This window comes from Nerophis lumbriciformis, linkage group LG34 (assembly GCF_033978685.3).
Source record: "Nerophis lumbriciformis linkage group LG34, RoL_Nlum_v2.1, whole genome shotgun sequence".
Lineage (NCBI taxonomy): Eukaryota > Metazoa > Chordata > Actinopteri > Syngnathiformes > Syngnathidae > Nerophis > Nerophis lumbriciformis.
The window spans coordinates 20,467,299-20,539,387 of NC_084581.2; the positions used below are offsets into that span (position 1 = coordinate 20,467,299).

Below are 72,089 nucleotides of genomic sequence, written 5' to 3' on the forward strand. Positions count from 1 at the left end.
GTAAAATACTGTATATAATATATATGAAAATACAAAACCCAAAACCAGTGAAGTTGCACATTGTGTAAATGGTAAATAAAAACAGAATACAATGATTTGCAAATCATTTTCGACCTATATTCAATTGAATAGACTGCAAAGACAAGATATTTAACGTTCGAACTGGAAAGCTTTGTTATTTTTTGAAAATATTAGTTCATTTGGAATTTGATGCCTGCAACATGTTTCAAACAAGCTGGCACAGGTGGCAAAAAAGACTGAGAAAGCTGAGGAATGCTCATCAAACACTTATTTGGAACATGTCACAGGTGAACAGGCTAATTGGGAACAGGTGGGTGCCATGATTAGATAAGCAGCTTCCATGAAATGCTCAGTCATTCACAAACAAGGATGGGGCGATGGTCACCACTTTGTGAACAGATGCGTGAGAAAATTGTCGAACAGTTGAACAACATTTCTCAACGAGCTATTGCAAGGAATTTAAGGATTTCACCATCTACGGTCCATAATATCAAAAGGTTCAGAGAATCTGGAGAAATTACTGCACGTAAGCGATGATATTACGGACCTTCGATCCCTCAGGCAGTACTGCATCAAAAAGTGACATCAGTGTGTAAAGGATATCACCACATGGGCTCAGGAACACTTCAAAAAACCACTGTCAGTAACTACAGTTCGTCACTACATCTGTAAGTGCAAGTTAAAACTCTACTATGCAAAGCGAAAGCCATTTATCAACAACACCCAGAAACGCAGCTGGTTTCGCTGGGCCCGAGCTCATCTAAGATGGACTGATGCAAAGTGTAAAAGGGTTCTGTGGTCTGAAGAGTCCACATTTTAAATTATTTTTGGAAACTGTGGACGTCGTGTCCTCCGGAATAAAGAGGGAAAAAAGCCAGCATCTGTGATGGTATGAGGGTGTGTTAGTGCCCAAGGCATGGGTAACTTACACATCTGTGAAGGCACCATTAATGCTGGAAGGTACATACAGGTTTTGGAACAACATATGTTGCCATCCAAGCAACGTTATCATGGACGCCCCTGTCAATTTCAGCAAGACAATGCCAAGCCACGTGTTACAACAGCGTAGCTTCATAGTAAAAGAGTGCCTGTAGTCCAGATCTGTCTTCTATTGAAAATGTGTGGCGCAATATGAAGCCTAAAATACCACAACGGAGACCCCAGACTGTTGAACAACTTAAACTGTACATCAAGCAAGAATGGGAAAGAATTCCACCTGAAAAGCTTCAAAAATTGATCTCCTCAGTTCCCAAACATTAACTGAGTGTTGTTAAAAGGAAAGGCCATGTAACACAGTGGTAAAAATGCCCCTGTGCCAACTTTTTTTGCAATGGTTTGCTGCCATTAAATTCTAAGTTAATGATTATTTGCAAAAAAAAAAAAACGTTTCTCAGGTTGAACATTAAATATCTTATCTTTACAGTCTATTCAATTGAATATAAGTTGAAAAGGATTTGCAAATCATTGTATTCTGTTCTTATTTACGAATTACACAACATGCCAACTGGTTTTGGGTTTTGTACTTTGGGACTGTACTCTATGTGCATATTAATTGCTTTGCCTTCAAGCTCCCCAAATGATTTGCATTATGTGCGTACAATTTGAAAGGTATCACTATGATGCAAACCAGCTTTAAAACCGTAATCACCAGATTCAAATAGCATCTTTGCAAATATTTCATCCTTTGCTCTCACATGCAGTATTCTATACTTCCAGACTGGGACCTACACTGTAAAAACCAGTGCATCACTGGGGAAGCTACTGCTGGTCAAAGTAGAGAAAGATCCTAAATTCTTCCTCCCTGACAACGATTGGTACTGCTCCAAAATAGTGGTCACCACCCCAGAGAGAGAGGTGCTTCTTTTCCCCTGTTACCAATGGCTGTCCAATAAAGAAGTAGTGGAACTGAGGGGAGGAAGAGGTCTGGTTTATGTACCATGAACTTGTATTTCTAATAAATAGTTTTAGTAAAAAACAACTTTTTGTTGTTGTTTTCTGGACAACTAGCTATGAAGGTTTTCGAAGATGAACACCCGTTGTTGATTGAACACCGAAAAAAGGAGCTGGCATCTAAAAAGAGCTTGTTCCGGTGAGTTTTAGCTCCTAAAGGCATATACATATGACCTCAAAAAAGACCAAAATGTATGCTTTCTTTCCTTCAAGATGGGCAGTAATGAAGGAAGGACTCCCTTACCACGCCGATTTCAATGCAACAAATGTCCCGGCTGAAACCCGTATGTCAGTGTCCAGAATGCTTCAATCAAATATGTCTGTCGTGATGGGGTAGGTTGAAATACTCCTTTTAGCATTGTGTCCAAATGTGGAGATGATATATTGTGAATATTTTTTTGTTCGCTTCAGAGCCGCAGAACTCACCCTGAAGGGGATGCTTAACTCGGAGGAAAATTGGGATAACATTGACCAATTGAAACAAATCTTCTGGAACAGAAGTACCAAAATATCAGGTTAATCACTTACTTTTATGTTTGAATTTTGCTGCTTGACACACACACTGTAAACATTTACCAGGATTTTACAGCATTTAACAGTATTTATTTCACAGTGAAATACTGAATTACAGTAACAATCCTTATATTTCAAAGCAGTTAACTGTTATTTCACAGTAAAATACTGTAATCATAGTCCTCTGTAATATCACAACAAACTACTCTAAATTCAAATTGATTTGTCCCTTAAGGGCTCTGTAGACCATTGTTTTTCAAACACTGTGCCGCGGCACACCAAGATACAGTCTGGTGTGCCGTGGAAGACTATGTAATTTCACCTATTTGGGTTAAAAAATTTTTTTTGCCAACCAGTAATTATAATCTGCAAATTATGTGCCGTTGTTGAGTGTCTGTGCTGTCTAGAGCTCGGCAGAGTAACCGTGTAATACTCTTCCATATCAGTAGGTGGCAGCAAGTAGCAAATTGCTTTGTAGATGTCGGGAACACGTTGTGTGAGACGACAAGGGTGTGTCGTCGTATCTAATGCTTAAACCAAAAATAAACAAAAGGTAAGTGCTCCTAAGAAAAGACATTGAAGCTTAGGAAAGGCTAAGCAGAACAAAACTAAAACCTAACTGGCTACAGAGTAAACAAAAACATAATGCTGGATGACAGCAAAGACTTACTGTGGAGCAAAGATGGCGTCCACAAAGTACATCAGAAGATGACATGATAATCAACAATGTCCCCACAAACAAGGATAGCAACAACTTAAATAGTCTTGATTGCTAAAACAAAGCAGATGCGGGGAATAGCGTTTAAGGAAGAAACTGCTACAGGAAAAGACCAACAAAACAGGAAAAGCCACCAAAATAGGAGTGCAAGACAATAACTAAAACACTAAACAGGAAAACAGCAAAAAAAAACTCAAAATAAGTCACGGTGTGATGTAACAGGTCGTGACAGTACACCTACTTTGAGACAAGAGATATAGTGATGCATGCTTGGTGATGGTTTAAAGTCATATCCAACCATTTTGACAACAACTTTTTACTGTCAACTGAGTTTCATTTTTTAATGATTTCTGCTAGTGGTGTGCTTCCGGATATTTTCAACGAAAAAAATGTGCCTTGGCTCAAAAAAGGTTGAAAAAGTCTGCCATAGACTACATTGCACACACTTGTACAGAAGGCGGTGGTATGCTGTTAAACTAAGAGCGTCATTAACTACAAAACTTAAATGGCGAAACTACAACTTTTACAGTAGTTATGATTTTATTGTAATTATTAACTATAGAATTACAGTTGGGAAGTTACAGCATTTAGTTGTAACGGTATTGTATTTGACTGTAAAACTACAGCTCTGCAGTTACACTGAATTGCTGTAAAGATATTTCACATTAAATGAATGATTATTAGCCAATCATTTTCAGTGAATTTACAATGAAAATGTTTACAGTGTGATAAAGGTTTGACCCTGAAACAGATCAGATAATTTACATGAGAAAATTGCTTTCAGAATCAGAATCATTTTTATTGTCATTACGCAGGGTAATAGTTTACTTGGAGTTTCTGCTGTATTTGATTGTTGAGTTTAAGCACTTAACTCGCATATGCCAACGATAACATTTTGTCTTGACAATAACTTTGTATCATGTTTTCAACCGTTTTAGTCATTTAAAAGTAATGGCCGACCATTCTTCCAGAGTGGGTTAGCGAACACTGGAAGGAAGATGACTTCTACGGGTCCCAGTTTCTGAACGGAATAAACCCCGATGTGATCAAACGTTGCTCTTCACTTCCTCCAAATTTGCCAGTCAGAGAGGAAATGGTGAAAGCGTTCCTGGAGGAAGGCAGCAGTCTGGACGATGAAATCAAGGTATGGCACAGCAAATGTATGATTGTAATAAAGTGGAGGGCACAGGATTGTTTTCATTGGTAATGTACCCCACTGTCACACAGAAAGGCAATATATTCCTGTATGACCAGAAGATCATGAGTGGAATACCAGGGAGGATGTACAATGGTGTGAGTCTGCAAGTGCCTGCTGGACTCTGTCTCTTGTACCTGAATCCTGAGAAAAAACTAAAGCCCATTGCAATACAGGTATTTCCCTGAACTCTATAATAGTCTCCAGTCTTTGAAGGGGGCTTTCTGTTACATCCTTGTAAGTGATTTGGACTCGTGTTTTCTTTTTTCCTATGTGTTGTAGTTTAGTTCCTGTCCTGTGCTTTTATTTTGTGGGTTTCACTTCCTCGTGCCGTGCAGAGGCTTCCACACCTGTCGCCTGATTGGCAACCGGGACACACCTGTACCCGGTTGCCAATCAGTCTCCTATTTCTGTCCAGCACTGTCTTGCTATTCTTTACCTCATGCACTGCCTCACATACACGTGTTGTTCTCGATACAAAAGAAGTCCTGAGTCTTGTGCATTTACTTTTGCACTCGACTTCTTTGGTTTTTCTCCTCTCCTTGTGAGGGCACCTTTTGTTATGTTTTTTTTTGATTGATTGATTGAAACTTTTATTAGTAGATTGCAGAGTACAGTACATATTCCGTACCATTGACCACTAAATGGTAACACCCGAATAAGTTTTTCAACTTGTTTAAGGTTCATGGTGAATGGTAAATAATGTTATTTTTATTCACCGTCTGCCACCCGTCTCTGCATCCTTGGGGTCACGTCGCTAGTCTGCGTTCCAGCTCCTGACACTTTCCTGCTCATTTCAGGGGCTTTTAAAACAATATTGAACCCAATGGGCACTCTAGTGAGTTTATTTAGATAAAATACTCCATAAACTAGAGGTGTACGGATACAAGCCTTTTAACTTCTAATACAATACCGATATTGAAGCGTTGAGTATATCGATATTTATGCAATATTAGCACAAATTATACACTGTTTTTATTTGGACGTGTGAAATGTTAGAAAAGGTTTGCTCAAGTGAATTTACTCAGAGAACAATTGTAGGTATTGCACCTACAATTGGAACATGACATAATGTTTGATTTGTGCTAATATTGCATCAATATCGGTATACTCAAGGCTTCATCATCGGTATTGTATTAGAAGTGAAAAGGCTTTTATCGGTACACCTCTGATTTATGGAGTATTTTATTTTAAAACAATTACTAGAGTGCCCATTAGGTTCAATATTGTTTTAAAAGCCCCTGTAATGAGCAGGAAAGTGTCAGGAGCTGGAACGCAGACTAGCGACGTGACCCCAAGGATGCAGAGACGGGAGGCAGACCTTGAATAGTATGCGCTCCAATCACTCTATCACAAAAAAATAAGAGTTGTAGAAATAATTGTAAACTCAAGACTAAACTAACACCCTCCCCGGATTGTTAATAATCAAATGTAGATACTCTTCTTATGCCTTCTGATCTCTCTCTCTCTCTCTCTCTCTCTCTCTCTCTCTCTCTCTCTCTCTCTCTCTCTCTCTCTCTCTCTCTCTCTCTCTCTCTCTCTCTCTCTCTCTCTCTCTCTCTCTCCACCACTTGCTGTACATATCCTACCAAGTCAAACCTACACTGTTTCAATGTCCATTTCTCTGTCCTCAATTGTTGATGACTGAAGTGATGATAACAACCAAACCTAATCCCCCCCCCCCCCACATCCCACACCCCGGATTGTAAATAATGTAAATAATTCAATGTATATACCCTGATGACTATCTTGTGTGATGACTGTATTATGATGATAGTATATATCTGTATCATGAATCAATTTAAGTGGACCCCGACTTAAACAAGTTGAAAAACTTATTCGGGTGTTACCCTTTAGTGGTCAATTGTACGGAATATGTACTTCACTGTGCAACCTACTAATAAAAGTCTCAATCAATCTCAATCAAAAAAAAGACAGCCATGAAATTATGTCCTTCACAAATGTATGTAAACTTTTGACCACGACTGTAGGTATAATTTCTTTTTTTTATTTTTATTAAGCATCTGGAATAGACTTATGCTGTCATTAAGTTGAAGTGGAATGGTAACTGTTTTTGGCGACACCTAGTGGCCATAATAATTTACTATGTTAAGGGAATGACGCAATAAGTTGAATATGGCCGACACAATTGTTCGGGATTCTTTCTAAAATGCTTCTGCCTTGGAGACTTTGTATCTGTAAATAACATGCTACTACATTTATTTAATACTTGTTTATATTCACTCATGTGGTGTTTTAGACTGCAATATTGTTTAATTAAGGACACTTATTAAATATGTCTAGCTTGTGTGCTATTGTGTACTTAGCTGTTGTGTAGCAGCTAGCTACCATGTTTATCTTTTGTAAATGACTTCACTAAAATCCAAGAAAAGACTAACCTTACAGTATGTGTTTATTGGAGGACATGTGGATTTTAACTGGTTGTGCACAGGAAAGCATGCTGCAGTACTGCTTGTATTGGGTTGCTTGTATTGAAGATTTTAGATGCAAGTAAATATAATCCGATGTAATAGGATCTGACCGATGATTGTTATCAATATCTGATCGGGACGTCAAGTTGAGTACAGGGTAAATCCAACCACGCCTATACGATTAAGAGTCAGAGTCATACACACCCCTAACACCAGCTATGGCTCTGTGCTGTGTAAAGACATGTCCCAATCATCTGGTGACACGCTAATCAGGTTATCAGCCACAGAAAAGAAGAATTGGATATTTGATGAATATTGACAAATCCAACGTCCAACTGTGCTTTGTTCATGAAACCGCTGTCTGTAAAGTGGCAAGAGCAGAGGATCAGTGACCGTGAGATAGGGTTTTAGTTGCCCCGAAAAGAAAAAATCCATAAGAACAGCTTCTGTCGGCCATTTAAAAAGACTGACCATTTGTACAAAAGCAATTTGACTGAAAAATGTGTGAGAAATTCTAAAGGTCTTGTGGAAATCATGCAAAGTTCTCATCTGCGTCAAGGCATTCAGGAGATTTGGCATCATGTCGAACATTTTAAAAATGTAATCTGAAAAGTATCAAGACGTGGACTATTTTGCAGCTGGCTGCGTGGATGGTTTTCACGGAATGCAATCGGACCAGACCAGTCATGGCTTGAAGGTATATACATGATTTAATAATAACTATAAAAAGGTATAAACAAAAAGCGCGCACAAGGCGGAAATGCAAACTTGACTATGAAAACAAACAAGCACAAATGCAGAACTGGACATAAAAACGAAAACACTTACTGTGGCATGAGCGGAGCATGAAATTAACATCAGCATGAAAACTATGAACAGGCATTAAAAATGACAGAGGTAAACAGAGTTAATGTTGCCAGGCAGACTGTCTGGCAACTGAAAGCTTAAATAATACTGACATGATTAGTGACAGGTGCGCGAGTGCAAAACGTGAGACAGGTGAAACTAATGAGTAGTCATGGAAACAAAACAAGCAAGAGTGCACAACCAGGAACTAAAAAGCGTCCAAAAAACAAACAGCACCTGGCCAAACAAAAACATGATCAACAGACATGACAAAAAGTTGAAAATGTATGATAAGGTTTGAGGTTAGAAAATCTGTGTTTTTTTTTTCGGTAGCTACAACAACAACCCTCGGAGGAGAACCCCATTTTTCTGCCGAGCGACTCGGAGACGGACTGGCTCCTCGCCAAGATATTCATTAAACAAGCAGATATTTTGGATCATCAGGCAAGCCGCCACTTTAAGGACACTCACTTTCTCTCCGAGTCCTGGTGTACGAGCTTTTTTCGCAACTTCCCCGTGATTCATCCCATTTACAAGGTACAGTCTGAAGGTTACATAGGGACTGTAAGTGGTGGCGTGCAAGTAGTCAATTGAGGTTTCGTAATATTGTTACATGACTGGAAGGGTCATTGTATATATGCATATATGTACTGTTGTTATTGTTGTATTTGTTTATTTGAAGGACAATGTGCAGTTACATTAAAAAGATGGCTGCCCCCGATTTAGCACCATACTAATTTACATCTGTAGTCCTTTTATGGCATATTTAGCATCCACAATTAAAATTACACAAGATTAAAAATTCACAACAAGATTGAAATTACATAACGAAAAGCAAATGTGCAAAAAGTGCAATACATACAGAGCCTGCGAGTTACAAATCAGTGTGTGGTCAACTTGTAGTACTTTAGCAGCATCATTTAAAGTGCAGAAGTATATAAAGGGCAACTGTTGTTTTTTTTTTTTATCAAAATCTACATAAGACAGCATGAAGTGTATAGTAACCCTCAGATGGTACTCACATGGGTATCATCAAATAGCTACACACCCCATTGGTACTGCATACGTAAACAAGATGGCATTATTACACTATTCAACTGGTACTCTGGTGGCCATCAGATGGTACCAGCGAGGGTATCCGTCTGGTATTATTAATGTGAGCAGATATGAAGATACTGAAGATATCTTGGTCAGAGACTTAGGGTCAACTAGTTAAGCCCCGCCAGCCCCCTTACAAAGAGGTCTTGCTTGAGGGCGCCCATGTTTTTTAAGCAATCTTACTTAAATATTACTCAAAGTTGTTTAAAGCTGTGCACCAAATTTGATTGGGCTAGCCCCTTAAATTTACAGGGAGTAGTTGTTTTTTCTTTTACCTGCAATCTATTGAATTTCCTACTGAGAACTATGGCCTCCAATGTTGTCATCTACGGCAGTGGTCCCCAACCACCGGTCCGCGGCCCGGTACCGGTCCGTGGACCGATTGGTACCGGGCCGCACAAGAAATAAAAAATAAAAAAAATAAATAAAATAATCTATATATATATATATATATATATATATAATTTTTTTAAATTTTTTTATTTATTTAAATCAACATAAAAAACACAATATATACATTATATATCAATATAGATCAAGACAGTCTGCAGGGATACAGTCCGTAAGCACACATGATTGTATTTCTTTATGACAAAAAAAAAATACCATAACCCCTCCCCCCCACCGGTCCGTGGGACGCATTTACAAGCGCTGACCGGTCCGCAGCCACAAAAAGGTTGGGGACCACTGATCTACGGAACTTCACACCGTGAGGTCACAGCTCCATGAATCAGACCCATTCATGTAAACAATATCTCTGGTATTTTTCCTTTTATCCATAGTTCCTGAGCCCTCACTTCCGCTGGATTTTACACATAAATGCACTTGGTCGTAAGGTTTTGTTTGGACCTGGTGGACCCTTTGAAATGGTATGTTTCTGACCATTCATTTTCTCCAATCTTTTCAATGATTTCCCACGTTATGTCTGACTTGGGACCATATGTGTGTTATAATTTAGTCTTCACTCGGCTTAGACGGCATTTATGAGGCAATGGTACGGTCTCATGCCGAGCTCACCTACAGCAAACTGTGCATCCGGGAGAACATCGTCGCTCGGGGACTGGAGTCCATCCCCAACTTCTACTACAGAGATGATGGCTTTCAACTATGGGACATGATCCATAGGTTTATGTTTTTACTTCCATTGATCATCAGTTGTCATTGATAATGTATGAATTCTTCTTGTCCAGTTTTGTGAAGGCAGTTGTGGGACACTTCTATCGTTCCGACACTGAGGTGGTCAAAGACTCTGAGCTCCAAGGTTGGGTCCATGAGATATTCACTCAATGCTTTTTGGGAAAGAAATCCTCAGGTATTCAATAAATAAAATAAGTTGTATAATTCCAGTTTTTCTCCTAACCCCTTGTCTTAGTCCTTGGCCCTCGGTTTCACACGTTCACTTCAAGCAAGTGGTGTCTCAATTCACTTTTAAGGCTATAGGGACGCGCCAAGCAGGGGCACAACTACTTACTTTTAGAGAGATATGCAAACACATCACACACACACACACACACACACACACACACACACACACACACACACACACACGCACACACTACCTGGACAATTTTTTCAACTTAAAGCAGAGATATTCAACCAAATTATTTTGAGGGCCACATTTCCAGAAAGCTAAGGATTGGGAGATAAGACTTCTCCTTTCACTATTCTTTTTTGTATATTCAGTAGAACCAGCATTAACTGCAGTAAACGTTTGTTTTGGTTTATTTATTTGTGTGCTGTGCTGTTTTTAAGGGCCTTTTGCAAAAAAGCTAGTCAAAGATCATCTCTATTACAGCACTATAGTGTTTTTAAAGGTCTGCTACAAAAATGTGACTCTCTCACAGGTTTTTGGTACTGAACTCGCGAGCCACCAGATCAATAGCACAAATGATGAAACAGAGAGCATCTACAAGCTACAGCAACACCTTAGTTACATAAGTCAAATTCAGAAAAAAATGTATTCTGATAAAAAGGAAAAGACTTAAAGAGGTGCCTCGAGTAAACCCTCAGTTATGTCGATCACATGTTTGAACAGTTTTCAGTGATTTGCTGCAAAAATGTCTGTATCCTAAGTTTTGAAATGAACTCGGGGGCCGGTATGGTGTCATTCCTGGGCCAGATTTGGCCCCCGGATCACCAGTTGAATATACGAGTCTTAAAGAAACACAAAGGATAGAATGATAACATTTGGCCAATCCTTAGTTCATTGTCATTGGATTGTCAATGATTATTTGCCAGGGATTTATAGTTATATGTGCCACACTGACACTTTACAATGCACATTGTGAGTGGTCAAGCAGCAAGCACCAAATGTTACCACTTCATCTTGGCCCTCAGTTTTCAGGGGTAAGATGAAGGGGTATGACAAACTTTAGGGGTTAAGCGGGGCAAATTGAGATTCAATTTAAGACTCTTGACTGTAAGAGTTATTTGCTGATTTATTGTTGTGACAGGATGTCCTGAGTCTTTCCAAAGGGTTGAGGAAGTGGTCAAGTTCATCACCATGATCATCTTCACGGTCTCAGCTCAGCATGCTGCCATCAATAATGGACAGGTAAAACAACAGTAAACATTCCATTCATATACATTGTGTATACCCTAGACCAGGCCTGGGCAATTATTTTTACTCGGGGGCCAAATTTAGAGAAAAAAATGTTTTTTGGGGCCGGTATAACTATTTTTAGGGACACTAATACAAAACGTTACAATAATGTCTGTTTGAATGCTAAAAACGTTATGACAGACCACCTTATAAAACTGATTTTTTTTAAATGAATGAGACACCCAGAATGTACATGAAAATAAAGAATGTGGGATTTACAATATTAACTATGAACGATAAAACACTGAATATTGACATGAAAATCACACCCCCTCTCGATCGACATATTTTACAATCAAGCGAAACGCAACAAAAATGCAACAAACACAGCGAAATATGAAAGCGAAGGGTAAAAAAAAATACCCACCAACAATCTGATGTATCTGATACATCACTAAGCATTAGAACTTTGTTGTAGAAATCTCCTTCCGTGTCTGTCCCTAACACCCGCATTTCAGGCTGACCGTTCTGGAAACACTCTGTGGAAACGCTCCCCACCCACACTGCTTGGTGCCTCGTCTGAGCTGCTGTGACGTAGCTTATTATTGTAGCTAATTAGATTACCATAGTAACTAATTATATTACCATAGTAACTAATTATATTACCATAGTAACTAGTATATCATGCAAAAGCACAGATTCCAACCATTGAAATACTTTGTATAGTTCAAGACTTACGGTCATTTGAAAACATCACTGCACATCATAATGGCAGCTACACTTTCCATCCTAAAGATCTAACGCAATTATTTGGGAATTTGGGAATTAACGGGCCGCATGAGGTCCCTGGGTCTTAATTTGCCCAGGTCTGCCGTATACGCTCTTAATCTCAGTAAATGGAACACATTGGATGTTGATCAGCATCTCAAACTTTGATTGTGTTGAAGTTCAGAGGTACCACTTCAGCCTTTTTTTATATATATATCCTCCAATGACCCAGCATCCTTTGCAGTGGACATTTGTTGTTTATCTATTTCTCTTTTCAGAGTTATACAATTTAGGAAGTATAGCCCTGTTATGCAAAACACTAATGTCCACTGCAGGGGACGGTGGTTCTCAGTAGGATCTAATATAACACTAAGTCCCTTTAGCAGATTCAAATCAACTCAAAATGATTAGTGATTTTTTTTTTAACATATGTGAACGCAGCAATCACATCAGTAATGGAAACAAGATCAAATTGTATATTGCTGAATGAGCAATAAAAGTTATTCAATACAACAGGAACGCTATAGTATCTATTGCATCTACTGGATAGACAACCTGCAACAATTTCAGACTTCGAGTTCTGGCTCCATTCCGAAAATATTTTCTCAAACCAAAGTCTAGGAATTGTGCAGTTGTGAGAATGAATCTATAATTTCCGACTATTTGTGAAGCTGTGAATGTGTTCTGAATGGTGACTGGATGAGGTGGGTTTGTGTTAGAGCAGTGGTTCCCAACCACCGGGCCGCATTTATTTTTATTAAATCAACATAAAACACAAGATACACTTACAATTAGTGCACCAACCCAAAAAACCTCCCTCCCAAATTTACACTCATTCACACAAAAGGGTTGTTTCTCTCTGTTATTAATATTTCTGGTTCCTACATTATATATTAATATAGATCAATACAGACTGCAGGGATACAGTCCATAAGCACACATGATTGTATTATTTTAAGACAAAAACAAACAAACAAAAAAAAAAAACATATACACCCCCCCCCCCCCCCCCCACGGTCCGTGGGGAAAATTTTCAAGCGTTGACCAATCAGCGGTTACAAAAAGGTTGGGGACCACAGTGTTAGAGAGAGTGAGTGGAGTGTGCATGTCTAACTATACATTCCAAAAAAGAAAATAATTATTCATGAACAGATTCCTTTAACTATACATTTTAAAAAGATAAGCATTTTTTAAGTTCAAAAAATGTTTGATGTTTGCCACTTCTCTTTTTTAGTGGACAAAAGGAATGGCTGTTATAAAGTAAAGGTTGGCGACCCCTGATATAGACTATAAGTCCCAATCAGAACTGAAGTGAATTGGGTCAGGTTATGTTAAATTTTGGTCCACTTGGTACAGGCCCAGCCCACTTTGAGCGGATATGTTGGTTTGGTATCTGAGATCGAGATTAGTCTGGGGTGTTAACATAAGAAAATTTAATTTGGACTGGCGGAAACTGAGAAAGTGTCAAACTTGATCATTTCAGTTTGACTACCAGTCCTTCATCCCGAATGGCGCCTTCCTTCTACGCAAGCCACCTCCGACTGTCAAAGGCCAGTCGAGTATGAAGACCATTCTGGAAACGCTGCCAAACATTGGCGAGTCGGTCAAGATAGTGACCATCGTCTCTGTGCTCACGAAAAAATACTCAGATTTCGTAAGTCGAGGGTAAATAGCTTTTCAAACTAGGGACATACTGCACATGGTACTGACTCTGCTGTTTTTGTGTTCCAGGTGGCACTGGGTTCATACCCTGAGGAACGGTTTCAAGAGCCTGAAATCCACCAGATGGTCAGAGAGTTTCAAGCACAGTTGTCCAAACTTAGTGACGCCATCAATGCTAGAAACGCACAGCTTGAAGTGCCGTACGAATATTTGAACCCTAATCGGGTGGAGAACGCCATCACTCAGTAAATAGGAGTTTCTTTCAGGACGATATGTTTTTCACTCACAATAAGCACGTGAGAAGAATCTATAGTATTGGTTATTTTATTAAATTAGACAACAACATAATGTAGTAGCATTAACATAACTGCAGGAATATTCAAATAGATTGTTCTGGGGGCAACATTTTTAGAAAGCTTAGGACAGGAAGGGTGGACTTCTTTCTTCCCAAGTATTCTTATTTTGTCTATAATGTCTAAAAACGGCTAATGTAGTTCTAATTTAAATAGATAAATTATGGATAACATGTTAATTATGGACGGCATAGTGAAACAGGGGTTAGTGCGTCTGCCTCACCATAAGAAGGTCCTGGGTTCGATCCCCGGGCTCTTTCTGTGTGGAGTTTGCATGTTCTCCCCGTGACTGCGTGGGTTCCCTCCGGGTACTCCGGCTTCCTCCCACCTCCAAAGACATGCACCTGGGGATAGGTTGATTGGCAACACTAAATTGGCCCTAGTGTGTGAATAATAAATATTGATAAAGTTGAGGAATGCTCATCAAACACTTATTTGGAACATCCCACAGGTGAACAGGCAAATTGGGAACAGGTGGGTGCCATGATTGGGTATAAAAGTAGATTACATGAAATGCTCAGTCATTCACAAACAAGGATGGGGCGAGGGTCACCACTTTGGCAACAAATGCATGAGCAAGTTGTTGAACAGTTTAAGAAAACCTTTCTCAACCATCTACGGTCCGTAACATCATCAAAGGGTTCAGAGAATGCACGTAAGCAGCCAAGCCCGTGACCTTCGATCCCTCAGGCTGTACTGCATCAACAAGCGACATCAGTGTGTAAATGATATCACCACATGGGCTCAGGAACACTTCAAAAACCCACTGTCAGTAACTACAGTTGGTCGCTACATCTGTAAGTGCAAGTTAAAACTCTCCTATGCAAGGCGAAAACCGTTTATCAACAACACCCAGAAACGCCGTCGGCTTCGCTGGGCCTGAGCCCAGCGAAGATGGACTGATACAAAGTGGAAAAGTGTTCTGTGGTCTGACGAGTCCACATTTCAAATTGTTTTTGGGAACTGTGGACGTTGTGTCCTCCGGACCAAAGAGGAAAAGAACCATCCGGATTGTTATAAGCGCAAAGTTGAAAAGCCAGCATCTGTGATGGTATGGGGGTGTATTAGTGCCCAAGACATGGGTAACTTGCACATCTGTGAAGGCGCCATTAATGCTGAAAGGTACATACAAGTTTTGGAACAACATATGTTGCCATCCAAGCAACGTTACCATGGACACCCCTGCATATTTCAGTAAGACAATGCCAATTCACATGTTACATCAACGTGGCTTCATAGTAAAAGAGTGCGGGTACTAGACTGGCCTGCCTGTAGTCCAGACCTGTCTCCCATTGAAAATGTGTGGCGCATTAAGAAGCCTAAAATACCACAACGGAGACCCCCGGACTGTTGAACAACTTAAGCTGTACATCAAGCAAGAATGGGAAAGAATTCCACCTGAGAAGCTTAAAAAATGTGTCTCCTCAGTTCCCAAACGTTGCAGCCATGAAATTCTAAGTTAATTACTATTTGCCAAAAAAAAATAAAGTTTATGAGTTTGAACATCAAATATCTTGTCTTTGTAGTGCATTCAACTGAATATGGGTTGAAAATGATTTGCAAATCATTGTATTCCGTTTATATTTACATCCAACACAATTTCCCAACTCATATGGAAACGGGGTTTGTATTACATTATTGCTTATGCACTTGATTATTAGATTTTTTCATGTACAAATTAATGGATGTATCATATGTAAAGGTGACAAGCAAATATTCAACTGTATCTTTGTAATACACTATATAATAATGTAATATTTGGCATGATTAGATAACGCTTGGAAGATACGCATTTTTTCCTGTCAAAATCAAAATAATTATTTGAATTTACTAAAAAAAAAAAAAATTAAGTATTTTATTAACACACACTTTTCCCAGGCTTTTGCAAGCCACATACAATGATGTGGTGGGCCAGATCTGGTCCCCGAGCCTTGAGTTTAACACCTGTGTCCTAAAACAGTGGTCCTCCCCAACCTTTTTGTAGCTGCGGACCGGTCAACGTCCGCAGCTATATATGGGGGGGGGGGTTGTCATAAAGAAATACAATTATGTGTGCTTACGGACTGTATCCCAGCAGACTATATTGATATGTATTGCGTATATTGGGTTTTTTATGTTGATTTAATTTAAAAAACAAACAAAAAAACATTTTACATGTTTTTATTTTTTTTTATTTCTTGTGCGGCCCGGTACCAATTGGTCCACGGACCGGTACCGGGCTGCGGCCCGGAGGTTGGGGACCACTGTCCTAAAGGATTGCACGTACTAAAATAAAGGTGCATTGCTGTGTATTTGTGTCTCTTCTTTGGTCTTAAGTTGCTCACATAATCAGCCAAGCCATAATAATACATAATGTCGGATATAGAGAACATACAAACCTTTTATTCATTGAATCGAAATACTGAAATTCCATGACATAGTGAATTTGCAAACAGCTAAAATTATACACAAAGCAAACTATAATCTGCTACCCAAGAATATACAACACATTTTCTCAACAAAAGAGGAGAAATATAATCTCAGAGAAAAATGTAATTTAAAACATTTGTACGCACGTACAACACTTCAGACCTTCAGTATATCAGTATGTGGAATTAAATGATGGAATAGATTAAGCAAAGAAATCAAACAATTTAATACTATGATCCACTTCAAGAAACTCTTCAAACTTAAAGTGTTTACAAAGTACAAAGAACATACTTGCCAACCTTGAGACCTCCGATTTCGGGAGGTGTGTGTGGGGGGGGGGGCGTGGTTGGGTGCGTGGTTAAGAGGGGAGGAGTATATTTACAGCTAGAATTCACCAAGTCAAGTATTTCATATATATATATATATATATATATATATATATATATATATATATATATACACATGTATACAAGAGAAATACTTGAATTTTGGTGTTCATTTATTTACACATGTACACACACACAACACTCATCTACTCATTATTGAGTTAAGGGTTGAATTGTCCATCCTTGTTCTATTCTCTGTCACTATTTTTCTAACCATGCTGAACACCCTCTCTGATGATGCATTCTGCTTCGTCTCCTTGTTGTGTGCGCAGTTGTGCACTGCACTCTCTAAAAGCCCTAGATGTTAATGTCACATATGCATGTACAGTAGATGGCAGTATTGTCCTGTTTAAGAGTGTCACAACATTGCTGTTTACGGCAGACGAACTGCTTTACGGTAGACGAAAACCTGACTGCTGTTGTGTGTTGTTACCGCGCTGGGAGGACGTTAATGAAACTGCCTAACAATAAACCCACATAAGAAACTAAGAACTCGCCCTCGGTCATTCTCCAGTTATAATGTCATTGGGCAGGCGCGCTGTTTATATTGTTGGAAAGCGGACGTGAAAACAGGCTGTCGACACGTCACTCAGGTCCGCCTGAATTTCGGGAGATTTCCGGGAGAAAATTTGTCCCGGGAGGTTTTCGGGAGAAGCGCTGAATTTCGGGAGTCTCCCGGAAAATCCGGGAGGGTTGGCAAGTATGACAAAGAAGAACAACCATGATAAACATTCTGAATTTATTTCATCCAACCGTTCATTTTCTAGATAATCTTACTCATCTCACCATATTAAATATAACTTACTTCACCAATTATTTATTTATTTTTTATTGTTATTACTTATGGAGTATATTGTGAATAAATTGAGAACAGGAAGTGAACAAAAGTTTTAGCAACTGTTATGTAAAAGAAAAGGGGTAGGATTAATTAAGCTCTGCTTCTTCCTACTCCTTTTTGAACATGTTGAATAGAGAAACTGGAAATTGTGATGTATCATGTTGTATGCATGCATGTTCCAAATAAACTCAACTCCCAGTTCATTAATTATACATCTTGCCCATCATTAGTTTTACTACATTAGTATTCACAATGTATTGTAGTTCTAAAAGATACCAGTAGAGAGAGCTACTGTTCTGCTCCCTTACACCGGCTTTACTTCCGGTGTTGTGCCGGAAAACGCACCCCTGCCATAATATGCACCCCCTGACGCGGGAGCGCGCTTACGTCACTCGATTGCATCACTCGTCTCGAAAAGTATATCTAACTCGGCTGTTGTCTGAAATAGCCTCTTTTAAATCGCCTCTTTCGGCATAAAAAAGTACATAAAGTGAAATAATCCAAGTTTTCTTTAATTTTGCTTTACTTGTGGATGAATTAAAAATTGTGAGCATTTAATGATTTCGCCGTCATTCAAGTGGCTGAAATCGCCTCTTTCGGCATAAAAAAGTACATAAAGTGAAATAATCCAAGTTTACTTTAATTGTGCTTTACTTGTGGATGAATTAAAAATTGTGAGCATTTAATGATTTCGCCGTCATTAGATCAGATAAGGCGAAAACAACCAATAATATTGGAATATTTGCTGTCCCGAAAATGTAGTATTGTCTACCAATTGACAGCTATACTGTAAAGAATGTGTACATCAAAGTAAACCTCTATATGTACTTTTTTAGAGACATCAAGAAGAACGAATGTTTGCTGCTTCATTCGACGTGTTGTCGTGATCCAATACTCGTATTTTAAAAATATGACATTTTCTTTAACTTTAAGGAGCTTATGGGTGGATGGATGAATAAATAAATGAATGCATCTGATGTCTACCTTTGATATATATATATATATATATGTATACACACATATATAGACATTTTTAGAACAGCAATATCCCCCCCACTGCAAGGAAAGGGCTACGATGAGTAACCAGGGTGAGTTTCATGTCTCTAGGACCTTCCTAGCCAGAGATAGATGGGGGGTGCATTTTATGGCAGGTGGGAAATGCACCCCCCCCATAACTCCAGTTCTGGTAGTCCAATTTTCACATGGTTTTCAGTGTATACCGGGGGGGCTATGATGAGTAACCAGGGTGAGTTTCATGTCTCTAGGACCTTCCTAGCCAGAGATAGATGGGGGGTGCATTCTGTGGCAGGTGGGAAATGCACCCCCCCATAACTCCACTTCTGGTAGTCCAATTTTCACATGGTTTTCAGTGTATACCGGGGGGGCTATGATGAGTAACCAGGGTGAGTTTCATGTCTCTAGGACCTTCCTAGCCAGAGATAGATGGGGGGTGCATTTTATGGCAGGTGGGAAATGCACCCCCCCCACCCCCCCATAACTCCGCCTCTGCATGGTACTTCGGGTACTTTTGGTAACGTTATTTGTGAATGTTCAATTTGAAACTTCTTAAAACCAAATCAAAGGTAGACATCAGATGCATTCATTTATTTATTCATCCATCCACCCATAAGCTCCTTAAAGTTAAAGAAAATGTCATATTTTTAAAATACGAGTATTGGCGACAACACGTCGAATGAAGCAGCAAACATTCGTTCTTCTTGATGTCTCTAAAAAAGTACATATAGAGGTTTACTTTGGTGTACACATTCTTTACAGTATAGCTGTCAATTGGTAGACAATACTACATTTTCGGGACAGCAAATATTCCAATATTAATTGGTTATTGTTTTCGCCTTATCTGATCTAATGACGGCGAAATCATTAAATGCTCACAATTTTTAATTCATCCACAAGTAAAGCACAATTAAAGAAAACTTGGATTATTTCACTTTATGTACTTTTTTATGCCGAAAGAGGCGATTTAAAAGAGGCTATTTCAGCCAACAGCCGAGTTAGATATACTTTTCGAGACGAGTGATGCAATTGAGTGACGTAAGCGCGCTCCCGCGTCAGGGGGTGCATATTATGGCAGGGGTGCGTTTTCCGGCACAACACCTGCAACACATAATGTGGTTTATTTTAGAACAGAACAAACGGTGCAAGATATAAGGACACAACATGACAACCATGTTATTCCGATTCGGTGTCATTCTCACTCCGGACTCAACGAATGTCGAACTGTTTATTTTGGGTTCCCGTGAGGAAATGGGCCAATGGGACCCGGGCAAAGCGGTCCGGATGAAAGCGAGTCGAAGCTCAGTTTCTACCCGGGAGCCGTGCCTCTGGATCGGGGACGTGCTGCTGCACGACCCCTATAGAGACACACTGTGGTTCAAGTTCATCAAAAGGACGGAGGGAGCGTATATTTGGGAAGGTACACTGCGATTTATATGCACACACTCCATGGGGCCACTAGGATATACACTTGAGTGTTATTCTTAAACTAAATGAATACGACAGTAGAAACAAAATCGCCATATTTGTTTCAATATGATGTAATGCAGAATTTAGCCACGTGATGGCAGTATAATACCTACACTACTGTCGTTGACCGTGGCAATGAAAACAAAGAGATTTAGAAATCCAACCATTATTACAGTGTTAAAATACTAGTATATCAAAATTATTAAAACATACACTACCGTTCAAAAGTTTGGGGTCACTCAAACAATTTTGTGTTTTCCATGAAAAGTCACACTTATTCACCACCTTATGTTGTGAAATGAATAGAAAATAGAGTCAAGACATTGACAAGGTTAGAAATAATGATTTGTATTTGAAATAAGATTTTTTTTTTACATCAAACTTTGCTTTCGTCAAAGAATCCTCCATTTGCAGCAATCACAGCATTGCAGACCTTTGGCATTCTAGCTGTTAATTTGTTGAGGTAATCTGGAGAAATTGCACCCCACGCTTCTAGAAGCAGCTCCCACAAGTTGGATTGGTTGGATGGGCACTTCTTGCGTACCATACGGTCAAGCTGCTCCCACAACAGCTCAATGGGGTTCAGATCTGGTGACTGCGCTGGCCACTCCATTACCGATAGAATATCAGCTGCCTGCTTCTTCTCTAAATAGTTCTTGCACAATTTGGAGGTGTGTTTTGGGTCATTGTCCTGTTGTAGGATGAAATTGGCTTCAATCAAGCGCTGTCCACTGGGTATGGCATGGCGTTGCAAAATGGAGTGATAGCCTTCCTTATTCAGAATCCCTTTTACTCTGTACAAATCTCCCACCTTACCAGCACCAAAGCAACCCCAGACCATCACATGACCTCCACCATGCTTAACAGATGGCGTCAGGCATTCTTCCAGCATCTTTTCAGTTGTTCTGCATCTCACAAACGTTCTTCTTTGTGATCCAAACATCTCAAACTTGTATTCATCCATCAACAACACTTTTTTCCAGTCTTCCTCTGTCCAATGTCTGTTCTTTTGCCCATCTTAATCTTTTTCTTTTATTGGCCAGTCTCAGATATGGCTTTTTCTTTGCCACTCTGCCATGAAGCCCAGAATCCCGCAGCCGCCTCTTCACTGTAGATGTTGACACTGGTGTTTTGCGGGTACTATTTAACGAAGATGCCAGTTGGGGACCTGTGAGGCGTCTGTTTCTCAAACTAGAGACTCTAATGTACTTATCTTCTTGCTCAGTTGTGCAACACGGCCTCCCACTTCTTTTTCTACTCTGGTTAGAGCCTGTTTGTGCTGTCCTCTGAAGGGAGTAGTACACACCGTTGTAGGAAATCTTCAATTTCTTAGCAATTTCTCGCATGGAATAGCCTTCATTTCTAAGAACAAGAATAGACTGTCGATTTTCAGATGAAAGTTCTCTTTTTCTGGCCATTTTGAGCGTTTAATTGACCCCACAAATGTGATGCTCCAGAAACTCAATCTGCTCAAAGGAAGGTCAGTTTTGTAGCTTCTGTAAAGAGCTAAACTGTTTTCAGATGTGTGAACATGATTGCACAAGGGTTTTCTAATCATCAATTAGCCTTCTGAGCCAATGAGCAAACACATTGTACCATTAGAACACTGGAGTGATAGTTGCTGGAAATGGACCTCTATACACCTATGTAGATATTGCACCAAAAACCAGACATTTGCAGCTAGAATAGTCATTTACCACATTAGCAATGTATAGAGTGTATTTCTTTAAAGTTAAGACTAGTTTAAAGTTATCTTCATTGAAAAGTACAGTGCTTTTCCTTCAAAAATAAGGACATTTCAATGTGACCCCAAACTTTTGAACGGCAGTGTATTTAAAAACATATTTGTGTTATTTACAAAAGTTAACTGAACGACCAAAGCGTCCTGTTTTGCTATAAGCTACAGCAAGTCAAAGCACGAAATATACTAATCAGAATCAGAAATACTTTAATAATCCCCGAGGGGAAATTAAGATTTTCAGCACAATCCCATTCAAGGGCAGACACACTTTATAGGGAGACAGAACAGGATCGCTGACGGGTCTGCCAATAGGGTCTGCGCCCCTTACAAAAAAGGTGAGAAACAAGTAAACTCTGGGGTGGGTGGGGGGGATTCAGTCTAAGCCTGGGCTGCTGGAGAGGAGGTCCAGACTGAGGCCAAGGAAAAAAACATCATAGCCATAGCACACATAAACATGTTGAGTTGAGTTTGAGTTTATTTGGAACATGCATGCATACAACATGATACATCACAATTTCCAGTTTCTCTATTCAACATGTTCAAAAGGGAGTAGGAAGAAGCAGAGCTTATTTAATCCTACCCCTTTTCCTTTAAATAGCAGTTGCTAAAACTTTTGTTCACTTCCTGTTCTCAATTTATTCACAATATACTCCATAAGTAATAACAATAAAAATTAAATAATACTTGGTGAAGTAAGGTATATTTCATTTGCTGAGATAAGTAAGATTATCTTGAAAATGAATGGATGGATGAGATACATTCAGAATGTTTATCATGATTCTTCTTCTTTGTACTTCGGTAAACACTTTAAGTTTGAAGAGTTTCTTGAAGTGGATCATATTAGTACATTGTTTGATTTCTTTGCTTAATCCATTCCATCATTTAATTCCACATACTGATATACTGAAGGTCTTAAGTGTTGTACGTGCGTACAAATGTTTTAAATTACTTTTTTTTTTAAGATTATATTTCTCGTCTTTTGTTGAGAAGAATGTGTATAAGGTGTGTAAGAGGGAATTATCAAACATCAAAGATCACAAAGGACGTTAAAGACATTAAAAGAGCAGAGGTGATGTAACAAGCCATTTGTACATACAGCTACAAAAAGAAACCTATACACTGTGGTGGCCTCTGCGGTGTTCCACGCCATCGTCTGCTGGGGTGGGGGGAGCATGGCCAGAGACAGGAGCAGACCCAACAAAGCAACCAAGAGAGCCGACTCCACCCTCGGCCGCCCACTAACACCCCCAAAACATAATCCCCGAACAAATTTGTGTAAACCAGTGGTTTTCAAAATACGGCATAGTAAGTCTGCCTTCAGAGAGTAGAATACATTTGGGGGCCTCAAAAAACGTATTCTCTGGATCCTAAAATGTGGACTTCTCTGTTTAATGCAGATGGTTTACTCACTCATAGTAAGAACTATATACAATAACTTTTCTTACGTGAAGGCACCTGTTTTTGTGTATTTGGGATCCCCATGAGTCCTGAAAGTTTGAAATCAAAATCAAAACGGCATGGTGGAGATATTTATAAAACAATCTTGCCTCCTTCCAAACTTGTTCCAAAAGAGCCGGATGGAATTTGAAACTTTAGTCACATATTTTGTATTAGTTATCTTCATATATGGTAGAGATTTACCTGGATAGGTTTGGCCATTTTTATTCAGTTGTAGTCCATAGTTGTAGTCAATAATGTCCTTTTTCTCTATCCTCTTGTTGTAGTGCAGACTGGCTCTTACATGCACATGCATGCTAAAATCCTCTGCTGTTGCCATTTCAAATAAAACGTAGCGTATAGTTCTAACTTACATCTGTCAGTAGACTCCATATGGAAGCGCTAAAAACTACAACACGGCTGGCGTCGAAAAGGGGTCTGATCTGGAGGACTTTGGCACGTAAATAAGATCGCCTACAAAATGGCGCATTCTGAAGAGACAGCCACAAAGCAGCTTCAAGATAGTCTGTAAATCATGATCAATGCAAACATTTAGACCAAAGCATCACCATTACATGTTATGTAGACAACAAGGAAGTGTTTTAAATGAGGAAAAAAATCATAATATATAGATCTGTTAACTTCATACTTTATTGTAATCATGGTCTGTGCACCCTGGGCGGCTAATAGTCAAATCTATTATGGCAATCTTGAATTCCTCTAAAAAGAACACAAACAAATTATCCAACACAACAAATACATATTGGGCTACTCAAAGCAAATTAATTTTTAGCAAGCTGGAGTGTGTCATGGAGAACTCAACACTTTCATAATAAGTGTGTTTTAAATTCAGTAGTAGGGTTGTACGGTATACCGGTATTAGTATAGTACCGCCATACTAATGAATCATATTCGGTACTATACCGCCTCTAAAAAGTACCGGTCACCCGGCCCCTCCGTCGTCGTCACGTCATGTCATTGCTGGTTTACGAGCAGAGGAGCATGTTCGGCAGCGCACAATCATGGAGTACTTACAAGCAGACACAGTGTGTAGACAGAAAAGGGAGAACGGACGCATTTTGGCTTAAAAACTAAAGATAAAGGTGAAGTTATAACACTGAAACACCCTCAGGAAGAGGTGCTTTAAGACATGGCTAGCTAGCTAGCGGTTAACATCCAGCCGCAGTCGGCAATGTTTTAGCTACTTCTAAATCATTAATCCTCGCCTCCATGGCGACAAATAAAGTAAGTTTCTTACAAGTATCATCCCTGCAGGACGAGGAATAGCTAAACATGCTTCACTACACAACATAAGCTCACCGGCGTGACAATGTAAACAAACGCCATTGGTGGATCTACACTTAACATCCACTGTAATGATACCAAGTACAGGAGCGTATCTAGTCGATACTATGATTACATCAATATTTTTTAGCGTCACAAAATCCATCCATCCATTTTCCACCGCTTGTCCCTTTTGGGGTCGCTGGAGCCTATCTCAGCTGCATTCGGGCGGTAGGCGGGGTAGACCCTGGACAAGTCGCCACCTCATCACAGGGCCAACACAGATATACAGACAACATTCACACTCACATTCACACACTAGAGCCAATGTTTTAGTGTTGCCAATCAACCTATCCTCAGGTGCATGTCTTTGGAGGTGGGAGGAAGCCGGAGTACCCAGAGGGATCCCACGCAGTCACGGGGAGAACATGCAAACTCCACACAGAAAGATCCCGAGCGCAGGATCGAACCCCAGACCTTCGTATTGTGAGGCAGATGCACTAACCCCTCTCCCACCGTTCCGACCTGTAACAAAATCATTTTTAGTTAAAAAAAAAAAAAATTTATATTATTTTTATAAAGTCAGGAAATATGTCCCTGGACACATGAGGACTTTGAATATGACCAATGTATGATCCTGTAACTACTTGGTATTGGATTGAAATTTGTGGTATCATCCAAAACTAATGTAAAGCATCCAAACAAGAGAAGAATAAGTGATTATTACATTTTAACAGAAGTGTAGATAGAACATGTTAAAAGAGAAAGTAAGCAGATATTAACAGTAAATGAACAAGTCGATTAAGAACCACTTGTCCTTAATAATTTAGACAAAATAATAGAATGATACATGGCACAATATGTTACTGCATATGTCAGCAGCTAAATAGGAGCCTTTGTTTGCTTATTTACGACTAAAAGACAAGTTGTCTTGTATGTTCACTATTATATTTAAGGACAAAATTGCAATAACAAACATATGTTTAATGTACCGTAAGATTTTTTTTGTTAAAATAAAGCCAACGATGCCATTTTTGTGGTCCCCTTTATTTACAAAACTATCGAAAAGTACCAAAATACATTTTGGTACCGGTACCAAAATATTGGTATCGGGACAACACTATTCAGTAGTATACCTGTATGTATAATGGCTTTGTGGAGAGGGGCGTGGTCTGCAGGCCTGCCGTGGAGCGGGGTGTGTAAGGACCGGCTTCGAAGCACAGCTGGCAGGTGATTGGATTACACAGCTGGGGCTGATCATCCAATCACCTGCCATGCTTATTAGCAGCAGCCGGGCCGAGACACAAAAAGGGAGGTTGGAGTTGGTAATGGACAGACACGCGCACGAGAGTCCGAAAAGAAGACGACCAGAAAGACTGAAAAGTCACGGAGCAAGACTGAAAAGTTGTGTGCTATCATAGCGTGTGTGCGCTGCCAATAAAGGACATTGTGAACACCAGACATCCGGACTAGCGGGAAGCTAGGGAGAGAGACCTCCACAGGCTTACATAGCTCAAAGTCACTATAACTCCGGGTAGATGTTAACAAACGTGGTTAATACATAATTTTGAAATCTGTACAGTACTTAATGCGGCACAGCTTCACACACACTATTTATAAAGGCCCCCATTTAAACGGAGTTTGAGTGCCCAACTTTAGACCAATATCTGACTGTCTCTACGCAGGTAATGGGCCCCACCATGACAGAACATGCAATTATGACGAGCAGAACGTGGTGGATGGCGTCTACTGCCACCCCATCGGCCACTGGATCGAGGAAGAGGGCCACACGGACGAGATGAAGCACACCACCAACTTCTACTTGAGCGTGGCTGGTCAGAATGCCATGCATTTCTCCAGGTAATACAATATCACGGAATAGATGCCCCAAGTGCATTGTGGAGGGACGCTAACATAAGAGCTTTTTTTCCCAAAAGGTTTTGCCCGTTGAAATTTGCTTTGTGTAGTTCTGGAAAGTAAACTTTGAAGATGCATACGCAACAGTTATTAGGCACATTTACAAACTAAAGTGCCCAACTGACAGTGCAAGTTATGCAGTTCTCATCATTGCTGCTCATGAGGGTCCATTGAAATTGTTTTACATTTAAGAAAAAAAAAACAGGCAATAGGATCTTTACCACTCTCTGGTTGCCAGGCAACCGGGGGAGACTCCAGGAACCATAGCGAATCATTTACAGTATCTGGCCTATATCCCCTGGAAGCCACAAAAAAAAAAGACTGTATTATTGTATTAAACGAGTGCTACATGGACGATTTACTGCCGCATAAATGGTACCTCACGAGCTGTAAATGTGTTTTTTTAATGCTAAGCTAATTGCGGCTGGCTTCATTTGGAGTGTACTAATGTGAGAACAGTGAACTGGGAAGTAGTTGGTCGTGAAGGACGATCATCTGCTGCTGAATCCGTCAAAGATAACGGTGCTTCTGTGTCTTGTGAGGGCGGCTGCGTTTTTAAGTAGCTGTCCTTTCAACATGAACCTTGCTCCATCCAATTATTGTTGTAATAGCTCTCTCCCTCTGTCATCGCTGACTCTAACCTCTGAGTCCTTCCTGTTCCTGTTCTCTGGTCTTTGTAAAATTCAGTAAGTAGCCCAGTGCACAACAAGGCGATGTCTGTGGAGATATAAATGTTTTCCCCCCTCATCCTAGCGGCGCACCCCAGAGAGTGCTGCCCCTGGGCCATTAGGGGTGTAACGATTGATTCATATTTCAATAGTTTAATTGATAGTTTGCCCTCCATAAGGTAGGTATCAATTAGGGCCGCAACTAACGATTAATTTGATAATCGATTAATCTGTCGATTATTACTTCGATTAATCGATTAATAATCGGATAAAAGAGACAAAATACATTTGTATCCTTTCCAGTATTTTATTGGGGGGGAAAAACTGCATATTGGCACCATACTTATTTTGATTATTGTTTCTCAGCTGTTTGTGAATGTTGCAGTTTATAAATAAAGGTTTATAAAAAAAAAAAAAAAAAAAAAAAAGCCTCTGCGCATGCGCATAGCATAGATCCAACAAATCGATGACTAAATTAATCGGCAACTATTTTTATAATCGATTTAATCGATTAGTTGTTGCAGCCCTAGTATCAATCAAAGATTGTTTTGAAAAGGAATCGATTTATTTTATCGATATAAGAAAAAGGAAAAAATTTGATTTACGAATGGCAGACTTTATATGAGATTTAAAGGTGCCATATGTAGAAATTTCATGTCAATGGCCCTGATATGTCAAAAGGCATTAATAAATCATGTTCTTTTTGAATACCTCTATAACTGATAACAGAAGTTCTGACGGGATATGCTCATTTCAAAATTAGATTTACAGCCCCGAAATGTTGTTATTGATTTCATTTCGATGTCCCGCCCTCCACCGTTTGACCAATTAGAAAGTCTGTGAGTGTGTCACATCCAGGTTGCCAGTTACGCACCGCCATCTTTGTCGAGCTACTGCCACTGGTAAAGTTACTAAACATGTCAGACCTTAGTAAATCTAAAAAGGCCTCGTTAAGATTCTCAACTTATTCATGACAAAGCCAGGAACAAAACGAGTACCGTATTTTTCGGACTATAAGTCGCAGTTTTTTTCATAGTTTAGCCGGGGTTGCGACTTATACTCAGGAGCGACTTATGTGTGAAATGATTAACACATTAGCGTAAAATATCAAATAATATTATTTAGCTCATTCACGTAAGAGACTAGACGTATAAGATTTCATGGGATTTAGCGATTAGGAGTGACAGATTGTTTGGTAAACGTGTAGCATGTTCTAAATGTTATAGTTATTTGAATGACTCTTACCATAATATGTTACGTTAACATACCAGGCACGTTCTCAGTTGGTTATTTATGCGTCATATAACATACACTTATTCAGCCTGTTCACTATTCTTTATTTATTTTAAATTGCCTTTCAAATGTCTATTCTTGGTGTTGGCTTTTATCAAATACATTTCCCCCAAAAATGCAACTAATACTCCAGGGCGACTTATATGTTTTTTTCCTTCTTTATTATGCATTTTCGGCAGGTGCAACTTATACTCCGGTGCGACTTATACTCCGAAAAATACGGTATTTGTATCGGGGTTGCCTTTGAAAGATGGAGACGATTGAAGGCGGAGAATATTTTTTCATCTGACGCCAAACTTGCTAATTTCCTCCTTGATAGGTAAAATCAAATCAAATCAAATCAAATCAACTTTATTTATAAAGCACATTTAAAATTTACCACAGGGGTAGCCAAAGTGCTGTACAATGAGCAGGTTAAAAGATAAAACGAGTACCGAGCAAACACAACACAACACAAACAGAACACGATAAAAAATAAATAATTAAAATAGAATTAATAAAAACATAAAAACATAAAAACAGGATCACAGCAGGTGTATTATGGGGCGCCATTGCAGGATGGATATCACTCAGTGTTAAAAGCCATGGAATAAAAGTATGTTTTTAAGAGAGATTTAAAAACAGGAAGAGAGGAGGCTTGTCTAACACTCAGGGGTAGGTCGTTCCAGAGCTTGGGAGCAGCAACGGCGAAAGCTCTGTCACCTCTAAGCTTCAGCCTTGTGTCAGGGACCGTCAACAGCAGCTGATCGGCTGATCTTAAGGATCGGGTGGGGCAGTAAGGCTGAAGGAGGTCGGAGAGATAGGTTGGCGCGAGGTTGTTTAGACATTTAAAAACAAATAAAAGGAGTTTAAAATGTATTCGGTAACGCACAGGGAGCCAGTGAAGGGACGCTAAAATAGGGGTGATGTGCTCACGTCTGCGGGTCTGTGTTAGCAGACGAGCAGCAGAGTTCTGCACGAGCTGCAGGCGGGCGAGGGAGGCCTGGCTAACGCCTACATACAGGGCATTACAGTAATCAAGACGAGTCGAGATAAAAGCGTGGATTAATTTCTCAAGATCATGTCTTGATAGAAGCGGTTTCACTTTCGCTATTTGGCGTAATTGATAAAAGCTTTTTTGAACGACGCTGCTGATTTGTTTTTCGAATTTAAAATCTGAGTCAAACTTTACCCCCGGGTTTGTGACAGAGTCGCTGAGATACGGGGAGGGAGAGCGACTTGGACCGAACAACATAACTTCTGTTTTGTCTTCATTTAGGCTCAGGAAGTTAGCTGAAAGCCAGACTTTGATGTCGTGCAGGCAGTCAATAAGACGTTGAACCGTGTTATTTTGTGCCATGGGAAAATAAATCTGGCAATCATCGGCATAAAAATGAAATGCAATACTGTACTTCCTAAAAATAGAACCAAGGGGGAGAAGGTAAAGCGCAAATAAAATTGGGGCAAGGATTGAGCCCTGGGGGACCCCATGTGGTAAAGGAGCTGTGGACGACATAAAACTGTCTACTTTTACACAAAAACTCCTGTCGGTTAGGTACGACCGGAACCAGTTGAGGGCGGCGCCCTTAATGCCCACGCAGTTCTCAAGACGAGTGATTAAGGTGGCGTGGTCGACGGTGTCGAACGCAGCAGATAAGCGGTAAGTAAAGCGTTTACGTTTTCTATCACTTGTAATAAATGGAAATGGACATTTCGTATGTAAAATATGTTGTCCAATACAGTCTATGACCTTGTCTAACAAAACTAGTATGTTCGTGCAACGAATGCTTAGTACGTACTCATTGGCTTAGTGGTTAGAGTGTCCGCCCTGAGATTGGTAGATTGTGAGTTCAAAACCCTGCCGAGTCATACCAAAGACTATAAAAATGGGAGCCATTACCTCCCTGCTTGGCACTCAGCATCAAAGGTTGGAATTTGGGGTTAAATCACTGCCACCGCTGCTGCTCACTGCTCCCCTCACCTCCCAGGGGGTGATCAAGGGTGATGGGTCAAATGCAGAGAATAATTTCGCCACACCTAGTGTGTGTGTGACAATCATTGGTGCTTTAACTTTAACTTTAGGAGCAAAGCACCATCACGCATGATGTGCGTACATGGAAGAGAATGCAGTGCGTCAGGTTGGATGCAACATGGAGTTATGCTGAACGAAATGTGGCGGTAATTTTACTGCTGGCCTTGGCTTGCCATCAAAGTAGGCCTATGTGATGTATAATATATTATATATTATTAGATATAAAATATTTCGATGGTGGTCCGTGCGGTCAAACTAGACATCTTAGCAGGGTAATGCCAACAATCTGTCCCGATTCCCGACTAAGATATTGCTGCGTAACTTTACAAATACATTTGGCTAATCGACATTCGTAAAATGTGGCATAATTACTTCGTAAACCATCTTGCAAGCCAGCTCAGTGGCCTTGTGGTTAGAGTGTCCGACCTGAGACTGGGAGGTTGTCATACCAAAGAAGACTATACAAAAATGGGACTCATTACCTCCCTGCTTGGCACTCAGCATCAGGGGTTGGAATTGGGGGTTACATCACCAAATGATTCCCAGGCGCGGCCACCGCTGTTGCTCACTGCTTCCCTCACCTCCCAGGGGGTGAACAATGGGTCAAATGCAGAGGACACATTTCACCACACCTAGTGTGTGTGTGACAATTATTGGTACTTTAACTTAACTTTGCAAGAAGCATAAACAAGAGAAACCTTGTTGATTGCCATTTAAAGTTCTTTGGAGTAGGATTCGGATTCGTATTTGGCAACCTCAGTCATGGAGAGTGGGAGGGGACTACATCATTTTGACCGTGATTGCAGTACCATTTCTGGCCACATTAATACATATGGCTCCTTTAACACTTTTAATGATAAGAACGTATAAAGTTAAACGTTTTAACGTCTGTGGCTTCATCAAAATAAAAATGGCTAATACTTATGGTCGTCGAAAAAGGTCATAACAAACGCAAACGCCACAGGACAACATCATAAATTGCAACTCAAAAACCTTCAGCTGCAGCACGACTGCAAAATCCACAACAAAGACAACCAACACAATAATATAAAGCCGCAACTCAACTTTGAGCTACAAATGATTGACACAGCGAAAGTGACAGTGGAGCAAGTTACGGCAGCGCACCGATCTCCGGAACACAACACCAAGCAGCCAAGGAGCAGTAATTTCATCACAAACAAATAAATAGAAGAGATGGATGAAGAAGGCTATGGAAATTAGGAAGCGAGGGGCCAACATCATCAACAGGGGGTGAGGGGGCATACATGCTTTCGCACTCCGTGACGCCAGGGCGAAGAACAGCATAAAGATATGGCTGGGTTGGGGAACTTTATTTAGCAGGTGAATCTACTGTTAAAATGTTGGTTACTGTAGTTTAATTTAATTGAATATTGAATATTTATTTGAATAATTTCTTGAATTTTGAAATTGAGAACAGAAAAAGTTTCCTGTTAATTATACCCAAAGTGTTGGTTGCACTTTATTTGAATTAGATGTGAATGCATTGGCCATTAATTGTTGTTGACTTGCTTGTTTGTATCCATAATTCATTTATATCTACAAACCCCGTTTCCATATGAGTTGGGAAATTGTGTTAGATGTAAATATAAACGGAATACAATGATTTGCAAATCCTTTTCAACCCATATTCAGTTCAATATGCTACAAAGACAACATATTTGATGTTCAAACTCATAAACATTTTTTTTTTTGCAAATTATCATTAACTTTAGAATTTGATGCCAGCAACACGTGACAAAGAAGTTGGGAAAGGTGACAATAAATACTGATAAAGTTGAGGAATGCTCATCAAACACTTATTTGGAACATCTCACAGGTGAACAGGAAAATTGGGAACAGGTGGGTGCCATGGTTGGGTATAAAAGTAGATTCCATGAAATGCTCAGTCATTCACAAACAAGGATGGGGCGAGGGTCACCACTTTGTCAACAAATGAGTGAGCAAATTGTTGAACAGTTTAAGAAAAACCTTTCTCAACCAGCTATTGCAAGGAATTTAGGGATTTCACCATCTACGGTCCGTAATATCATCAAAGGGTTCAGAGAATCACTGCACGTAAGCAGCTAAGCCCGTGACCTTCGATCCCTCAGGCTGTACTGCATCAACAAGCGACATCAGTGTGTAAAGGATATCACCACCTCGGCTCAGGAACACTTCAGAAACCCACTGTCAGTAACTACAGTTGGTCGCTACATCTGTAAGTGCAAGTTAAAACTCTCCTATGCAAGGCGAAAACCGTTTATCAACAACACCCAGAAACACTGTCGGCTTCGCTGGGCCTGAGCTCATCTAAGATGGACTAATACAAAGTGGAAAAGTGTTCTGTGGTCTGACGAGTCCACATTTCATATTGTTTTTGGAAACTGTGGACGTCGTGTCCTCTGGACCAAAGAGGAAAAGAACCATCCGGATTGTTATAGGCGCAAAGTTGAAAAGCCAGCATCTGTGATGGTATGGGGGTGTATTAGTGCCCAAGACATGGGTAACTTACACATCTGTGAAGGCGCCATTAATGCTGAAAGGTACATACAGGTTTTGGAGCAACATATGTTACCATCCAAGCAACGTTACCATGGACGCCCCTGCTTATTTCAGTAAGACAATGCCAAGCCACGTGTTACATCAACGTGGCTTCATAGTAAAAGAGTGCGGGTACTAGACTGGCCTGCCTGTAGTCCAGACCTGTCTTCCATTGAAAATGTGTGGCGCATTATGAAGCCTAAAATACCACAACGAAGACCCCCGGACTGTTGAACAACTTAAGCTGTACATCAAGCAAGAATGGGAAATAATTCCACCTGAGAAGCTTCAAAAATGTGTCTCCTTAGTTCCCAAATGTTTACTGAGTGTTGTTAAAAGGAAAGGCCATGTAACACAGTGGTGAACATGCCTTTTCCCAACTACTTTGGCACGTGTTGCAGCCATGAAATTCTAAGTTAAATATTATTTGCAAAAAAAATAAATAAAGTTTATGAGTTTGAACATCAAATATCTTGTCTTTGTAGTGCATTCAATTGAATATGGGTTGAAAAGGATTTGCAAATCATTGTATTCCGTTTATATTTACATCTAACACAATTTCCCAACTTATATGGAAACGGGGTTTTTAATTCCCTTACAAGAAATAACAGGAATATAGGAAACTACACCTGCACTGTCCAGTATCCAGGACGTATTTCACAATTCACACTGGTTAATTTTTTTTGCTAAAAAAGTTACTGAATCAATTCCAACTCAATGGTTTCAGATCGTATCGTTCAAAAAAATTAAAAATTGACATCGTCCCTGAATTGTATCGGCGACTACAAATATCAAATTGTGGTTAAAACTAATTGTTACACCTCTAGTGGCCATTATGTAAAACAGTCAATGTGTTTGTGAAGTTGACAATACTGGCAGTTAAATCACCATTAAGAGTCAAACCGGATTTGTTAATTTGCAAACTGAACCAAATCATAGTCAGATCACTTTCTGATAGCCACCGGTGACTTGGCACATTAAGTTGCCGAAGAAGAAACAAGGACCTGGCTAATGGTGTTAGCTTTTAATTTGCGCCGAGGATCCTACAAGGCTTATGTCGAGGACCCGTGTGTTCTCTGAGAGAGAGAGATTGCCCTTGTGTCTGGCCTAATAATCGCTTTTCAAATGAGTTGCCTAGACCTTGCATTGCTGTACCCCCGTGGATCATACACACCAGCCTCTGCAGCACCTCAGGAGGCTGCTTTCATCGCTCACGCTAATACATTCAGGGAACAGGTGGTTGGAGGGTTGTGCTGTCATTATTTAAATAACACTCACAAAAATGTGTACACCTTTTACATATCAACATTTTATCTTCTCAACATTACTACCAGAATGTGAAATTGGATATAGCCCTAAATTAATGTTTCCCTCAATGAACTGCTGCCCCTCATTGGCGGCAGCACTCATACTGTTGCCAGCTATTTAGACAGTAATGGCTGTGTGGTGACACATTTTAAGTGTATAGTATATTTCTACTACTACATACGCTGACTACAGTTGTACTTAGATTTATGGAAACCCTCATTGTACAAACTTTCGGACAGATGAACGTTGTCTTTGAGTGCGAACGTTTCATCCACCCATTGTTTGTCTCGCAGCGCAGCCATTTTGTATGGGCGGGCTTATTGATCTCCGGTGCTCGAGCATCAGTCATCAGAGCACAGTGCGGACGTTAGCTACTGTGCTAGGCTACTTTTTGCGCCTTTTAAGGGGGTTTCTATATTTCTATATTTGCCAGCTCAATATGAGTCCAAATAAATAAATTGTCAAGCGATGTGTGGTTTGAAACATGCAAGAAGTATCCACAGCATTGTCAACGCTGTCGTTTGTGCGCCCCCGTCACCTGTCCTCTGCATACCAACAATGTTAACCGACAAGGTAAAGTGTATTTTATTTTCTATTTCTAATCATTGCAGCAACCTGGCTGTAAAAGTTAAAGAGATTTTAAGAAGTTTGTGATTTCATATTGTGAGTGCACCACAGAGCTAGTGACAGAGTGTGTGCGTATCGCCTGGGCGCCCACAATCCAAGATGGCAGCCATGTCTATTCTGTGTTCAGTGTGTTCTTACCTGAGGTCTGAGTTTTTGTGTTTTTATGTATGAGATTTTAATTATTTTTAGTCTGAATGAGTGGTACTCTGCAAGATAAACAAATTCTCTGCAGAGTGGGATTTCTGGTGGATAGTTTCTCATCAAATGTCACTGGATTGCCATAGACTTTGGCCTTCCTATAATCCACCTGTTCAGGTAGCAGTAGCAGACAGCTAGCACCCTCGGCCTGCCTGCTAGCCTTCCACCATCGGCCTGCCTGCTGCGAACCTTCCAACATTGGCCTGCTTGCTGCTAGCCTTCCACCATCGGCCTGCCTGCTGCTAGCCATTCACCATCGGCCTGCCTGCTGCTAGCCTTCCACCATCGGCCTGCCTGCTGCTAGCCTTCCACCATCGGCCTGCCTGCTGATAGCCTTCCACAATCGGCCTGCCTGCTGATAGCCTTCCACAATCGGCCTGCCTGCTGATAGCCTTCCGCCATCGGCCTGCCTACTGCTAGCCTTCCACCATCGGCCTGCCTGCTGCTAGCCTTCCACCATCGGCCTGCCTGCTGCTAGCCTTCCACCATCGGCCTGCCTGCTGCTAGCCTTCCACCATCGGCCTGCCTGCTGATAGCCTTCCACAATCGGCCTGCCTGCTGATAGCCTTCCGCCATCGGCCTGCCTACTGCTAGCCTTCCACCATCGGCCTGCCTGCTGCTAGCCTTCCACCATCGGCCTGCCTGCTGCTAGCCTTCCACCATCGGCCTGCCTGCTGCTAGCCTTCCACCATCGGCCTGCCTGCTGATAGCCTTCCACAATCGGCCTGCCTGCTGATAGCCTTCCACCATCGGCCTGCCTACTGCTAGCCTTCCACCATCGGCCTGCCTGCTGCTAGCCTTCCACCATCGGCCTGCCTGCTGCTAGCCTTCCACCATCGGCCTGCCTACTGCTAGCCTTCCACAATCGGCCTGCCTGCTGATAGCCTTCCACCATCGGCCTGCCTGCTGCTAGCCTTCCACCATCGGCCTGCCTGCTGCTAGCCTTCCACCATCGGCCTGCCTGCTGCTAGCCTTCCACCATCGGCCTGCCTACTGCTAGCCTTCCACCATCGGCCTGCCTGCTGATAGCCATTCCACCATCGGCCTGCCTGCTGATAGCCTTCCACCATCGGCCTGCCTGCTGCTAGCCTTCCACCATCGGCCTGCCTGCTGCTAGCCTTCCACCATCGGCCTGCTTGCTGCTAGCCTTCCACCATCGGCCTGCCTGCTGCTAACCATTCCACCATCGGCCTGCCTGCTAACCTTCCAACATCGGCTTGCTTGCTGCTAGCCTTCCACCACCTGCCTGCTTGCTGCTAGCCATTCCACCATCGGCCTGCCTGCTGCTAACCATTCCACCATCGGCCTGCCTGCTAACCTTCCAACATCGGCCTGTTTGCTGCTAGCCATATTCCAACATCGGCCTGCTTGCTGCTAGCCATTCCACCATCAGCCTGCCTGCTGCTGGCTCTCCACAATCGGCCTGCTGTTTGCCTCCAGCCATTGGTTTCGTCTACGGGCTTCCACCCATCGGCCTTGGTTGCTAGCCTTCAGCCCTGTCTGCTAACATCTTCAAAAGTGGTAAAACAAGTGGAACTTCTCCTCTCACTATGTCACAAATCATTATATTGTGTTTTATACTTTTGTGTGGTTTTACTGGTGTCCCAAATGGGTCTGTTAATCCCCCCTCACAAGCTATGCTACTTCAAGATGACAACTTTGATAATTTGACATTTCATCACAGTGACAGCTACAAAATAACCTCGGCCTTATCTCAGTTGAAGATTTCTGTGACTTTGGACAAAACAAAATGGCTGCATACTATGGTAGTGTCCATTCATTCTTATTGTTTCCTTGTTTTGAGAGATCACGTCAACATTACTGCATCCTCCCCTATTATGAGCACTTACTTTCACAGATTAAAGACAGACTCAAAAGATGATAACTTTAAGCGCAAATGTTTAGTTATATTATTGTTATTGCTCTCAGGAAATGTTGAGACTAATCCAGGCCCTGATACACCTACACAATGTTTTACACCTGCGGATTTTAAAACTAGATCTGGTCTTGGGATTATTCATATCAATGTTCGGAGTTTACTCCCTAAACTGGATATGATAAAGATCTGGATAAACTCAACAAATGCTGATATTGTAGTCTTATCTGAAACTTGGCTTAAACAATCTGTGCTTGATAAAGATATTTACATTCATGGCTATAATGTCTATCGTACTGACCGACAAAGAAAAGGTGGTGGAGTGGCCATATATATTAAACAGAGGTTTGATGTTAAATTAGTGCTCTCTGAATCAGTAAGTAAAGAACTTGAACTGTTAGCACTTGAAATTGAATTAGCTAGAAATCACCACATAATGGTAGTGGGGTGTTATAGGCCTCCATCTGCCCCTAGTAATTCCCTATCTACTCTTGTGAAGCTTCTGTCTCAACTGAAATACAATGAAATAGTGATGGTTGGTGATTTGAACTGGGACTGGCTCACATCTGTGTCTGACTCTTTGAAAGCACAGTGTGAATCTCTAAATTTAACACAATTAATTAACTCAGCTACAAGACCTAATCCTAAATGCCCTCAAAAAGCTACACTCATTGACTTAATTCTAACAAATATGCCCTTTAAATTTGTTGCATCTGGTGTTTTCCCTAATGATGTGAGTGATCATTGTGTGATTGCAGTAGTGCGAGACACAAGGATCCCTAAAAGCAAGCCTCGTCTTGTTGAAAAACGTAATATGAAATTATTTGAGACGCAAGCTTTTTTACATGACTTGCATATTTTTAATTGGGATAGAATTGCTCTTTTTGATAATGTTGAACTGGCTTGGAAATATTTTCACGAAAACTTCTTGAGTATAGTGAACAAACATGCCCCTTTTAGAAAATGTAGGGTTAAAGGACGTGACAATCAGTGGTTTACATCGGACCTGTCAGATTTATTGCATGAGCGTAATGCTGCTTGGGCCAGGGCACGCAAGTCAGGGTTAGAAGCAGATTGGTTGAATTTTAGACAATTAAGAAATCAATTTACCTCTCTCCTTCGGAAAGTCAAATCAGAATTTTATTTCTCCACAACAACTGAAAATCTCAAACACCCAAAGAAGTTTTGGAAAATCATCAAATCTTTGTCCGGCTGCTGTAATTCAGTCAATCTCCCACCTAGTATACTTGTTGATGGTGTCAGAGTAAGTGACAGAAGAGAAATGGGTAGTCATTTTAATAATCATTTTATTTCCTCTGGTTTTCTCTACAATTCTGACAACTCTACTGAAGCTCCGCTAACTCCGGAAAGAACCGTTGAAAATACCCAGGTTTTTAACTTTACGCCCTTTACCACAACAGAGGTCACGAGGGCTCTAAAACAACTTAAACCTAGAAAGCCAGCTGGCTCTGATAAGTTGGAGCCGCTCTTTTTAAAGTTGGCAGCTGAAATTATAGCTGAACCACTGACTCACATTTTTAACCTTACTCTAATTTCAAATGAAATCCCTTTGGATTGGAAATCTGCCCTTGTAATCCCCCTATTAAAAGGAGGTGACCCTAGTAATCTAAATAATTACAGACCGATCTCTAAACTCTCTGTTCTGGCAAAAGTGCTTGAATCCCTTATCAGTGAACAGATAAAAGACTTTTTGGACACCAATTTTATTCTGTCACCATTTCAGTCAGGTTTTCGTAGAAATCACAGTACTGTTACTGCTGCTATGAAGTTTATAAATGATGTAACTAAAGCTCTTGACAAGAAGCAGTGCTGTCTGTCCCTCTTTATTGACTTTTCAAAGGCATTTGATACTGTTGATCATGTCATTTTAATCAAACGTCTTTCAGCTATTGGTTTTTCTCAGCAAGCAGTTGGATGGTTTGCAAATTACCTCACAAGTAGAACTCAGGCTGTTCAGATAGAAGGTTCCTCCTCGGACGTACTGCAAGTGAAAAAGGGTGTCCCTCAAGGTTCTGTGTTGGGCCCCTTATTATTCACTATTTACATAAATAATCTTGGACAGAATATTCCGAACTCAACTTTCCATTTCTATGCTGATGATACTGTCATATACTGCACAGCACCCACTCTTGCTGAGGCTTTTAAATATCTACAACATGCATTTGACAGAGTACAAGAACAACTTTGCTATCTTCAACTGGTTTTAAATGCAGAGAAAACAAAGTGTATGCTCTTTACCACATCAAAAACTGTAAGATCATCACTGTGTGAGAACATTTTAACAAGAAATGGGCAACAAATTATGTTAGTATCTGCTTTTAAATATTTAGGATTTTTAATTGATGACCACTTGAGTTTTAAGGAGCACATTCAGTATGTTGTAAAAAAACTGAAACTTTTACTGGGATTTTATTATAGAAACAAGTCTTGCTTTTCTTTTACTGTGAAACAGAAATTGGTGGAAACAACCTTTTTACCTATTATTGACTATGGAGATGTGTTGTACATGAATGCTGCTGCTGGTTGTCTCCACAAGCTGGATAGTGTGTACCACGGGGCACTGAGATTCATCACCAACTGCGCTCCCCTTACTCACCATTGTTTGTTATACTCAATGGTTAACTGGACATCTTTATGTGCTCGACGCCTCAATCATTGGTATGTTTTCATCTACAAAACCATTCTGGGTATCACTCCATCTTATCTGTCTTGTCTTTTAACAAAGAAACAAGGAAGTCACAATCTTCGTTCAATGGATGTTCTGCAATTTGTTGTCCCCAAAGTAAGAACTGAACTGGGCAAGAAAGCATTTAGGTTTTCAGCACCGAAGGCTTGGAATAACCTACAATCGAACATTAAACTTCAAACCCTAGTTACGCTGAATGAGTTTAAAGCTTCTGTGAAAGGACTGCAGTCTACCTTGTCTGTATGCACATGTGTCATGTGAGCAAGTTTTAATGTTGTAAATGTGATGTTTTATGTATTTGTTTACTGTTTTTAATGTAACCTTGCTGCTGCCCTCTTGGCCAGGTCTCCCTTGGAAAAGAGATCTTTGATCTCAATGGGATTTTACCTGGTTAAATAAAGGCTAATAAATAAATAAATGAGGTCTCCTGGGCATGACGTTAAAGTGTATCCGGCAGTGGAGGCTCCTCTATGGGGTCTTGGGGCACTAGGAGGTTAACCCCTTTACTACTGTTACCCCAGGTGGCCCTTGGCAAAGGCCTAGTACCTGACTTCCCCCTAGCCAGGGATACGGTGAAGACCTCAACGGCGGAGCAGGCAGAAGACGGTAGATTTAAGAACTACCACAACGGCTGCGATGGCGGAAGAAGGCTGCAGCAGAAAAGGGTCCGCAGTCGTCTTGGACTCCATGCCACTGGACCCTGACCTGATTCTGTCAAGGATCGTGTGGCATACTTGCCAACCCTCCTGGATTTTCCGGGACACTCGTCTCCCGAAAACCTCCCGGGACAAATTTTCTCCCGAAAATCTCCCGATTTTCAGGCAGACCTGAGTGACGTGTCGACAGCCTGTTTTCACGTCTGCTTTCCCACAATATAAACAGCGTGCCTGCCCAATGACGTTATAACTGTAGAATGATCGAGGGCGAGTTTTTGGTTTCTTATGTGGGTTTATTGTTAGGCAGTTTCATTACCGTCCTCCTAGCGTGGCAACAACACACAACAACAGCAGTCAGGTTTTCGTCTACCGTAAAGCAGTTCGTCTGCCGTAAACAGCAATGTTGTGACACTCTTAAACAGGACAATACTGCCATCTACTGTACATGCATATGTGACAATAACATCTAGGGCTTTTAGAGAGTGCAGTGCACAACTGCGCACACAACAAGGAGACGAAGCAGAATGCATCATCAGAGAGGGTGTTCAGCATGGTTAGAAAAATAGTGACAGAGAATAGAACAAGGATGGACAATTCAACCCTTAACTCAACAATGAGTAGATGAGTGTTATGTGTAAATAAATGAACACTGAAATTCAAGTATTTCTCTTATTTATATATACATAATAAAATAAATATATATATATAGCCAGAATTCACTGAAAGTCAAGTATTTCTTATATATATATATATATATATGAAATACTTGACTTGGTGAATTCTAAATATACTCTTCCCCTCTTAACCACGCCGCCCCCCACACCTCCCGAAATTGGAGGTCTCAAGGTTGGCAAGTATGTCGTGTGGTGACTATCTGTGCACCAGTCTCCCCACGTTAAACAAAGTCACACACAGGCATCCTCCATAAAGGGATACACCCCTACCAGGAGGATCGTCATACTCGTTCGAGTGACCGCCGATGACAAATGAGGACAGTTTAGGTGTTATGTGGTTTAAATAAAAAGTTGATCCATCGCCCCCTTGTTATGTTTGTTTGATACACAGTATTGTATAGTGCTTTATATTGTACTCAAACCTTTACTAAAATATGGACTTTAGTTGAAACTGGAACCCATTATTAATGTTTACTTAGATTTAAATTGGAGACAAACTTTAATGATCCACAAGGGAAATTGTTCAACACAGTAGCTCAGTTACAATGATGGAAAGTGTAAGGATGGAAAGGACAATGCAGGTATAAATAGACTAATATAGCGATAAAAAAATCTAACATATATACAAATATATATACATAATGTGTACAGAATAATATATATACATATATATTATATTATGTCAATAACATATATACAATATATACCAATGACCATGTACAATATTACAGTATATACAGTATATGTGACAGCAGCAGCATGAAATAGAGAGTAGATCCAGCAGGAAATAGAAAATAGACATTATAAACATTATAAACAAAGAGAAGTAGCTAACATGTCAGGTGTCAGGTAATAGGCAGATGTCATCTATTGCTGTATGGTGAGTGATTATACAGCTGGATGGAGTGTGGAATGAAGGAGTTCTTGAATCGCACAGTGCGGGAAGGAAGTTGAAGGAGCCTGTTGGAGTATGAACTCCGCTGTCCCTTAATTGTCCCTTGTTTCTTAAGGAGACGTTTGCTTCAATATACAAGCTTTTCTATGTACAATCCCTGCTTAAGTAATTGAGTTTGTAAATTGTACTTTGGTTCACAAAAAGTCCGTTTTAATTCAACTTTAAATTATGTATATTATTGCTTGCAGAGTGCTGCCGCGGCTTTGGTTGGGCAGCTGTCCTCGGTTGGCCGAACATGTGACTATCAAGATGAAGCACGACCTCGGCATCACGGCGGTGATGAACTTCCAGACAGAACGGGACGTGATGAACAACTCTCACGGCTGCAGGCGGAACCTTGGGGACGGCATGACCGTCGACACCATGATGCATTTGTACAACGACTGCGGCCTTGTGTACGTGTGGATGCCCACGCCCGACATGAGCACTGAAGGTAAGACGAGTGTTTGAGACACACACACTCGGATAAAAATCTCCATCTTGCCAAGTCATTCCCTGCTTCCTACTTTGTGAGCTTTTTCTGTTGCAGCATGACTGACCCAGTGACCCCAGAAGTCATTTTGACCTAAATTTATATTAAAATTAATTTACTTCCCCAATTTTCTTATCTGTTCCACTGCATTACATTATTTCTCCTTTAGTCCTTCTTTCGCACATTCGATAGCAGAGGTGGGACCAAGTCATTGTTTCGCAAGTCATAATTAAGTCTCAAGTCTTTGCCCTCAAGTCCCGAGTCAAGACAGGCAAGTCCCGAGTCAAGTCCAAAGTCAAGACTGGAAAGTCTTAAGTCAAGTCCCAAGTCCTGCATTTTGAATTTCGAGTCCTTTTAAGTCCTTTTAACCACAGACTAATATATTTACACAGATTGTGTATGCTTTTAAAGTGCTGTATTTATTTATTAAAACAAGTGCATTTGAAATTGCAGGGAAAAAAATAGTGCTGACATAGCACTATTAACCAGTCATTTTAAACATTTAACTCATTCCTTTACAGAATAAACACATTTGAAAAAACAAGTGCAACTGTACTTATTTGTACAAAAGTGTTAACATTGTACAAACCCCGTTTCCATTTGAGTTGGGAAATTGTGTTAGATGTAAATATAAACGGAATACAATGATTTGCAAATAATTTTCAACCCATATTCAGTTGAATATGCTACAAAGACAACATATTGGATGTTCAAACTGATAAACATTTTTTTTTTTTTGCAAATAATCATTAACTTTAGAATTTGATGCCAGCAACACGTGACAAAGAAGTTGGGAAAGGTGGCAATAAATACTGCTAAAGTTGAGGAATGCTCAGCAAACACTTATTTGGAACATCCCACAGGTGAACAGGCAAATTGGGAACAGGTGGGTGCCATGATTGGGTATAAAAGTAGATTCCATGAAATGCTCAGTCATTCACAAACAAGGATGGGGCGAGGGTCACCACTTTGTCAACAAATGCGTGAGCAAATTGTTGAACAGTTTAAGAAAAACCTTTCTCAACCAGCTATTGCAAGGAATTTAGGGATTTAACCATCTACGGTCCGTAATATCATTAAAGGGTTCAGAGAATCTGGAAAAATCACTGCACGTAAGCAGCTAAGCCCGTGACCTTCGATCCCTCAGGCTGTACTGCATCAATAAGCGACATCAGTGTGTAAAGGATATCACCACATGGGCTCAGGAACACTTCAGAAACCCACTGTCAGTAACTACAATTGGTCGCTACATCTGTAAGTGCAAGTTAAAACTCTCCTATGCAAGGCAAAAACCGTTTATCAACAACACCCAGAAACGCCGTCGGCTTCGTTGGGCCTGAGCTCATCTAAGATGGACTGATACAAAGTGGAAAAGTGTTCTGTGGTCTGACGAGTCCACAATTCAAATTGTTTTTGGAAACTGGACGACGTGTCCTCCGGACCAAAGAGGAAAAGAACCATCCGGATTGTTATAGGTGCAAAGTTGAAAAGCCAGCATCTGTGATGGTATGGGGGTGTATTAGTGCCCAAGGCATGGGTAACTTACACATCTGTGAAGGCGCTATTAAGGCTGAAAGGTACATATAGGTTTTGGAGCAACATATGTTGCCATCCAAGCAACGTTACCATGGACGCCCCTGCTTATTTCAGCAAGACAATGCCAAGCCACGTGTTACATCAACGTGGCTTCATAGTAAAAGAGTGCGGGTACTAGACTGGCCTGCCTGTAGTCCAGACATATCTCCCATCGAAGATGTGTGGCGCATTATGAAGCCTAAAATACCACAGCGGAGACCCCCGGACTGTTGAACAACTTAAGCTGTACATCAAGCAAGAATGGGAAAGAATTCCACCTGAGAAGCTTAAAAAATGTGTCTCCTCAGTTCCCAAACGTTTACTGAGTGTTGTTAAAAGGAAAGGCCATGTAACACAGTGGTGAACATGCCCTTTCCCAACTACTTTGCACGTGTTGCAGCCATGAAATTCTAAGTTAATTATTATTTGCAAAAAAAAATAAAGTTTATGAGTTTGAACATCAAATATGTTGTCTTTGCAGTCTATTCAATTGAATATGGGTTGAAAAGGATTTGCAAATCATTGTATTCAGTTTATATTTACATCTAACACAATTTCCCAACTCATATGGAAACGGGGTTTGTACTAATAAAAGTCTCAATCAATCAATCAATCAATCAATCAAACGTAAACAATATTTGCAAAGACCCAAATCGTTGCGAGGATTAGCACTACAAAACTTTAGGTTTTATCACTGGGCCACCAACATTAGAATTCTGAAGTTTTGGCTGCAATATGAAGCATTTGATCCCCCTCTGATTATGGGGACAAACTCAACTAAACCAGATTCTCTTAAATCTTTGGGTCACTCTCCTATTCCCTCATCTACCTCCTCTTATACAAACAACTAAATTGTAAAGGCCAGGATTTGTATTCAGTTTAAGCGCTATTTTGGTCTACAGACTCTTTCTAGTCTGGCACCCATCACTCCTAATCATGCTTTTTCTCCCTCTTTTGTTGATAGTGCCTTCTTAAGGTGGTCAACAACATTAAAGATGTATACATTGACAACAGTTTTGCTTCTTTTCAGCAACTTTGTAATACATTTTCACGCCCTAAGCTGGAGGTCGGCAACCCAACATGTTGAAAGAGCCATATTGGACCAAAAATACAAAAAATAAATCTGTCTGGAGCCGCGAAAAATTAAAAGCCTTATGTAAGTGTTATAATGAAGGCAACACATCAAGTAAGTGTCTCAGAGGGTTATATAACTCCTGGAAATTACTGGCTTAAAACTGCCAAAAGGTATAGACGAGTGTGTCCAAGTTAAAGTACACGGCAGGCTGTCTTCTTCTAATTGATTTGTTACAATCTTTGCAAGCTGGGTAATGTTTGCTGTGGTCTGGAACAACATGGCACACTATCAGAAATGCAGCCAATATTACATACAGATAATGTGTCATGAGACATGCAAATATAAATTAAATACAAAGAGGACATACGTAAAGGAAATGAAATGAACTCAAATATACCTACAAACGAGGCATATATGTACACACAGTTAGCCAAAATAGCATGTTGGCATGGATTATTAGTAGAGATGTCGATAAATGCGTTAAAATGTAATATCGGAAATTATCGGTATCGGTTGTTTTATTATCGGTATCGTTTTATTTATTTATTTGTTTTTTTTAATTAAATCAACATAAAAAACACAAGATACACTTACAATTAGTGCACCAACCCTAAAAACCTCCCTCCCCTATTTACACTCATTCACACAAAAGGGTTGTTTCTTTCTGTTATTAATATTCTGGTTCCTACATTATACATCAATATATATCAATACAGTCTGCAAGGGATACAGTCCGTAAGCACACATTATTGTGCGTGCTGCTGGTCCACTAATAGTACTAACCTTTAACAGTTAATTTTACTAATTTTCATTAATTACTAGTTTCTATGTAACTGTTTTTATATTGTTTTACTTTCTTTTTTATTCAATAATTTTTTTTTAATTTATTCATCTTATTTTATTTTATTAATTTTTTAAAAAAGTACCTTATCTTCATCATACCTGGTTGTCCAAATTAGGCATAATAATGTGTTGATTCCACGACTGTATATATCGGTTGATATCGGTATCGGTTGATACCGGTATCGGTAATTAAAGAGTTGGACAATATCGGAATATCGGATATCGGCAAAAAGCCATTATCGGACATCCCTAATTATTAGCAAGTCACAGTAACATCAACAAAGCTCACCTTTGTGCATTCACGCACAGCATAAAACGTTTGGTGGACAAAATTAGACAAAAAAGGAGTGGCATAAAACACGTCTTTTTGTAGCAGCGACGGAGAATGTTGTACACGTAAAGAAACTACGGTGAGTTCAAGGATCGCTGAAATTAGTAGGACAAAAAGGCACTGGCCATCAGTGAAGCATAAACACAAACATATTAAACAGTGGGCTTTCTAACAATTAGAACAGTTTGTGTTAAGTTTGTCCTCCTACAGAAACATTATTAAAACAACAAATATATTTCCCCCCCCATCTTTTTCCACTTTTGACAAAGCTCCAGGGAGTCACGAGGGCGGTGCTAATGAGCCGCATGCAGCCCGAGAGCCACGGGTTGCTGACCCCCGCCCTAAGCAATATATGTTTTATATATATCTACATATTCACAGTTTTGTTTGTAATACTTTCCCCAGGTTCCTAAACTTACCGACTGGCACAGTTTTAGATGCTTTGTTGACACCACTTCCAACTTTAAAAGGATCAATTACATGAATTTACAATCACATTTTTGATTTTACGCCCTGAGTCTCTGAATTCAATTAAGTCACTTTGAGAGGGTGACTTAGGAGTGACCCTATCTGAGGAGAGCTAGACAGAGATTTTAAATAAGTCTTCTATTTTGTGCTTATTCAATGCAAGCTAATACATCGTACCTGTTATACCAAGGTCCGGCTGGCTAACCTGTATGACGGAATATCGGTGTTATGTAATCAGTTACAACAGCCTCCAGCTAACTTAATACATATGTTTTGGCTCTCTCCATCCCTGTAAAGTTATTAGACTGAAATGTTTAACATTTTGTCTTTGGTACTTGGCAAAAAGATTGAATTGAATCGCCCAAGCAAAAAATAACTTAGTAGCATTTACTACTTTGTTGGCTAGAAGATTGTGCTAAATTGGAAGGGTGTAGCGCCTCCCTGCCACACCCGCTGGATTAGAGGTACCGTATTTTTCGGAGTATAAATCGCTCCGGAGTATAAATCGCACCGGCCGAAAAATGCATAATAAAGAAGAGAAAAAACATATATAAGTCGCAACCATGCAAATTTTGCATTTCCTTTGGAAATCGAGGTCCCAGAGTCTGGAGGAAGACAGGAGAGGCACAGGATCTACGTTGCCTGAAGTCTAGTGTAAAGTTTCCACCATCAGTGATGGTTTGGGGTGCCATGTCATCTGCTGGTGTCGGTCCACTCTGTTTCCTGAGATCCAGGGTCAACGCAGCCGTCTACCAGCAAGTTTTAGAGCACTTCATGCTTCCTGCTGCTGACCTGCTCTATGGAGATGGAGATTTCAAGTTCCAACAGGACTTGGCGCCTGCACACAGCGCAAAATCTACCCGTGCCTGGTTTACGGACCATGGTATTTCTGTTCTAAATTGGCCCGCCAACTCCCCTGACCTTAGCCCCATAGAAAATCTGTGGGGTATTGTGAAAAGGAAGATGCAGAATGCCAGACCCAAAAACGCAGAAGAGTTGAAGGCCACTATCAGAGCAACCTGGGCTCTCATAACACCTGAGCAGTGCCAGAAACTCATCGACTCCATGCCACGCCGCATTAACGCAGTAATTGAGGCAAAAGGAGCTCCAACCAAGTATTGAGTATTGTACATGCTCATATTTTTCATTTTCATACTTTTCAGTTGGCCAACATTTCTAAAAATCCCTTTTTTGTATTAGCCTTAAGTAATATTCAAATTTTGTGACACACGGAATTTTGGATTTTCATTTGTTGCCACTTCAAATCATCAAAATTAAATGAAATAAACATTTGAATGCATCAGTCTGTGTGCAATGAATAAATATAATGTACAAGTTACACCTTTTGAATGCAATTACTGAAATAAATCAAGTTTTTCAAAATATTCTAATTTACTGGCTTTTACCTATATAAGTCGCACTGGAGAATAAGTCGCATTTTCTGGGGGAAATGTATTTGATAAAACCCAACACCAAGAATAGACATTTGAAAGGCAATTTAAAATAAATAAAGAATAGTGAACAACAGGCTGAATAAGTGTACGTTATATGAGGCATAAATAACCAACTGAGAACGTGCCTGGTATGTTAATGTAACATATTATGGTAAGAGTCATTCAAATAACTATAACATATAGAACATGCTATACGTTTATCTGTCACTCCTAATCGCTAAATCCCATGAAATCTTATACGTCTAGTCTCTTACGTGAATGGGCTAAATCATATTATTTGATATTTTACGGTAATGTGTTAATAATTTCACACATAAGTCGCTCCCGAGTATAAGTCGCACCCCCCGGCCAAACTATGAAAAAAACTGCGACTTATAGTCCGAAAAATACGGTATGTTTTGTTTCCTTAAATTGTAGAAAATAGGCTGGCATTGAAGAAGTATGGGGTGCTTTTGTAAAATATGTAAAAGAGACTGATCTCCAATTTAACCCCGATTAAAAAGTAATTGAAGTCTGGATGATTGATGGACCTTTTGTTTGCTTTTGTGTATTGCTGCGCCGTGTTGGGGCCATTCAGGAGTGCAGTTGTCTGTGGCTTCATGTCAATGTTTGCCTGTACCTATTTGACTTATGTTTTGGGGTTTTTTTTTTATGGTGGAGGGGAAGTCCATTTGATGTGTGTTGAATTGTGTTTTGGGCAAGTGTATATGTCAAAAGCGCAATAAACAAATCACTACTAAATTTGGTACACATCTTAAAGAGACTGGCAAGCACATATGTATCATTTTAGCAGGATTGGTTGAAAACATGGCTGCCATCAACTAATTGCTATGTTATTTATAAAACTTTAATGTCTTCCTATCCTCTCGTGTAGGTCGCGTCCGGATGCTTCCTCAGGCTGTCTTCCTGCTTCACGGCCTCCTAGAGAACGGTCACACAGTCTACGTCCACTGTAACGCAGGAGTGGGCCGGTCCACGGCGGCTGTATGCGGCTTGCTAATGTATGTGCTGGGCTGGAGCCTAAGGAAGGTACAGTACGTGGTCGCGACCAGAAGGCCCGTGGTGTACATCGACGAGGAGGCTTTACTGCAGGCCCAAGCGGACTTTAAACACAAATTTGGACTGCTGAGATCGTCTCTCTCTTATGCAGATACATGAGGTTGGAGATTCTAACTGGAGAGACTGCAATCCATTAGTGGGACTTTTCAGCTGTGTCTTATCCCCAAATCTAAGAAGTGGTTGGCTGATTTAAAGCGCGCATGCTGGACTTAATTAATGCAACTTTTTTTTAGATAAAGCATGCATGGAGTTAGAAAGTCACTGTTGAATTGGCATTTGGAGAAACCTCTGTAAGAGTTCTGACCTACCGTATTTTCCGCACTATAAGGCGCACCTAAAAACCACAAATTTTCTCAAAAGCTGACAGTGCGCCTTATAACCCGGTGCGCTTTATATATGGATAAATATTAAGATTCATTTTCATAAAGTTTAGGTCTCGCAACTACGGTAAACAGCCGCCATCTTTTTTCCCCGTAGAAGAAGCGCGCGGTGCATGCTGGGATATGTGACGTTTCATTTCCATTTGTGTGTTTATGTAAAGACCCCAAAATGGCTCCTATTAAGTGTGTTGTCTGTCTAATTATAAATAATGCAGACGAGGCGTGTTAACTGAGTTCTCAACGTTTACTCGCAGCGTGCTCATAACCACATTCTAACTGCCAGCATACAACAACGCTTCTCAGGGCTACCGCGCATGCTCGTAACTATCGTTGCATGCTGGGTAGTGTAGTTGTTATATTTGCTAGCTCATAACAGCACATTGAGAGACACGCTTACGCGCTTAATTCAATACTCGCCGTCATTCCGGGTGGATTGACAAAAGACCTCCAGCCGCTAGATATTGGTGTCAACAGGGCATTCGAAGCTAGACTGCTAACTGCGTGGGAACAATGGATGACAGAAGGCGAACACACCTTCACTAAGACGAGGAGGCAGCGCCAGACGACGCCAACATCTGCCAGTGGATCGTAAATTTGCCCAACTTTTCACTTCGGACACCGAAGACGAAGGATTTACGAATGAAGAATAACTTCAGAAAGTGAGCGCTATGTTTATTTTGTGTGTTGTGACATTAACGTTCGAGCAACATTATGTTGCTATTGCTCTGCACTATTTTGAATTTTACTATGTTTGTGATTGCACATTTGCGTACATTTTGGGAGTGAACAGAGTTGTTAGAACGCTGGTTTTTAATATATTATTAAAGTTTGACTGACCTATCTGACTGTTTTTTTGACATTCCCTTTAGCGCAGCGTAGGCGCGGCTTATAGTCCGGGGCGGCTTATTGGTGGACAAAGTTATGAAATATGCCATTCATTGAAGGTGCGGCTAATAATCCGGTGCGCCTTATAGTGCGGAAAATACGGTACATGGCTTACTGAGCTTGATATCACATCCTCGTCCTGTCTGCTATCAAAACTATTTTTACGCCAAACAACCACAATGGACTTTTTGACAGGACTCAAATATTTATGAGTTTTTCCTTTGTGACTTGCATGCAAAAGGTTTACATTGGTAGTATGGAATTTTAGCAATGATGGGTGAGTCATATACATGGAATGTTCTAACATGATTCAATTTAAAAGACTGTTTAAAAAAGAAGTACTGAAAAAGTACGAGGAGAAAAGAGAGTGATGCCCTCAGCACAGAGCGATGGGAGAGGGGTGTATGGTCAGAGAGTGTTTAGGCCTGTGTGTGTGCGTGTGTGTGTGTGTGTGTGTGTTTCGTCTCGTCTTGTCTCATAGTAACAGTGGTATTGTATTATTAGTGTATAGGAGCTTTTCTTGTCTTTGTTTGTATAGTATTGTTCTTGTATTATATTGTTTATGTTAAATGTGGAGTGAGTGAGAGGGGTTGGGATATTATAAGCATCTGCTTCATCCAACCCCTTTTCAAGCCTTGCATAAATGTCTCTGCCAAAATGTAAAAAAAAAAAGTGTGTTGTTGTATTTATTGTGCAGGTTTGAAATAAATACTTCAAACTTTAAAAAATACAGACATATATGCATTGCATTTGAATGAAAATTACTGTTTTGAATGTGTTTTTGGGTGACTGCATTAAGTGAAGTAGCATACCGTATTTTTCGGACTATAAGTCGCCGTTTTTTTCATAGTTTGGGCGGGTTTCAGTGCGACTTATATATGTTTTTTTCCTTTATTATGCAATTTTGGCAGGTGCGACTTATACTCCGGTGCGACTTATACTCCGAAAAATACGGTAATATGTGTATTTTTTAGCAGAGTAATTGTGGATATACTCTATGTTGCAACCCTGTTTTACATTTGGAGTGATAATAGAAATTAACTGGAAATTTAAACTGGTAATTTAATGGTAACAGCACTTTTTGGGAATTTTGCCTATCGTTCTCAATCATTATGAGGGACAATAACACATCTTTTTTTTTCCCTTTAGGATTCTAAAGATGATAAAACAAAAAGCTTGCAAGATGCGGCTAATGGGAGTTGGCATTGTAGCCTTCAAAGCCCTGTAAAACAACTTCAAAACCCTCCATCAATATTTTATATACACACTGCAAGTCTATTTATATACTAGTAACAGACATGTCATAACAATATGTACAATATTTACTGTAATCTGGTCATTTTAAGCAATATCGGAACTTATTTCCTCAGCACATTTATGTCCATTCTAGGGATGTCACGGTATGAAAATGTCTTATCACTGTCATTGTGACCAAAATGATCACAGTTAGCGTTATTATCGCGGTATTTTCAAAGGTGCTCAAAATTTTCAAAAAGTACTATCTTTTAACCAAGTTGTATTTAAAAAAACACAAACAACACATTCAAATAGATTTCCTTTGTAGGAGATAACATTATTGTAGATAAAAATGCAGTTTCATGGACCTTAAGTAGAAATGTTATGTGCATATGAAAGCAACACAAACATAAACAAAGTAATATGGTAGAAGATAAATAAATAAATAAAATAAATGTGAAAATTGTCTGAGATAGCACTTTATGGGCATAAGAGATTAAAAAAAAACAAAAAAACAAATGTAAGATTTTTCAACCAATCAAAGTGGATATATATAGTCCTTAAGCACAAGTGTCTCAAAGGGCTGCACAAGCCACAACAACATCCTCAGCTCAGATCCCACATCAGGGGAACAAAAAACTCAACCCAATGGGATACAATGAGAAACCTTGCAAGAAATTTTGCAAGCTGACACCTGATGGCCACAAGACGTAACTTCACTTTTTGTCCATGAAGATAAAAGTAGTATCTAGCAGAGGTGGGACCAAGTCATTGTTTTGCAAGTCACAAGTAAGTCTCAAGTCTTTGCCCTCAAGTCCGAGTCAAGTCCCGAGTCAAGACAGGCAAGCCCCGAGTCAAGTCCAAAGTCAAGACTGGAAAGTCTCAAGTCAAGTCCTAAGTCCTGCATTTTGAGTTTCGAGTCCTTTCAAGTCCTTTTAACCACAGACTAATATATTAACACAGATTGTGTATGCTTTTCAAACGCTGTATTTATTTATTAAAACAAGTGCATTTGAAATTGCAGGAAAGAAAATTGTGCTGACATTGCACTTTATAATAGCACTATTAACCAGTCATTTTAAACATTAACTCATTCCTTTACAGAACAAACACATTGAAAAATAAAGTGCAAATGTACTTATTTGTACAAAAGTGTTAACATTGAAAAAACATGACATATACGTGAACATAACAAAAAAGTTGTACTTTTTATATGTCAGGGCCCTATGCTGCATTGCATTTGCAAAAGACCAAATTAGCCAAGAGTCTGTCAGTCATTTGTGCACGATGGGGGCGTAGTATGATGCCACCATGGCTGAAAACTCGCTCCACTGGAGCACTGGAGGCAGGCACTGCCAAGACTCTCATGGCCACTCGGAACAGTGAAGGAAGAGTCTTCATGTTCAATGCCCAGAACAAAAGGGGGGAGAGAGTTGTTTTGGGTTGGTGCACTAATAATATATAATATAATAATAATATAATAATAATTGTAAGTGTATCTTGTGTTTTTTATGTTGATTTAATTAAAAAAAAAAAAAAAAAAAAAAAAAAGATTTCTTGTGCGGCCTGATACCAATCGATCCACGGACCAGTACCGGGCCGCGGCCCGGTAGTTGGGGACCACTGAGGTAAACAACCAACAGTATGTCAGAAAGCTAGCTAAAACGGTACACATATTCATAATATAGTATACATTTTAACTGACCTTTATTTTACTATTTGTGTCTTTTTTTAGGTGGCTAAAATACGCGGTGCTGCTGACCGCCGTCTAACGTTACGTGTGATATATTGACTAACGTAACCCTGCTTAAAAAAAATCACTGAACAAAAAGTATGAATAAGGTAGTGAACTGCAACAGATTCCCGTGTTTGCAATAACGTTATAACGTTAGCAGTGAGTTTACAGCCTCACTGATTTAACTACACAGCAAATAAAAGTCACGTTACTTAGCCAATAAACGTTATCTTACATTCAAAACTTACCGTTCTTTGTGCAACTTCAAATGCCGGACGAAGTTGGAAGTTGTTGCCTCTCCATCAGTAATTTTCGAACCGCATGTGTTGCATACTGCAAACCGTTTTGTGTTGACCACCTCGTAATTTTTATACCCAAACAAAATTATTTTAGGTATCATTTTTTGTTCACTGGCGTGTGGTTTGGACATGTCTTCTTCGTTGGTTGTCCTGCAATTTGATTGGATGAATGCTGTGTGATGAAAACAAAGTAGATCTAATTTGATTGGCTGTTGTACTGAGAGCACACCAGCTGACACACGCAACGCTGATAGACAAGTACACGATGAAAAATACGGAGCGCTCCCGAATAACTTTTTCATCTTTGGGTTTTGGGGAAAGTAGCAAGTCATGTCAAGTCATGTCAATTCAAAAGGCTCAAGTCCAAGTGAAGTCACAAGTCATTGATGTTAAAGTCTAAGTCGAGTTGCAAGTCTTTTTACATTTTGTCAAGTCGAGTCTAAAGTCATCAAATTCATGACTCGAGTCCAAGTCATGTGACTCGAGTCCACACCTCTGGTATCTAGTCTTACACATAGGGCTGCACGATTATGGGCAAAATAATAATCAAGATTATTATTTTTTTTTAATCAATTTTGAAATCATGATTATTGATTATGTTAGGTAAAACAAAGTTGGAGTGGGGTGTGAACGTGACGTCATTATGTAAATAGTAATGTCTAATAAAAAGGCTCTAGATAAACAGCCATACATTTTTTTTATTTTTTTTTTTACTTTTTAGATGCCCTTATCGGCTGTTCAAATTTACTTTACAAAAGAGAAGTGTGAGATACTTCTCTTGTTGCCTTATTTGTATTTGACTTTATTAAATGTATTTATATTATCATTTGGTGCAGCCGGGCCGCAGCAGGAGGGGATAGAAAGAGGAAAAAAAAGAAGACAGAGGGGGAAATTGTGGGGACAAGAGTGGGATTAGACAGAGAGACAAAATCAACAACAGCAAACACAACAACAATAGAGCAACATCAGCAAATATGACATGTACAAATATGATGGTAAAAGTGATAGCAAATAAGCAGTTAGCGAAAATAAAAAATAATACAGAAATGACAATGAGCATTATTACACTATACATTATTACAGCCATACATTTAAAGACAAGTATTTGTTTTTTTGTTAATAGTATCAACGTGTCATCTTTTTTTCATTACATGATACCTTTATCACTATTTTTACATTTTGATAGAGAAAGGTATTTTTTAAGTTATGTACATTGACATGTACTATTGTGTTTACATGTAGATACAGTATCGAGACGGATCCATTTAGAGTTTGAGCCAAAATATGTTGTATTGGAAATAATTATTCACCGTGAAACATTAACAAAAGTTGTGTCACATGAATGTTTTTTAAAGTCATAACTGTATGAAATGAAAAAAACATGGTGTTTACTTTTTGATATCAAAATAAAACACAAAGCAATTTGGCTAATGAAAATAAAGTCTAATAAACAAGCTTTGTTCTTTAACAACATCAACAGTTTGGCCAACAAAAATAAACAGGAGTGATACTTCTCACATTGAACACACCATCTTCACAGCCTGCGTCCAATTCGATGAAATGACAAAACATTTTAGCCAGTATTGATGTTATTTGAACACTGATAAAGTTTGCAGTTAAATAAAGGACATGTGAGCATCCCAGTAAACAAACTAAAGACTTTATAAACAAATTGTGACAACGTTCACGACACATCGCCTGCTGCATGTTTCCTCACGTCATTAATTCTCAGTCACAGCAGCTGATGGACGTTGTATTGAGAATATTAAAGCATCATCAAATAGTTTTCTCCTTCGCTGTACACTTTTAGTGTGAGAAAAATGTGTCCGTCTCCAATATTGTTCACACCTGTCTCCATCGAAAAAGAGCAATGCGCTCTTAAACGCACGCCGGACGCCACGGAAAAGAAGCGAGGGAAAATGAAGTTAAACCAAGCGCTCGGCTCTGTTTACTCCTAGGGGAAATCTCAGGAGCCAAGTCTGTGTAGTTGTGGTCCGCCATGTTTTTTCAAGCCGAACGACGCATGCGCCAGGGCTGCTGTGACTCAGTTTTCAGGAAGTAAGCAGTGTTGCTTAAAATGAAATTTTTTTCGGTAATTGAAAAATTAATTGGTATTACAATCACCGTCTGGAATTTTACCGCGGTTTATTATCCCTAGTCCGTTCCCATAGCAGCGCACTTTCGACTTTCAGCAACAAATGTGTGTTCCTACTTCCGGAAACAAACACGGGTGTGTTCTAATCATTGCAGACTTGGTTTCAGACAATGAGGACGACTATTTTTGGACAATTGAAGATTCACAACCTTTTTGAACCTGAATATACGGAAGATGAACTACTGCTCATAGAAGCTAGCAGGAAGAAGCGGCTAAAACAGACAGAAGCCAAGACAGTGAGGTCGGCGTGACTTGATGGTGTAAATGTGGAACTTGGAGCCGAGTTGTGCCAAAATAAATGCCATGCTTACACAGAATCAACTACAAAAAACTTATGTTGAAGAGGTTCATTTAGCCTACTGATATGTATTTATAAATGGTTGATTTATATAGGCTAGTAGGGTAAAGTTTTGTACCTGACCTATCCCCGGCGCACACCAGGGGACACCGCCATCCCACCACTTCAGGTGGGATGGAACAATCCATATAACACGTCACAGACGACGTCACGCTAACATCACGTGACACCTCTGATGAAGGCTGCAGAAGCAAGGTAGCCGAAACTTGTCAGGTACAAAACTTTACCTTACTAGCCTACATAAATGCAATCCAATCCAATTTACTTTATTCGTATAGCACATTTAAACAACAAGAATGTTTCCAAAATCAACCATTTATAAATAGAAAAGACTTACTCGGGCAGCTTAACCAAGAGGACAAATGACCATCGAGTGAGTAACTATAATATTCATCATGATACATGCAGCACATCATAGTCTGATAGGAATTTAGATAAAACTCTTTCCAGGTTTTGAGCAAATAAATGACATTCATCCAAGTAAAACATTTTCCTATATGACATTCTGACAATAAAATTGCATTTGTGCCAAAATATCGGGGTGTTTTTTTTTTAAATTGAATTTAAATGATGCAAACAAATATTTTACTGTGATTCCAAAATGTGATTAACCTGATTTAAAATAATAATAATTTGACAACAATATAACAAACATAAAAAGTGCAAGACGTGCAATCTAACTTGTATAAAAAAATATTTGACTTTGATCAGGCTTGCTCATCAAAAAAATAATTAGTATATGTACATTAATGTATATTATCAATTTATTGATTTATACACTAAAAACAGACAATCTGGAGATACATACTTTTTATCTACAGCAAAGATAAATAAAATAATGAAAAAAAAATAAATATATATATATATATACCGTATTTTCCGCACTATAAGGCGCACCTAAAAACCACAAATTTTCTCAAAAGCTGACAGTGCGCCTTATAACCCGGTGCGCTTTATATATGGATAAATATTAAGATTCATTTTCATAAAGTTTAGGTCTCGCAACTACGGTAAACAGCCGCCATCTTTTTTCCCCGTAGAAGAAGCGCGCGGTGCATGCTGGGATATGTGACGTTTCATTTCCATTTGTGTGTTTATGTAAAGACCCCAAAATGGCTCCTATTAAGTGTGTTGTCTGTCTAATTATAAATAATGCAGACGAGGCGTGTTAACTGAGTTCTCAACGTTTACTCGCAGCGTGCTCATAACCACATTCTAACTGCCAGCATACAACAACGCTTCTCAGGGCTACCGCGCATGCTCGTAACTATCGTTGCATGCTGGGTAGTGTAGTTGTTATATTTGCTAGCTCATAACAGCACATTGAGAGACACGCTTACGCGCTTAATTCAATACTCGCCGTCATTCCGGGTGGATTGACAAAAGACCTCCAGCCGCTAGATATTGGTGTCAACAGGGCATTCGAAGCTAGACTGCTAACTGCGTGGGAACAATGGATGACAGAAGGCGAACACACCTTCACTAAGACGAGGAGGCAGCGCCAGACGACGCCAACATCTGCCAGTGGATCGTAAATTTGCCCAACTTTTCACTTCGGACACCGAAGACGAAGGATTTACGAATGAAGAATAACTTCAGAAAGTGAGCGCTATGTTTATTTTGTGTGTTGTGACATTAACGTTCGAGCAACATTATGTTGCTATTGCTCTGCACTATTTTGAATTTTACTATGTTTGTGATTGCACATTTGCGTACATTTTGGGAGTGAACAGAGTTGTTAGAACGCTGGTTTTTAATATATTATTAAAGTTTGACTGACCTATCTGACTGTTTTTTTGACATTCCCTTTAGCGCAGCGTAGGCGCGGCTTATAGTCCGGGGCGGCTTATTGGTGGACAAAGTTATGAAATATGCCATTCATTGAAGGTGCGGCTAATAATCCGGTGCGCCTTATAGTGCGGAAAATACGGTATATATTTTCAACTTTTCGGAATAAATTTTTTAAATTATTGTTCTTTATAGAGACTTAACATTTGTAACTTTTGGTGACTTCTCTAATTTAATTTAAAAAAAACTTTGGACATAAATGCTTTTGACTGGACATGGATGTTGTGTTAAATAATCAAATAGATACATGAATTGTAGTATCTACCAATCTCCTACACATGCTGCATTATTTTCTTAACATTATTCACAACTGATAAGCTTGTTGGATTGATAGTTAAGGTACACTACTGTACATACTATGGATGGATTGATACATACTATGCAAAGATTGCTGTAAGGAATGGCCTGACCTGTTTAAAGACATAATAAGTGATGGATGTGAAGTGCTTCTGTGGTTATTAATGGAGATATTCATCAAAGCCATGAGTAGAACAGTGCTGTAAGGCAAAGAGGCGGACTTATACTAAAAGTAATTGAAGACATTTTATTCCACTAATGTCCTTTCTCCTGGGTTGTGAGTCACTGTGTTTAAATTCCGTAAAGGTTCATGGCAGGCTCAAAGAGAGGTCTAGCGTGTAAAGCAGAAAATGCTCAGGTTTTGGGTTGTTTTTTTCAAATTATAATAATAGTCATAATCGCACTATGCACCCACCTTGTAAAGGACACTCCAACATGAACTTTAGACTGTCATTCATCTTTAAGTCTCGGCACACCCATTCACCCATTCAAGTAGAACTTTTTAAAAAGTAACGCACTGGCACGAATGATTTATATTCATCCCAAGCGCTTGAAGGCCCGCTTCCTTTCTAGTAGTCTCTCAGAGCAAGTCATTTTATTTGCATGGTCGGGGCCGACTGTCAGTGTGCTTAAGAAAGAAACTCGCAATGACTTTTGACTTTGCTCCCTGGCAGAGAGACAACCGCCCTCGCATGAACCTGGGAAGAAGAGTCTTTTTATCAGTGCTCTTTTGCAACATCTGAGGCACTGTTTTGAGTAATTGGAGACACGAGTGCAACAATACCATGTTTGCTCTCCTTGATTGGTTACGCCTTAATGAGACAACACAAACCAGCTCTCTCATTGTTTAAGTTAAAGGTTTAGATTTATCATTACCGTATTTTCCGCACTATAAGGCGCACCTAAAAACCACAAATTTTCTCAAAAGCTGACAGTGCGCCTTATAACCCGGTGCGCTTTATTACGATTCATTTTCATAAAGTTTCGATCTCGCAACTTCGGTAAACAGCCGCCATCTTTTTTCCCGGTAGAACAGGAAGCGCTTCTTCTTCTACGCAAGCAACCGCCAAGGAAAGCACCCGCCCCCATAGAACAGGAAGCGCTTCTTCTTCTACTGTAAGCAACCACCCGCCCCCGGAAGAAGAAGAAAAAACGCGCGGATATCACCGTACGTTTCATTTCCTGTTTACATCTGTAAAGACCACAAAATGGCTCCTACTAAGCGACAAGGATCCGGTTCATAAAAAGACGCAATCTCTCCATCCGCACACGGATTACTACCGTATTTCACAGCAACTGATATTCCTGTGAACCGCACTGTGGAACGGGAGCACGTACGGTGAATATTCGCACCACAGGGAATGAGAAGTCATCCTTCACTGTGGTTCTAGCTTGCCATGCTAATGGCCAGAAACTTCCACCCATGGTGATATTCAAAAGGAAGACCTTGCCAAAAGAGACCTTTCCAGCCGGCGTCATCATAAAAGCTAACTCGAAGGGATGGATGGATGAAGAAAAGATGAGCGAGTGGTTAAGGGAAGTTTACGCGAAGAGGCCGGGTGGCTTTTTTCACACAGCTCCGTCCATGTTGATATACGACTCTATGCGCGCCCACATCACAGATGGTGTCAAAAAACAAGTGAAGCACACAAATACAACACTCGCCGTCATTCCGGGTGGATTAACCAAAGAACTCCAACCGCTGGATATTGGTGTCAACAGGGCATTCAAATCACGACTGCGAACGGCGTGGGAACAATGGATGACCGAAGGCGAACACACCTTCACTAAGACGGGCAGACAGCGCCGGACGACATACGCCAACATTTGCCAGTGGATCGTAAATGCCTGGGCAGATATTTCGGTCACAACTGTGGTCCGAGCTTTCCGGAAGGCAGGATTCACAGAACTACTGGACAACAACAGCGACACTGACTCCGATGACTTCGACGAGACGGAACCGGCCATTTTGGATCCCACGCTTGCGCAACTTTTCAATTCGGACACCGAAGACGAAGAATTCGAAGGATTTACGAATGAAGAATAACTTCAGAAGGTGAGCGCTATGTTTATTTTGTGTGTTGTGACATTAACGTTCGAGCAACATTATGTTGCTATTGCTCTACACCATTTTGAATTTTACTATGTTTGTGATTGCACATTTGCGTACATTTTGGGACAGAGTTGTTAGAACGCTGGTTTTCAATATATTATTAAAGTTTGACTGAACTATCTGACTGTTTTTTTGACATTCCCTTTAGCGCAGCGTAGGCGCGGCTTATAATCCGGGGCGGCTTATTGGTGGACAAAGTTATGAAATATGTAATTCATTGAAGGTGCGGCTAATAATCCGGTGCGCCTTATAGTGCGGAAAATACGGTACTTTTACTCTACAGTGGTACCTCAATTAAGAGTGTCCAGCGTTTTGAGATAAGAGCTGTCTCTGGGCTTAAATTGCAAGCAAAAATTGGAGTTCCAAGCTTCGCCACCATTAGTTGGCGTAGCAAATCGCTGTAAGATCTGACCTAAACATCTGGTCTTACTCACTAGCATTAGTTTATAGCTGGAGATCGACATAACTTAGTTTTTTTGCAAGCATGGGAAGGAAGTGTGAATGACAGCGCTTAGAAGAAGAAGTGGATGATATTCATTGAATTAAAGAAATAAATCATCAGAAAACATGAGCCAACAATGTTAAAATAATATCTAAACGGTGGACATTTATCAATGAAAGTATGGAAAAGCTGCTGATGTAATATTCTCTCTCTCTCGATCGTCTGACATTTTATATGTTTTGGACCTATCACATGTTTTTATATTAACATATGTAAGTAATCTCCAAAGACATGCACCTGGGGATAGGTTGATTGGTAACACTAAATTGGCCCTAGTGTGTGAATGTGAGTGTGAATGTTGTCTGTATATCTGTGTTGGCCCTAAGATGAGGTGGCGACTTGTCCAGGGTGTAACCCGCCTACCACCCGAATGCAGCTGAGGTAGGCTCCAGCGATCCCCCGCAACCCCGAAAGGGACAAGCGGTAGAAAATGGATGGATGGATATTTAAGTAATTTGTTTTTCAATTGTGGTGAGTGACTTTTGCTGTTTTTTATATGCATTACTGTAATTTTGTTTTGCTGCCCTCTAGGCCAGGTCAGTCCTGAAAAAGAGATTTTAATCTCAATGAGGTTTTTAAAAAAATCTTAAACAAAGGATATTAATTGATTTTCTTTACAGTGCAATCGCCACCTTTCTCACAGCCGTGTGTACAGAACCGTGCCACTTTACAGACATTCCGGTCCAGATGTGCTAAATATAGACACAAAAAAAAGCAGCCGCAGGACAGTTGCAGTCTTGATAAATCACACTGCAAGTGCTAATGGGTTATAATTGCATCTTGTTCTGATATTCTGCATGTATACAATCTTCTGCGCACAAGCATAGTGGAGCAACTTTGCGTGCGCTATCAAGTTTGATTTTAGAACACGAGAAAAGGACACATTTGAGTAACAGGACTGAAAGTAACAGAAGTGTGTTTTAGCAAGTACTGCAGCCAAGTAGCATTTATGCTAACAGCATGTTGAGACTATAACAACATTTTTGGTAACAAGACTGTGCGAAGATTTAAACCCTCGTCACTGCTCAATATCATCCAATATACAGAAAAATAACTTTTATTATATTTATTTATCAACTTCCTGTGGACCATGTGACCAGTGGAATATTACACATTTTTCATAGGATGTAATGTGTAACAGGACTGAGTGAAAACCTAAGGACACGACTTACGTGCAAATTTGAATTAATTGTTTTTGTTTTAAGAAAATAAACCTAAAGTAGAGTAAGGATATAATGAATATGTAAAGACATAAAACATTTCTGAGGCTTAAACTGCAATGAAAACGCAACAATTACAAATAGTATTCCTTTAAAAATCACACAAAGTGCTGCAGTTTTCACCACAAAGGCCGTCCTTCAGAAGGACCAACTTTGGTGTTCAAATGTTATTGAAAACATGGCCTGTAAGTTAATAAAGGTTGACCTGAGGTGAAAGCTTGACCCTGGAACAGACGATTTAGAGTGACCAGCATCCAGGAACAAAGAGGAGCCATGAGATCTTTATGCAGAAGCAGCCTCCCGCTCTAAGCTGCTTTATTAGCCAACTACCTTGCATGCATTATGTGCACTCCACACTGCCACAAAGACATTCAATTAAATGCAGCCTTTGTCTCAGGGCACCCTCATAATGACCGTGCCGATATATGCAAACTGTGTCTTATGCAGACTGTGCACTATATGAAAAAGTGTTTACCCCCGCACCCCATAAATGCATCCTAATATTACCTTATCATCGTCTCTCTTTGACTTTAGCCTTAGTGCTTTTTTTTATGCATTTTTATTTTCACGGGCACTCGCTTGCAATTCCATTATGCCTTTAATTTATTCATTATTATGCATTTCACAGCTGTTTTGCTACAGACATTTTTTCCAACTTCAAACCAAACTTGCATTACTTTTTAGGCAATTCATGGGAAAAAGTAGCACAGTAATTGCTCATTTGCAACACATTTCTATATTAATGTTTCCTCTTTAATAATCTCAGCTCACATATAGTAAAGCCAACATAAATAAAACTTTTACAAAGTGTTCTAATGCTCAAAAATGGACGTCAGCAATGTCCAGACGGCTCAAACACAAAAATTACTCAAAACCAACAACATAAACAGAGAAATTGAAAATACTGCAATCACAGAAACTCGGCAAAATGTTGCAAATGCCAAAACTCACACACACGTATGAAAAGAAATGCTGCAACTTAATGAACCAAACCTGAAGTTAGCTATTGTTATGAGAGTAGCGTATGAGTGTGTGTGGCCCTTTAACAGGTGACAGCATGTGAGGTGAGTGACGTCAGTGAGTGTGTGGGCGAGAGAAGAGAGGGAGCGCAAGCGTATGTGCGGGCGGGGACTAGTTTTGTTGTGTATTGGATTGGCGATGGGCAAGCGATCAATAAAGCAGGGTTTGCAACTAATCGTCGGACTCATCATTCCCCTAAAGTCGTCCGCTGTCGAGACACACTGCCGGGTAAAGTGAAGGGTGTTGCCCCGAACATACATCGGCCCTGGAGAAGTGTCTCCCCTGCGCTTTTCGACTACGGTCTGAGAGCAGCAAGCAGGAAAGGTGCAACATTGGCGACCACGAAGGGACGCACTCACATAAATGGAACGGCAGTGGTGAGCAAAGGACGATAAAATAAACTGCAGAGGTGAAAGCAAGCAGAAGAATAAGCCGAGAAGCTAATTGTTTACCTGCGTAAACTAGCCAAGATGGCGGATGCTAGCTGTCGTAGCCCGCGGGGTGCCGGCTATTCAAAGTTCAACCCGTTCGTGACGATGAACGAGGGTGATGTGGAAGGGGAAACAGACTATGTGAGCGAAGGAAATGCAAGTTGTTATGGCATTTCTAGCCTGTCATATTGTGCAGATGAGCCTGCTGGAGTGAAGAATGCAGCGGCCGAGGTGCCACGTGAGCTCATTCGACCCAAGTTCTCAAGCACAAACCCTTTCATAAAGTCCAGGGAGGACAGTGGCTGTTATCAACGCGACGTGGCTGACATTAAAAGTAACTCATGTTTTCACAAACACCAACCAGACAACTTTATTCCACCACCTGCTGCTATTGCAACGCCACATTCAAATCCCTTTTCCCGGGCACACCAGGAGAGTTATATCCACAGCACTCCCCAGACATGTGGCCCCCCAGCCCCCACTTGCCTCTGGCTGGACACAACATGCCCTTCTACATCTAAAGACATTAATTATGGATATTTGTCTGGGCCAGGGCACAGTCAGAGTGTCAAGCTAATGGGCTCTCTTCGCAAAAGTGGGCAGCCAGGATTACAAGGAGCTCCATGCTCTGCTCTACATCAGCCTTCTTCAGAGAGTGAGGACGACTATGATCCAAGGGAGAGAGTCCCCACCTTGAGACCCGGCCAGTATGATGGCACCACACCCTGGAAGGAGTTCCTGCACCGGTTTGAGAGTTGTGCTGAAGCTAACTACTGGTCCGTGAAGACAATGGCTGTTCAGCTGAAGTTCTGCCTGGTGGGTGCAGCTGGGGCCATCATCCACAGAAACCCCAGATCAGCCCAGTGGGGCTACTGCCGCCTGGTGGAGGAGATGGAAACTGCATATGGTCCCTCTTCACAGCATGCAACTGCAGTGGCTATTGAATTAAGGCGACGTACCCGCAAACCGGGTGAAGCTCTTCATGTTTTGAGAGACGACATCTATGAGGGGGTGTCAGTAGCCTATAGCAACAGAACTGATGCTGAGCAGGATGCTATAGGAGTTGAAGTGTTCATTAATGCTCTGGGGGATGTGGACACTGTACAGAAGCTCTTAGAGCAGCACCCCCAGACACTAGCCCAAGCATTTGACATTGCCCGTCGTTATGAAACCACAAGGCGAGCAGCATCATATGTGGCCGGCCTCATGCAACCTGGAGCCCGTGACATAGCTGAACGCAGACCCCGTGCTGCCCTAATAAGAGAGGGTTCAGAAGAGGATGAATTTGGGCCTGTTACAGCGCCCCCATCAGCTGGTTTTAAGCATGAGTCCCCCAGCTACAGTCACACACAATATAAAGGGAGGAGCCATAAAGACATTAAATGGGATGAGGTGCAGTGTCATAACTGTTCAGGCCTGGGTCACATGAAAAGAAATTGCCCTTCACCAAGAAAAACAGCCAGAGCTCAAGCTTCAACCATGTTCCCCCAAAGCTCAAAGTCTACTGTACTTCACCTTAAAGCACAAGGTCATGAAATGAGCATTCATATGGTTGTGTATGGGCTAGAAGTGTGTGCTGTTTTGGACAGTGGAGCGCGGAAAAGTGTTTTTCCTCTGCGTCATTATGACGCTATCCATCTGGATGTCCGTCCTCCACTTCAGTCATCTGCCGTGGAGACTCTGATCGGTGTTGGGCCTGGCGATATACCTGTGCTCGGTGAAGCCCACATACCTGTCCTGATCAACAACCGTCAGGTGAACATCTGCTTCCTGGTTGCTGATATAGCTGGGGACGAGGCCCTCCTGGGCCACCCATTCCTGACTCAAGCTCAGGCCCGTCTCGACTTTGGAAATCATCGGATCGTGCTTTTCGGGGAAGAGGTACCTTATTTTGACTCCACAAATAAACCAAAGGCGCACGCAGTGAGAGTGGCCCGGACTGTGGTGCTGGAGGCTGGGCAGGAGTATGTGGTAAAAGGCAATATCCACCATAAAGATCCCATTAAAGGAGAATTAATGCTGAGCCCCACTAAAGGCTTCGTTGAAAAGCACAGACTGTTAGTGGCCCGAGTCCTAGTGGACGTTCACCCCCATAAAACCATGCCCCTTCGCATCTTCAATCCCGGCAGCAGTGCTGTAACCGTCAGAAAGGGGGCCATGGTGGGGTTCCTCCAACCAGCAAAGGTTCTTCAGTCTGCAAACGCTGTGGACTACAAGCAGCCTGGACATGCTGCCCACAACACTCCCTCTGTTCCCCAGCACCTACAAGATCTCTATGCCGAGAGCACTACTGAACTTAACAAAGAGGAGCAACTGCAGCTAGCGCAGCTGCTGTGTACTTATAGCAACGTGTTCTCCACCGGATCCACTGACCTCGGCAGGACCACCCTGGTTCAACATGACATTGTAACTTTGCCAGGCGTCCCGGTCAAACAACCACCACGCCGAATGGCGTCAGAGAAGCAACAGGATGCTGACCAACAGATACAACAGAGCCTGGAGGCAGGATTAGGGCACCGCAGCAACAGCAGCTGGGCTTCGCCCATCGTGATGGTGCGTAAAAAAGATGGAACGTACTGTCTCTGTATAGACTATAGAGCACTTAATGACTGCACAGTTAAGGACGCATATCCTCTTCCCCGCATCCAGGATACGCTGGACACCCTCTCTGCTGCCAAGTGGTTCAGCACACTGGACCTTGCGGCCGGCTACTGGCAAGTTGAACTGACCTCGAGAGCACGCAAAGCAGCAGCCTTCTGCACCAAAAATGGACTGTTTGAATGGAATGTCATGCCATTTGGACTGTGTAATGCTCCAGCGACGTTTCAGCGCCTGATGGACCGTGTGCTGGCTGGCATGCAGTGGGAGACCTGCCTTGTATATCTGGATGACATCATTGTTCTGGGCAGTAACGTGCCACAGATGTTGCAGCGCCTGGGGCAGGTTTTCAGTCGCCTCCACCAGGCTAAACTGAAACTAAAACCGTCAAAATGCTGCCTCTTCCGCCGCCAAGTGGCCTACCTGGGTCACATTGTCTCAGAGAACGGTGTGGCTACTGACCCAGGCAAAGTCCGGAAGGTGCAGGAGTGGCCAACACCATCGTCGCTCAAAGATGTCCGCCGTTTTGTTGGCCTCGCATCTTACTATCGTAGGTTCATTAAAAACTTTGCTTGTATTGCAGAGCCTCTCCATGCTCTGACCAAGAAACATGTCCAGTTCCGTTGGTCTGAGGAATGCCAGGTGGCATTTGATGATCTCAAAAGTCGGCTAATAACGGCGCCGATCCTGGGGTATCCGCTTGACCAGGGCGAGATGATACTGGACACAGACGCCAGCGACGTCGGCATCGGCGCTGTCCTCTCGCAAGTTCAACAAGGCGTGGAACGTGTGCTCGCCTATGGGAGCCGCAAGCTGTCCAAAACTGAACAAAATTACTGCACTACCCGGAGGGAACTGCTTGCCGTGGTGGATTTCACATCCCACTTCCGCCAGTATCTCCTGGGGAGGCGTTTTACTGTTCGCACCGACCACAGTAGCCTCCGGTGGCTCACGAGAATAAAGGAACCTGAGGGGCAACTCGCCAGGTGGCTCGAAAGACTCGGCGAATACAACTTTGAGATCGTCCATCGCCCTGGCCAGCTTCACGGCAACGCAGACAGCCTCTCCCGGAGACCTTGCCGTCAGTCCTGCCCTTGTAAGCTCCAGAACCCTTCTATTGCTCAGTTGAGCGTCAGTCACCAGTCTGTGCAGTGCGACTTGTACTCTGACATCAACCAGGCGATGCTGAGTCCAGTGGGGGTAGACAAGGCCCCGCCAGCTGACTGGGATAACTTAAAGTCCCCAGAGAAAATATTCCTGACCAAGACAAAAGAAAATAAACTGTTTGGCGGTTGGTCCCTAGAGGAGCTGCGACAAGCCCAGGAAGACGATGCAGATATCGCACCTATCAGGACCTGGCTGACAACCAGTGAAGAATGTCCTGCATGGGTGACAGTCTCACCATGCAGCCCAGCCACAAAAACGTATTGGAGTCAGTGGAAACGCCTCTACATCAAAGACGGTATACTAGTGAGACGGTTCTACTGCCTGGACGACACCCAATTCTATCCACAAGTGGTGCTGCCCCGCATTTTCCGGGCCGACATCATGAGACAGATGCATGACGGACAGGTTGGTGGACACTTTGGGGTTGAGCGCACTGTAGCACGGCTGCAGACTCGGTACTTCTGGTACAGAATGCGGGAGGATGTCGCTCTGTGGTGTAATACCTGCACCAGCTGCGCATCAAAAGCCAGGCCACGGAAGACACCACAAGCCCCCATGGGTACCGTTCGAGTCGGAGCCCCTATGGAACGCATTGCTTTGGATATTATGGGACCGTTGAATGAAACTGAGTGCAAAAACAGATATGTATTAGTGATACAGGACTATTTTACAAAATGGGTCGAAGCTTTTCCCATTCCTAATGAACAAGCCGTAACTGTGGCTGAAGTGCTTGCCTCTGAGTGGGTGTGTCGCTATGGAGCCCCACAGACACTGCACAGTGATCAAGGTAGGAACTTTGAGTCGGAGGTGTTCCAAGAAATGTGCGTGCTGTTTGGAATCGACAAAACACACACAACTCCTTTTCGTCCTCAATCTGACGGACAGGTTGAAAGGTTCAACGCCACTCTACAAAAGATCCTGGCCACGACAGCCGAGCGTTGCCACTGGGATTGGGATTTAATGATTCCCTACGCTGTCATGGCCTACAGGGCAACAAAGCACAGTTCAACTGGTTTCACTCCAAACTACATGATGTTTGGCCGGGAAGTGAGCGAGCCAGTGGACCTGGTATCCGGCCTGCCACCGGACCCTGAACCAGCTCCCTTGGGCCCGGCCTTTGTCCAGCACCTTCGAGAGCGACTAGAACTGGCGCACCAAATCACCAGAGATGCTCTCGGAGAATCTGTAAAACGTGCAAAGAGACAATATGACAAGAACTGTTACCGCACACATTACAACATTGGTGATGCTGTGTGGTACCTCATCAAAGGAACAAGGCAATCCAAGAACAAAGTGAGGAAGTTCCTCCCGTCTTACGAGGGGCCATTCTTCGTGTTGGGTCAGTTGGACGACCTGGTCTATCGAATCCAGAAGGGGCCAAGAACTAAGGTAAAGGTGGTTCACCACGATCAGCTAAAGCCTTATCGCTGCCGTGACCCACTGGACAACACCTGGGTCCTGGAGCAAGCGCAGAGCTGGACACCAATGGAGGTGTCACACCCGGACGATGTCGATCCTGCTGACTCTTTACTGGGTCTGCCTCAGCTCTTTTCTGGCACCGACGCTGATGACAGCTGCAGCTTCCCATCATCGGATCCAGCCGTGGGTATTCCTGTGGTTTCTCACCCTTCCACCATTCAGCTTGGCTCTCCCGTTCCGGTGGACTTAGAGGACAGTGGGGGTGGTGCAGCAGTGTCACATCCTCAGAACCCTCGGTCTCAAAGGCCCCACCGTAGGCGTAGATCACCAGCAAAGTTTGGTGAGTGGGTGGCTCATTTAGTGCCAAATTCATGTACGGTTGAAAAAAAAAAAAAAAAAGGGGGGGGTTGCTTACTGCCTTATGTTTTGTATTTCCCTTTAAAAGGCAAAAAGGTTTTATAGGTTTTTTTTTACTGTATGACCTGTTCAAGCTAATAGTATTGTTCTATACATTAAAAAAAAAAAAAAAGAGGCAACTTGAGATTGGTTTGTGTATGCACAATGCGTAATAGGCAATTGGTGTATTTTTCGGTGAATATTTGGAGTTATTACAGGGGACTCAGTTACCATTACACTTAAAAATGCTAATTGCTTCTCCTCCCAAACTGTAGCCTGAGTAGTGGACCTGCTAATGTTTTTTTTTTAGGGCTGTTTCGCTCAACTGTAATGCGTACACTAAACACATGGGCTGTTGAATTGTTGCAATTGCACTACAAGCTACATTATTGCACCCCCTTTAAGTTGACTCCTACTAGTCATGCTGCATCCTTTCAATTGTATTGAATGAATATGGAACTGTATGTCTGTATGGAAATGTCAATGTTTATTACTATGCTGGAGTGAAATTGTGTTTTAATTGTCATCCAGAGTGGGGGTAGTGTTATGAGAGTAGCGTATGAGTGTGTGTGGCCCTTTAAGAGGTGACAGCATGTGAGGTGAGTGACGTCAGTGAGTGTGTGGGCGAGAGAAGAGAGGGAGCGCAAGCGTATGTGCGGGCGGGGACTAGTTTTGTTGTGTATTGGATTGGCGATGGGCAAGCGATCAATAAAGCAGGGTTTGCAACTAATCGCCGGACTCATCATTCCCCTAAAGTCGTCCGCTGTCGAGACCCACTGCCGGGTAAAGTGAAGGGTGTTGCCCCGAACATACATCGGCCCTGGAGAAGTGTCTCCCCTGCGCTTTTCGACTACGGTCTGAGAGCAGCAAGCAGGAAAGGTGCAACACTATGCTACGAGGAAGTCAGTCACAGTAGGTTATGAGGAAGTTATTTACCTTGGATGTTTGTTGGAGCTGGGGATGATGTCACAGCCAAGTTGTGAACGTTCCAGTTACAGGGTCGGAAATGAAGATGGCAAAATCCACAAAAGCCGTTTTTGCGCTTGCCTTGTCTGAAAATAAACAATTTATTCAAAGATGGATGAATAGGAAATACAGACATATTGCTAGCAATGTAGAACCTATAAAACACATTAAAAAAAACTAGTTTACGCAACAGAAACTATACCATTTATAAACATTCAAAAATACATCGTGTATGGATGATTTAGTGCGACAAAAATACATCTGAAGTGCTGATAACTGATATCATACAAGCTAATATTGAAAATGAGTGTTTCCACAGAGATTAAAAACTGTGCTCACGGAAACCTGCCTAAACTTAGACTTAGACTTCCTTTATTGTCATTCAAATTTGAACTTTACAGTACAGATAAGAACAAAATTTCATTGCATTAGGTCGTTGTAGTGCAGGATAAAAGAGCAATAAGGTGCAGAGTGTATGCATTTACAAAAGAAGGTGCAGATCTAAATAAATTTACTGTACAGATAAATATATTGCACTTTTGCATATACATCCACGTTTACGGATGTATGTTATATTGTTTTTATAGTCCAGCGAGTTAATCCGTTTTTTGGGGGGGAATTGAGGGGATTATGATGATGCGTTCAAGAGTCTTATGGCCTGAAGGAAGAAGCTGCTACAGAATTTAGAGGTTCCGCTACGGAGGCGGCGGAATCTCTTTCCAGAGTCCAGCAGTGAAAACAGTCCTTGGTAGAGGAGGGAGGAGTCTCTACTGATTTTCTGAGCCCTGGTCAGGCAGCGGCTTTTTGGGATCTCCCTGATAGGAGGAAGAGGAGTCCTGATGATCTTTTCCGCCGTCTTCACCATTCTCTGCAGAGACTTCCAGTCTGAGGCACTACAGGCTCCAGTCCAGACAGAGATGCAGCATGCCGGACTCAGCCTTCCAAATTGACGGACTACAGTTTTTCCGCATTAACGGTCGGGGAAAACACGGGTAGGCGTGAATGAGGGTTGGTTTACAAACTGTGGACTGGTGAAAAGCTACTGCTCCGAGGACATAGAACTTATGACTCCGTCAGATGCTAATGCCAATGCAGCACTGAAGAAGCTCCGGGACACCATTAGCTCACGCAGACCAAGTACCCGAAGGCATTTTACGTGGTTGCGGGGGACTTTAATCACCTAAAACTGACAGACATTCTGCCCAGATTTCGCCAGAATGTCACCATACCGACAAAGGGAAATAACCGGCTGGACTGTGTATACAAAAACCTACACACCGTGTACAGAGCTCTCAATTGCCCCCATCTTGAACTTTTCAACCACATCTAAATTCTGCTGGCACTGTTATACCACCCTTGCTAAGATGGATCAGGCCAGCAAAGAGGATTGTCACCATGGGGCCATAAAATGCAGCCTCTGTGCTCCAGGACTGCTTTCAGTACACAGACCGGCCGGTCTTCAGAGAGGCAGCAATGGGTGAGGGAAAGGTGGATCTGGAGGAATGTGCCTCCTCTGTCCTCTGCTTCATCTCTAAATGTGTTGATGACGTCACTTCCACCAGGACAGTAAACCTCTACCCAAACCAGAAACCTTGGCTGAATGCTGAAGAGAGAGCGAGAGCTCTTCTGAAAGCTATACATGCTGCGTCCAGGGCAGGGAAGACACCAGCACTCAGAAT

At 41.1% G+C, this 72,089-nt stretch overlaps 2 protein-coding genes across 2 annotated transcripts in view; both read left to right on the top strand.

The window, feature by feature from the left end:
* Positions 1-14,425, top strand: part of LOC133576069 (hydroperoxide isomerase ALOXE3-like) — a 15,277-nt gene extending 852 nt beyond the window's left edge. The window contains exons 2-14 of the mRNA XM_061929019.2: positions 1,738-1,942; positions 2,029-2,110; positions 2,185-2,304; positions 2,383-2,486; positions 4,174-4,346; positions 4,430-4,573; positions 8,009-8,212; positions 9,556-9,642; positions 9,732-9,898; positions 9,964-10,085; positions 11,227-11,327; positions 13,567-13,737; positions 13,815-14,425. Of these exons, the coding sequence (XP_061785003.2) occupies positions 1,738-1,942; positions 2,029-2,110; positions 2,185-2,304; positions 2,383-2,486; positions 4,174-4,346; positions 4,430-4,573; positions 8,009-8,212; positions 9,556-9,642; positions 9,732-9,898; positions 9,964-10,085; positions 11,227-11,327; positions 13,567-13,737; positions 13,815-13,994 (1,860 nt within the window). The 3' untranslated portion in view covers positions 13,995-14,425. The remainder of the gene's footprint in view (positions 1-1,737; positions 1,943-2,028; positions 2,111-2,184; positions 2,305-2,382; positions 2,487-4,173; positions 4,347-4,429; positions 4,574-8,008; positions 8,213-9,555; positions 9,643-9,731; positions 9,899-9,963; positions 10,086-11,226; positions 11,328-13,566; positions 13,738-13,814) is intronic.
* Positions 14,426-19,851: 5,426 nt separating this feature from the next.
* Positions 19,852-50,177, top strand: epm2a (EPM2A glucan phosphatase, laforin). The gene is made up of 4 exons (XM_061929346.2): positions 19,852-20,165; positions 26,363-26,537; positions 42,297-42,541; positions 49,201-50,177. Exons 1-4 carry the CDS (start codon positions 19,910-19,912, stop codon positions 49,482-49,484), a joined length of 960 nt encoding a protein of 319 aa, XP_061785330.1. The 5' UTR covers positions 19,852-19,909; the 3' UTR covers positions 49,485-50,177.
* The last annotated feature ends 21,912 nt before the right edge of the window (positions 50,178-72,089 follow it).

Coding starts and splice junctions, on each gene's coding strand:
- epm2a (XM_061929346.2), top strand. CDS start 19,910: ATGACAACCATGTTATTCCGATTCGGTGTCATTCTCACTCCGGACTCA. Junction 20,166..26,362: donor GGGAGCGTATATTTGGGAAG/GTACACTGCGAT, acceptor GTCTCTACGCAG/GTAATGGGCCCCACCATGAC. Junction 26,538..42,296: donor AATGCCATGCATTTCTCCAG/GTAATACAATAT, acceptor TATTGCTTGCAG/AGTGCTGCCGCGGCTTTGGT.